Source organism: Callorhinus ursinus, unplaced genomic scaffold (genome assembly GCF_003265705.2).
Source record: "Callorhinus ursinus isolate GAN/ISIS: 27379988/994484 unplaced genomic scaffold, GSC_fseal_2.0 scaffold22, whole genome shotgun sequence".
NCBI lineage: Eukaryota > Metazoa > Chordata > Mammalia > Carnivora > Otariidae > Callorhinus > Callorhinus ursinus.
Genome location: NW_027397084.1, coordinates 8,235,824 through 8,307,912, shown reverse-complemented (window position 1 = coordinate 8,307,912; position 72,089 = coordinate 8,235,824). Strand labels below are relative to the sequence as shown.

General features: G+C 35.3%; 1 protein-coding gene and 1 pseudogene across 1 annotated transcript; both read left to right on the top strand.

The window, feature by feature from the left end:
• Positions 1–30,148: 30,148 nt before the first annotated feature.
• Positions 30,149–31,368, top strand: LOC112838051 (cyclin-I pseudogene; annotated as a pseudogene).
• Positions 31,369–34,312: 2,944 nt separating this feature from the next.
• On the top strand, positions 34,313–57,521 carry CRISP1 (cysteine rich secretory protein 1). The gene is made up of 7 exons (XM_025890793.2): positions 34,313–34,378; positions 40,980–41,117; positions 45,114–45,204; positions 46,308–46,456; positions 49,482–49,579; positions 51,846–51,934; positions 57,073–57,521. Exons 1-7 carry the CDS (start codon positions 34,313–34,315, stop codon positions 57,198–57,200), a joined length of 759 nt encoding a protein of 252 aa, XP_025746578.1. The 3' UTR covers positions 57,201–57,521.
• The last annotated feature ends 14,568 nt before the right edge of the window (positions 57,522–72,089 follow it).

The following is a 72,089-nucleotide window of genomic DNA, read 5'->3' as shown; positions in this document are numbered from 1 at the left end:
GAATCATTTGACAGTAAGTTGCAGACCTAAAGATCTTTGCCTCTAAATATTTCAGCATATATCCTTGTTGAACAAAGAAATTAACTTACATAGTCACAGTATGCTTATAAAATTAAAGAAATTTAAATTGATGCAATACTATGTCAAAGATAATGTCAAATATAAAATCCATATTCAAGTTTTGCCAAATTGTTTCAATAATATCTTTACAGCAATATACCCCAACAAGAATCTGCTATGAGATACACATTGTATTAGTTTCAGATCTCCTTTGTCTCCTTTAATCTGACACCATTCTTAAGCCAATCTTTGCCTTTCCTGACATAGATCTTTTTAAAGCACACTTCAAAATTATTTAGGAAGGAAGTTATGATGTATTCGTCAGTTTCTGCTGTCTTTTCCTGATGAGTATCTCATACTTGATTCTTCAGTTTTATACAAGAATACTGCATCAAATGTCCTTCCTAAAGCATCTCATCAAGAGACACATAAATGGCAGTTCTCCCCATTTCTGATGTTAACTTTAATCATTTCGTTAAGGGGATGTCTTCTAGTGTTAATCAAGATAAAGGAACTTTAAAAACAAAATCTTACTTAGAAACTCAGGTTAAATGAGGAAGAGCAACAGGTATAACTCAGATTGTCAGAAACCTAACTTTCAAGATAGTATTTCTTGATTGATTATGAATTCATACTAAATATTAAAGTCTTACTCTTGGAGTGGAAATAAGATAAGAGAAACTCATTATAGTGAATCTAATGACATATGTGCCCAATTGCTTAATGTGGGGGTTTCTTAAAGAAGTGTGCTCCCTGTGTTGTGAATAGTTATATGTTATAGCTTGTGCAGGCAAAAGGCTTTCATATCAGTATGGTGTCTTTTATTTGTTGCTTAAAAAACAGGTATGACTTTTTCCTCCATAGCCCTGAGTGACAGACAGCGACTGACAGCTACTCTTAAAAGATGAGCACATATTTCTTTCTTAAGAGTCTCTTTTCAAGGAACTGCCACATAATTTTAATACAATTTAATCAGAAAAGGGCTATCTGGGTTGACTTCATTATACATTCACACATTCAATCACACCAACATCACTTTTCAAATACCATCTCTTACAAATGGATGCTGTTAACTTTTTCAACAGTAAAGGCATGGCATGTGATTTCCACCCATCAGTAGAGACTTAATAAATCACCCAACATATTACAGTTTCACGCCAAGTTAGCACCTTCATCAGGGAATGAAATTAGCAGAGCAAATCCTGGCTAATTGTGAAAGATGCTAATTACCCACTCACCCTGTAAAATAAGGCATGAGTGATGTGTGGTGAGCCCCGCACAAAGTCATGAACACTTGGAAATGCAACACTTAAATAATGCCTAAAACTGCTTATGCAGAGAGAAATGGAGACCAGACAGATAGTAAAAATATACAGCCAGTAAAAGAAAAAAGAATTTGCAGGGATTTTTAAGATCTCATTTTTGAACTATAGCAAGACTAGTGGGAACCTGGGTGACTCCAGGGTTGCATTATGGAGACTACCAGGTCCAATGTAAATCCTCACTCAATCGTTCCTGGCACAAGTCCTCACTGGTTAATAACTGTTCACAGCTGGGATATGGGATAGCGTGAAAGAAGTGACCTCAGTTCAACTACTCCTGAGTGGGTAGGGTCCACCTCACAGACTTGCAGTAATTAGCTCCCCTGATGGTGGTCTCTGCAGAGGCCAGTTGCTGAACAGGCACAGGATGTGAATCATGAGCAGGCATTTCTGAGGCTGCTGGCTTCTGCTTGGCTGAGATGAGCTGGTGAAGGTGAGGTGGGAGATTTTGCCTTGTCATCGTCAATCTGGTACCCCAACTCTGGATGGAAGACTCTTTCCCCAAAATTGCCAAATTTTTCACCTTTCACCAACACAAGACTCACATGAAGAAGGGAGACATGTTCTTTCCAAATAATGCTGTTCAGGTGTGTGACTTTAAAAAAAAGAATATGTGCTACAACATGTACCATCTTTTCCTACTCTTTCCAGCTCCTCTGAAGATATGAGCCATCACTTAAGACTTCAATACTACCAAACCCAAATCAACAAAACCAATACTCCTATTTGTCAGTTTGTCTGTTAGGTCCCACACACTGAATTTGCCTATGAAAGACATTCTCGCTTTATATTTAATTAAAATGTTCCTGACTAATGACTTGTGCAAACCACTAAAACAGTGATACCGTTTACAATTTGCAAAGGTAACCCATGGAAGGAGACTGTTTTGTGGTGAATTTGTGTAATGATGCAAAGGTGATAAATTATTAAATACCCGAAGAGGCAATATGGAAATTCCCAAATGATGAGTATTGTGACACAATTTCAAGCATCATCATGACAAAAAAAGGAAAAGAAAAAAGAAAAAGAGAAAGAGAAAAGAAAAAGGGCAAATTAAAACCCCAGCAGATTCCAAATCATCTCTTTTAACAGAAAAGAATTAATAACAAAAATGTGCTATGTCATCATTTTTAGGAGTTCTATATAATTTATTTAGCCACGGAAAAACCATAAAGTAGAAATATTTTTCCATTATTTTTTTTTTTACTAGTCATAAATAACAGCAAAATTCATGATGAGATAAAGGCAACTACTCAGTGCATTCCCTGTCCACCGTTCCTGGAATGGCAGATGTACTCCATACCGAGTTCAAGTGCTTCAATACCAATTTGAAGCCTGAACATTTACTCCCCAGCAAAGAACATCACAAAGAAGATCTAGATAAAAAGTATTCTACATAAGAGATAACCTTGTCCATTATTTTGCATGAAAAATAATAATTTGAGCCACTTAAGAATGCAGTAAAATTGTGACTTATCCTGTTTCACCAGTTTTTCTTTGTCAACAACCTGTTCCTCTAAAAATAAAAAATAAAGGCTTAAAATGATAATTCCTTTCAAATAAAGAAGAAGTTTTCTCTGCCTATCTCAATATTCAAAATAAGCCCCGCACAAACTCTGCATTCCAGAAAAACTGAATCTTCTCTCTAAAATGTCCTGAGTTTTACAAACTCAGTGTTATATTAGCAACATGTTCACTGCTCTAGAAATACCTTCTCCCCAAATTTTCCTCTTGTTGGAATCCTGCTATTCCGTTAAACCTACATCGCGAAGTAGATTCTGATTCTCCCCCAGCCTTAACTACTCTATTAAGGTCGTTTTGACTTGCTCTGAAACTCCAGGAGAATTTACTTTTATAATTTAAATCAGATTTCAGTTGTTTCTATGTGTGTCTTCACCTCCTTCTAACAATTCTTAACTTAGAAGCTTAAACCCTTTTAAGACTTACCACAATACCTCATAAAGAGTGGGTCCTCAAAAGTTGTAGGATAAACATATCCTTACATTCAGCGATTTAGTTGAGATTAATCTTATCTCAAAGAATGATTCAGCTATTCTTACAGATAATCTTCATAGAGATTAAGGACATAGAATCATGGATTTCATGATGAGAAAGTGGTTTGGTCATTTATTATGGTAACATCGTTTTGTAAACGAGACAATGAAGTTCAAAGAAAAATAGAGGGTAATTGGCAAGTCCAGGATTTGAACCTTGAATTTTTATGTTCAAATCAGAAACCTTTTGACCACTCTCAAATGAAGAAATCATATATTACTTTAAAAAGTGAGAGGTCCTGGAGAAGCCAGAATCATGACCTGAGCCAAAGGCAGTTACTTAACCAACCGAGCCATGATTAAAAGTTCACGGTTGTGGAACTCTGATTTTCAATGGGTGTGCTCATGACAAAGTTCTATGCACCCACACACATTCGTACACAGACTTATGCAGACACCCACTTCCTGCACAGATGCATCAAGACCATCAGAACTCAGTGCAAGTGACAGGCTTCTATCTTCATGAAATGAGAAGTATTGCCAGTTTCTGGTTATAGTTTAATGAGAATTTTCATTCTTATTTTTTTTTCATACCAACTCTAAGAAACTTGCTAACTAAATTTTTTTTCCCACTCCCTATTTGCCAAGGTCAGGGTAAAGTTTAATCTGTCATTCTTCGTTTGTTATTCATATCTTCCTGCAATGAATCTTTCTTCACGTTAGGGTCTGTTGCATCTACGTGAGATACAGGTATCAAGCTGCCAGTTCTCAGCCAGATTTGTCTAAAGATAAGTAAGTGTAAATACAAGTTCTCAGACACTTTAATAAACTATTTCTCCCCCTTTCTTTCACTCCGCTATGTTTTACTTCATAAGTTTTTAGTCATCTACATACTAAATTCATTGACAAACTAGAAAAATGATGATTTTTGAGTCTTACTTTTACAGTATATCATAAAAATTGATAACATTTGGACTCTGCTTCAAACAGCATCTCAGTCACCTAAAGATATAGGAGGAGAAACCAATGTATATGTTTCGTATATGTATGTATGCATATATGTATACGTTTCCACCCCTAATATGCCCAGAAATACAGAAGGAATATTTATAAGCTCACTTTTCCTTAATATAAGAAGAGATAATTATCTCAATGATCTAAATCTGGAGCATCTAAATGGGCTAAGATTCTACATCAGGCAATGCTAATGCTGAGGATCAGAGGACAACTTTGAGCAACAAGACCGGAAATTATAGATGAAGACAATGTATGTGAGCCTTCCTCCAGAATCAGCACACCTTCTTGTACGCCTTCATGTACCTTTTGGTGTACTCTCCATCAGCACATTACACCATTAATCTCATTTGCCATTAGAAAGAAATATAGCTGTGGAAGATAAATCATCATATCTACCACGTTTAGTTGTAGTCTTTAGCCTGCCTTTGATCCCCCCTGTCTCACACAAACTACGGATGTTTTGTATTTGGTTCCTAGAAGATACTGCAAGGCTGTTTCAAATAGACCTACTTGTGATTCCTTGTTCTGACAAGGACCGGAACAACAGCCGTGGTGTCCTTCTCATCATCAGTATCACTGTCAGGGAAGGAAGAGTGCCAGCACTGAGCAGGCTGCTCAGGCCTCTCTTGGCACCAGCAACTGTGGTGCTGACAGCTTCTTGGCTCACTGAACATTTCCAACATACCACACAATCCAGACCCCGAGGGCCTAAATGGGCTGCACTTAATGTTTTTCTTTTTATTTAGCATTAAGTAAAGTCATATGCATAAAATGATTTAACAAATGTTCTGTAACCATTTAAGCTATTGCAATAAACACATTCTTTAATGAAAAATAGTACTCCAATGGTCATCTGTCAACTGACTTTCTTTTCCTAGAAATATTTTCTAATTGGAATAGTCGTGGCCCAATTGGCATGGAGGGCCCCACAGGTAATAATGGATGGTCTGAGTTAGGCAGAAGGCTAAGATGCATGGCCATTGTCAGTAGATGACTGTTGAGATCTTAGATATTAGAAAACCCAAGTACATGGCCATTTTACTTGACTTTGAAATAAATGCTTGAGATATATGCTGCTTTTTTTTCCTCCTAGCTCTGGTTTTCATAGAGCAGCTCATACAAATACAGGATTTTTTTTTTAATTTAAATTCAATTTTATTAACATAGTGTATTATTAGTTTCAGAGGTAAAATTTAGTGATTCATCAGTTGCATACACCAGTGCATAACACTCAGTGCTCACTAACTACATCAAGTGCCTTCCTCAATGCCCATCACCCAGTTGCTCCTTTCCCCACCTACCTCCGCTCCAGCAACCCTCAGTTTGTTTCCTATAGTTAAGAGTCTCTTACGGTTTGTCTTCCTCTCTGATTTCCTCTTATTTTTCCAATGCAGACTTTTTAGAACATTGATACATTAAGGGCTGTTAGTCTGTTTTGGGGGGGAATTACTTCACTGACTCAAGAAATCTTGACGTGTAATCTGAGTGCTTTATTTTTTTGTTCTACCAGGCAAAGTCAAGGCTTTATTGAGGGTGATTCAAACAGACGGTTGTTTAGTGTATAATAACACTGTAAATCCCAGGCTCTTTCATGACAAAATCAACTCCATCCATTCAATCTTGAATGAGCTGAAGATTCCTTATGCAAGTGAGGGATCATACATTTGAGTGACTATATTTCCTTGTTTTTGAGATTACTAATGTGTTCTTTTTCAAATTTCCAACAGTTCTTGATACATATCCAACTGTTTTTGTTTCATAGCCTTCTGTTTATTTTTAGAATGCTAGTCATATTTTTGAGAAGTTTATTTAGTTTTATTTTAATTCTTTTTTAAATTATTCTTTTATTTATGTTACCTCAGGAGTAATTTCTTATTGGGATCCTTTCCATTAAATTAATGTTTCTTATGACAGCCATATTTTGGAAAGGGATTTCTTGGCCGGCTTGTTGTTTTCTCTCCACACTTACTCTTCCATGTTTGTTTACTCTGCACTTGTTTTTGCAGGACCCCAGAATTCTTATATGAAAACCAGCTTTTATATTTTTGATTCTGTGGTGGTGTCTTACAGAAATATAAACAATGCATTTCCAGAGTTAGTATGTCATTTGGCCCACTTCTTGATTGTGGGATTGTCACTGCCCTTCTTTGACACTCCAGAGATATTGCTTATTTCCATCCTAACCAGAGTTAAAGCTATTTCCAGTCTCCATTTGCAAATCCATGCTCTGTTCCTCCACAGTGGGTGGAATGTTGTCAGAGCTGCTTCTTGTGGGAGTTGAACGCAAAGATACTGCAAATTATCATGATGCCCTGTAAGCTTGCCTCTGAGTTGCTATTTTGTGTTTTTTCATTCTCTTTCTGCCCCCCAGATAAAGTTAATCTGCTTTTGAGCACAAGTGTGCTTTTTTAAATATGTACTAATAATGTTTCACCTTCATGTGTGTTTTTAGTATGGGATTCAGTGCATACTATCTCTAACATATTTATCAGACGTCCCAAAAGCATTTTCTAAAATACACTTTTATGTAAACTTGGACAGTGTTATAATACAATATGTCTGCTACAAAATCCAAAGGTCAGAAGAAATATGGAATATTTTAGGTCTCAAGTAAAAGCAGGGTATTTATTTGAGCGTGAGGTTCTAGATACAAGTGTGGAGAGATCTAGATCATTTTTAAGATTGGTATACAGAATATTTTACAGTTTTAATATATTTAGCCCATGGGTACAAAATTTAATATGTCAAAACATACCTATTAGGACCTATTAATGTATCAATTGATCAATCAATAGATAATTTAAGAGATTATGAGACTTGAATATGTAATCCTGCCATGTATGTCTTCAACAAAAGACATGCTCAGAATGCTATTAATAAAGTACAATTGACTTTATCTTGTAAAATATCTTACTCTATAAAATATCCTATTCCATAAAACATCTTAAAGTATCAAGTAGTATTTGACACAAAAGGTTGTTTTAAAAATCTAATATCACATTAAATCACTTTATTGCTTCAGTACAAAAATAAGCTTAAATTGGTAATATTAATATTCAGAATAAACATAGTATAAATCAAATTTCTTATTATTCAATTTAAAATTGCAGAAATGAAATGAGGAAATATACATGCTATTCAGAAATAGGTAGACTAATTTTTTTCCTCCATTGGACAGAATTGATTTCTTACAAGTATTTATATATTAATCTTATCAATGCTCGTAAAACTGACTTAAGTTAAAATTTCACTGTGCCCAAACTCTCAAAATTTTCTGTACTAGTTTTCCAAAGAAAATGTGGTAATACATAAAAAAAAAAATGAACCATCCATTTACTTAGTCAAAAAGTATTTTGGGGCATCTACTCTGTATAGAGCAGAGCTAAGTTCTATGTGGAGCACAAAATAAGTCACCCTTTTTACCATAGTAATTACCTGTTATTTTTATTTACACATCCTCTTCTTCCTTGAGGGATTTTCTATCCTGTAGAGCATCTGCACCTGACATATCAACTTTCAATGAGTAGGGCTCTATCAAGATTTACTAAATTAGATCATAAAGATTCATTCTTACAGTATGATTTAAATGAGATAACAAATGTAAAGAACAAAGAATTTGAACATGTAAGAACAAATATATACTTTAAGGAAACAAGAAAGCCATGAAAATAATTACATTATATCTGATATTTTAAAAAATATTTTTCTGTCTCATAGTGAACATAAGAAACAGATTATTTCTATATATATATATAAGCCAATAGTAAGAAATTGTCAGGCATTCAATAAATGCTCTTTGAATTTAACTGACCACATTCTACAGTATTCCATTCTGGGAACTCTCAGCATTGTATTTTAGTACAATTAACCACCAGGTCCTCACTTGTCCCCACTTTTCTCTCTCCTTAAATTTCTGTGCTCTATCCTTAATAACAACTTTGCAATATGTATATAACTTAAAGAAATATACTTTGTTTTGTTTCCATCTTTTTTTTTGATCACATAGCATCTGCTATCATTCCACATTTGTGTAAGGCAGTGTCCTCCTTAGATTGACTCTGAAAGAGGTTTTATTTTTCCCAAGCAAGTTCTAGGCCTAACATGGGGCTCGAACTCACCACTCTGAGATCAAGAGTTGTGTGTTCTACCGAATACACCCCTGTCAGGGATTTTTTATGTCAATATTTCTCCTAGTTGCCCCAAATTTTATTCTTTTATTATCTATTTACTTAAAAACAAACACATTTTTATAAAGGGGGTTATGTTGAGATTTCTAACCATATTTTTCTCAGAGGTCTGTTCTTTCCTTTAAAATACCAAGGTTTACACATCTACATTTAGTTTAACCTCCTTGCTTTCATTATCCAAAAATTTTACATATCAGTAAGCCTGGTCCCCATCCTCAGCTGAAAGATAAAGGTGGATGGTAAGAAATAAAAGAGACCATTGAGTTAATCATAGCATTTTGTTGGCTTCTGTAGGCTACACTACTTTGTGGAGGTGTTTTAAAGGAGAGGAGGACTCAGAAGTCATATTGAATTCATTTCCAATGCATTACAAGATTGTATCTTTTTATAAATATTTATCTTTCTCAAACAGCACTCATAATAAATACATCCTATCTCCAAACTCTTATTAATTCATTATCCTGCCATTTCTTTCTCTTTTAGTTGCCATGCTGAAGGAAGAGTTAAAATCACATGCAAATGTGTCACTGCGTAACCAAATTTCAAATACTGTGTTGGGAAATAACGTGATTTGATGAATACACTAATAGTAAAACCCAAATCAAAAAACAGTAGAAGCTTTCTGTGAAATTTGATGCATAAAATTATATGAAAAGTTGGTGCTCACATAGTCAATCTGGGCACTGTTAATAACCAATGTTACTGCTTAGAGACTAAATATTTTAAGTGTTAAGGTGCTTTATAAACTTGATTTAAAATAAGAGAATAAATTTCTTTAGGTGAAAGAAATTCAACACACTTGCAATGAACAAAATTAACCATGCATTTCCAATATTATATGTTTTGATTTCTATGTCAATTCTTAATTTATTAACTGAAAACATGGCTCTTTGATTTTAATGAAAATACTGGAGTATAGACCAAAAAGCCTAATATTGAGAAAAATGTACATAAGATCAATGTCATGCCCTGGAAAGATCATGGGCAGAGAAATACAAAACACTGGATTAGAATTCTAGCTCAAGAATTTCATAGCTATGTGGGGTTTTTTTGTTTTTTTTTAATTTTTTTATTATGTTATGTTAATCACCATACATTCATAGCTATATGTTTTTGGGTAACTACATAACCTCTTTGTCTTCTGTAAAGTGAATGACCTAACTCCAGGGTTGTTATTAGAGTTAGAGATAAAGTGGCTACCTGAGAATTTGGCAGTAAAGATACAAAATGATAGATGATATCATATTAATTCTTATTATCTTAAAAATTACTCTAACAGTGTATGCTATTTCTTTATCCCTTCATTCAAAATTCAGACACTGAGATATTCTGAATATGTATTTTGCTCGCAAAACATTTTGCAAAGCTCTTACATATTCAAGACTGAAGAGTAAAGCCTTTACATTGTAGGTATAAAGACAGGTTCTTTTTTTTTTTTTTTTAAGAGAGAGAGTGCAAGCACAGGGAGGGGCAGAGAAGAGGGAGAGAGAATCTCAAGCAGACTCTGTGCTGAATGCAGAGCCCCACACGAGGTTTAATCTCATGACCCTGAGATCATGACCTGAGCCGAAATCATGAGTTGAACACTTAACTGAGACACTCAGGTGCCCTTAAAAACAGGTTCTTAACACTAAATGTAAAATAATGAGTCTTTACCTTACAACCTAGGTTCAGATATTATTATATATATTATTATATTATTAACATGCTTTCTGAGTTACCTGTAATGAAGAGTGAAAAACACTTTAGAAAGTTGGTAACAAGAAAATCCTTCTGAATAGATAGGGAAAGTTTGGTTGATTATAACAAGAACAAATGTCACATAATTTTTTCATAGGGCTTTCTTAAAAATAAATCTTCAATGTCATTTCTGGATTATCTACTCATTAAATATGAGTAGATTGGTTTCAATTCTTTTATTTTATTAAAACGTAAATATCTATAGCAAATTAATTGATGTTTTTACATGGTGAATTGAATCCATTTTTCAAGCATAGGAAAAATCTCATATTTTATGAAAAGTAGTTTAGAATGAGTTCCCCTAACATAAGTGGGCTTTTTATGACCATGCCTATATGTTTATAAGTAGAAAATAAGTAGAAACAAGTTCTAAATTAAAACGTCATGACAATGACACAGATCCACTAGATGTAAAGGGACCAAATAAAATATAAAATTAAGAGTTTAATGTTTTCTTTAGAATAAACCTCACCTTCATCAAGTCAGATCCTTCTTCTTTGTCTATAAATCTTCTAAAGAGCTGGTTTACGGTGCCTGGGTCGCTCAGATGGTTAAGCGTCTGCCTTCGGCTCAGGTCATGATCCCAGGGTCCTGGGATCGAGTCCCGCATTGGGCTCCCTGCTCCTTGGGAGCTTGCTTCTCCCTCTGCCTCTCTCTCTCTCTCTCTCATGAATAAATAAATAAAATCTTTAAAAAAAATAAAGAGCTGGTTTACACATAACACAGGGTTAAATCCAGCCTACTCTTGGTTATTTACCTTTAGGATTAGATATATTCATTGGCCAAGAAACCTTGACTCCTTATAGGTTAGTGAAGAACAGAAATTTTAGAGGGATATTTTAGCCTAAGTCAAGGTTAACATGCCTTGGCTTCTATTACTCAAAGGACTGCCAAGTCTAGTTGGGAATGTGACCTGCCACTGTGTCATCACCTCACATCTGCTAGATGCTGACAATGACCCATTTTGGAGCTAGTATCCTGACAAATAGCACTCTCTCATGATTTATTTCTGGCACATCTGCAAGTATTCATGAACACTGCCAGGAAAATAAGTTATTCCTATAGGAATTCCTAGACTTCAAATTAATTATTTCCTTCATTATGGTTATCATGTACTGATAGAAAATAATGAAGCAAGAAAATTTGTGGGCAAAATAAACTTTTAATCAAATCATTACATATTTGTAAAATGTTAACCATATTTTCATAATGTGCTCTTGAAATCATAAGAAAAGCTCAGAATTATAAGTAAGAGGCAAGGAAAACATTCTCATGAATGTGTATTATCTAGGGTGTTTAATATCATAAATAAAAAGGGACTCTTTGCTATTCTTTATTTAGACTCTGCATGAGAAAGGGGGATTCTGCTGGCATTTCACTAATTATGAGTCATGATATGACTACAACCTGGTTCTTAGAGACAAAGAAGGCAGAAATGTCCCCCTCTAACGTGGCTAGTTCAATTGTTCATATTTTAAAACCAGGAACATAAAGTCTCACTGTGTTATGTGAAAAGCAGAATAATTAACAATTACCTAAAAAATAAAGACATATAAATGTCAGAATTACTTTTTTAAAAATCTGTGATTTGAGGACCATTTAGAAAGTGAGAGTTCTTATAAAAAACTAAAATAGATTATGAAGGATGAAATTATATAGCTTAAAGTGTTTGAAAATTCGGTCAAAATTTCCCCTTCCATTTAAATACTTCTTATAATTATGTGATATTTGAGGCAAAATTAAGATTTATATCATGACAATCCTTTCTTGAAATCAGAACATGATTTTGTTGGCTGTATTTCATTAACAATGGTGCTCACCAAATACTCCATCTACTTCTCCATAGTTCCCAACCCTCATACATTTCCAGTCATTACACTGTGAGCAAATGTGAAATGAGTACTTCTTGCCCTCAGAATATAAACATACTAGTAAGCAATACTCCAACTGTTTCTTCCAAAGCCACATGATTTGGGAATTCACACATTGAAGATGATAAACCTAAATTACTGCTTTAATCACTTTATGTGTATGTGTGTTTCATTTAATATTCTCGGGTATAACACTATGGGGTACTGTTATATCCATTTTATGAATTAGGAAATTGAGGATAAAATGTTGCCACTGGCATGATGGTCACAGTGATTAAGAATCTATATCTTGACAGAAAAACGTTCAAGTCCTTTCTTTGCCACTTACTTCTTACATGATCTTAGCCAGGCTATTTAATATCTTACATTCTCAAATCCTTCGTCTGAAAAATGGAAACTATTTTAGTACCTCCTTATAGAATTGTAGTGAGAATCAAGTGACATTACATGTTAAGTTCTTAACATGTTGTAAGCATTTAATCATGGAGAACTATTTTTCTTATTTTATCAAAATCCCCAAGTTGTTTGACAACTTTTAATCTTTAACTTTTTTTTTTTAATATTTAGGTTGGGACATAGAGAAAATCAGTTTTTAGATGGCACATTTTCATATCACAGAGAATCAGATATAATCAAGTTAGCCAGCATGGCACAAAGATATAAATTCTTTACATTAATAGCATTCTTTCTTTCCTCCTCTTCCTCCTCCTCCTCCTCCTCCTCCTCCTCCTTCTTCTTCTTCTTCTTCTTTCTTCTTCTTCTTCTTCTTTAATGTGGTCAAAACACTTTACTACTCTTGTCCTAGAAATAAAACACTGCAGAATTAAAAATTCTGGGTCCCATAGGAAATTCTTTTAAAAATATTTGCTTTTTGTCCCTTGTCAATTTTAAAGATAAGAAGTTGGACATGTAGGAGGAGATCCATTGTTAATATTCCTTTGTTGAGATTTCAGGGAGTCTTTGAACAATATTTATACCTAAGAATATATTGAATGATCAAGGTGATCTTTCTAAAGTGATTCTTTTCTAAAGCTGTCTTTTGCCTGAGTAAATCTTTCAACGTTTTAATTTCCTTGATAATAAGGTTGAAACTTTTTAGCATCTGATTATTTTGATCAGGCCGATCCCCATCTTGGTTTTAGGTTCAATCAAGCTGTATTCAATTTCTCAAATGATCCATACACACTTCTCCTCATAGTCATTACACTTGCCAGCCAAAGAAAAAGTCCCTATTACAGACCTGGGGATTGTTATTTTCCAGGATGAGACAATAACCCCATTAAGAGTAAAGAAGTTGTTGGGAAGATAAACCTTCCTACTTCGCAGAGAGAGGCCCAGCAGAGACAAGGTGACCCGAGAAATGGTGAATGAGAAGGAGAAAAGGCATCAGAGCTTCTGGATCTAGATATATACAGAGTCAAAACCATCCCATTCGACTTCCAATATGCAGATGACAAATATATTTCTTTCATTTGCAACTATACTATATTTCATACAGATTTTCATTGTTTCTAATTTCCCTCAAATATCCTCAAGATGGGGACCCTAAATGTAGTGTGAGTAAGAATCCCTGGAGAAGCTTGTTATTGACAGATTTATGCCTTTACTCCTAGAATTCCTGATGTAACTCTTTCAGGAAAGAACTCAGGAATTTGCATTTTTTAAACCAATATCCTGTGAGTTTCTTATACATCTGAAGGTTTTCATACCTTAAGGAAAACTAGCTTTAAGGATTAAGAAATTACATGTTTCAGTAGTGCTTGAAAAACATCAACAATAATGCCTAGTGCAAATATTAGCTCTCCTTATTCCTGAAAGGATACGTGCAATAAATAATAATGGCTTAACTCAATAGGATTATTGAGAATATGAAATCAATGACTCTTCTTATAGAGATATCCTCTGATCAATGACCATTAGTGGTCTTCATCTAACACTCCATACCAGTGCACACGAACAAATGATCATTGAAATTAATGACTTCATATTGTACGAGGTTCAGGACAGCTGTTGCAGAGTCTTCCAAAGTGAACTTGTACTTCTCACGCTGATAGCTGCCGTGGCCTGTCAGTGTACCATCTGCTCCGCGCTCGTGCACCGGCAGCTGCCGTTCTTGCTTTGACACCGTCTGCCTGGCTATCTCAGCATCCCATCTGTACCACTCTTTGGCGCTGCTAAAATTACAACACATTTCCCCTCTACTCCTAAACAGAGGAATTCCTGAGTCATTTCTCCTTTTAGATTCAGGGAAGCCCTTTGTGGGACATGTAGAAGGCTCACTTTAAAATTCCTTTCTTCTCACACTTAAAAATTTCTAACTATTAATGATTTTTTTTTTTAATTTGGGGGGAATTCAGTATGGTTTGCCACAGCAGAAATGCAGAACTCCACAAATGCAATTATAACAATAATTGAATGATGGTGTTTGTCCTTAAAATAATAATAATAATAAATAATTTTAAAAACTCAAAACATTTTACTACATATAAAAGAAGATAACAGGGCGCCTGGGTGGCTCAGTTGGTTAAGCGACTGCCTTCGGCTCAGGTCATGATCCTGGAGTCCCGGGATCGAGTCCCACATCGGGCTCCCTGCTCGGCAGGGAGTCTGCTTCTCCCTCTGACCCTCTCCCCACTCATGCTCTCTCTCTATCTCATTCTCTCTCTCAAATAAATAAATAAAATCTTAAAAAATATAAAAATTAAAAAAAGATAACAAACAGGGATTTTTGCAACTTATAGGTGTAAACAAATATGGTGACTATAAGCTTATCACATATTTGATCAACAAACAAATATGCCTACAAGTTTTGCACTACTACTATCAGTGAGAAAGACAATATTTTTAAAACATGACTTTATAACCCAGTCTGGAAAACATAAATGTATATAAATGTTTGGTATATAAGAAATAGAATAATTGATAAAATCTTTTTTTAGAAGAGCTAACCCCCTCCAGCCCTTCTTCAGTGCCCTTCTTTCTCTCTCTAGGCAGATGCCCCCCACCTGAGGAAAATGGGAGATTTATACCTTGGAGAAATTGAACAAAAAAAGCTTTGGATTCAGGGACGCAAAATGCAACATAGAGCAAGGATAAATTATGAGAAAAAATTTTTAAAAAAGGATGTTACATGGTAATCTCTATATGCTAAATCAGAATTCTAAATTATAATCTTCCTCACTGATCCTAGAATACCAGCAGCCAATTCTATCACTTACTCTTTAAATTAAAAGAGTATTTTTCCCTTGGGTAGGGGAGCCTCCCATAGTTTGACATTTGAGATATTTAAATATTTTTTCAAGAGAAAATCATGGTTATTATACAAATGTAATTTTGTCAAATCAAAAACAAATCTTGACTTAGTAAGAACAGACTTTTATTCAAAAAGACTATTATAAGAGAGGAAAGAGATTTTTGCAATAGGGGAGAGACCAGAACTAAGTCAACTCAATTACTCTGAAGTGGAGAGCTGTAAGATTTTTAAGGTCTGGGGTGAGCTAGAAGAAAAGTCCTAGACAAGATTGGAGGGAGGTCATAGGTTGTCTCTGTTTGCTAATTGCTTTTTTTTCCCAAAATAAAAATAAACTTCTCATATCTTTATGACAGAAAGGAGTATTATAACTTGGATCAAGGCACCCCACCACAATTAGGCCCCTACTTCTCACAGAAACAGGGAAATAAGGGTGTTATCACCTTTGAAATAATTAAAAATAGTTCTGGTAAGAAAAGGAAGCTTTCTTATCTAGGCACACTTCGCAGAAGGTAAAGAATAATCTTTCCTAATGGAGAGGAAGGCATTAACCAATAAAACGAAGGAGGAAGCCCATGGAACTAAGCAAACTTTGTAAAAACATTAATCTATGTCATGGCTTCTTCTCAGATCCAGCTGTGATAGAATAGTTTTGCCTTTCCTTGTATGTTGCTCTATGTGCTTTCATATTCTAGAACAGACTGAAACTTTAAGATAAAATGATTCTATTCCTCTTTGAAAAAAAAACATACACACACACATTTCTGTCAGTGTTGCTCTTTATATAAACTTCACTAACAATATTATTTATAACTTCTAATCAAAATAACTTTACTTCTGTTGTATGGAGAAAAACATGGAAGGTATAAATAAGAATTGAGTGTCATATGCAAACATGTTGAGAGATTAACTGAATACATGTAACTGTCAATGTTGAATTTTATCTGAGTAGTGTGTTCCTAAAAAACAACAGCAATCCAGAAACCCCCAATCTCTGTGTTCTGAGAAAAGGCTAATCACAAAGGACCATCCCGCTCGCACATATCTAGAGATACGACAATTCTCCCTCCTTCCTCATGAATCTCATACATTTATGACTCCTTTGTTTACTTGCCTCTAAAACCACAGACTCATCCTTTTTTTTTTTTTGAGATGTTCCCTATCCCTCTTTCCTTATTGCAATAGACTGAATAAAATTATTTCTTTAATTGTTCTGTGCCTTTGTCTTTCACATAGCACACTTCGTATAGTCATGTACATCCCTTTTATAACAGTTTACTAATAATTTTGGAGGTAGGGAAACATTTCATACTCACACAATGAAAGTCAATGCTTTTCTTGATTATAGACACAGACTCACAGACGTGCAAACACATCCAGAGTTTATAGCTTCAGCTCAACAGCTTCAGCCACAGGTTTCAAGTAAACAAACACAAAAACTTGCACATTTCCTCACTAGAAGGCATGAAATTGTTCACTTATCTGAGTTTGCAAATAGACAAATAAATGAAAATGACTAACAAACTGGATTCTCCATCATCTCTCACCTAGTAGAGAACAGATTTCTGTCCTCCATCAACCAAGAACACCAATGGTCAGACAAGAAAACTGAATTCTCAGTTATTGCTACCACCCACTAATGGGGAATAATTTATTGGTTGTGCATGAATCAGAAACCAAAAAATCAGAAAAAAGGAGGAAAACAGCAAGAGTAAAAAGAGAATCATAGCGTTAAAATTTCATTGTTGTTTGGAATTCACTTTGGAAATGAAGAGAAGCCATACCTGGACTTAAGCATCCTATGAGATACCCTTCTCCATCAACACAGTTCACCTAACTCTGACAGATAAATCACCAGGTATCAGGTATCTCAGGGTGGTCTCTAAAATAAAAGCCACTCTGATGTATGATTACTCTACAGTCAAGTTTACTGGTGGCTAAGCCCCACCCCCACATATTTCACTTCCAGTTAGTGTCTGCAGGGCTTCATTCTCAAATATGAGCTGACAGCCGTAGATCAGCAAATATTTTGAGCATGAAAATAAAAGGTACCAAAGCCAACAAACAAGGAAAGTAATTATAAAGTAAAAAGAGCCAATTCAGTTTACAGTTTTTTTTAAGAAATGGAGAAAAATGACTACATGTTATGTAAACATATTCCGTGTGTTATCTCATCCACCCCTACCAGAAGCAGCTAGGAAATGATTTACTCAACAAACACAACGGCAGAGATTTCCAAATGAGGTTTAAGAGGTTACAAATGCAAATGCAAGCAAAGGGGTAGGCAGGTCCAAATTTTGAAGGAAGTGATTTGTTAATTAATGATATAGAACAAATCATAAAAGCCATGAAGATCCACGGGGGGATTCCATGCGGGACGTGATAGTGGAGAAATTGCATTCAGAAGTATTGACATTAGTGAGGCAAACACATTATAGGTTTACTTCATGATTTTCTAATACACATCCTGAGAAAAACCAAATGCTTAAAATCAGTCACAGTTGGCTTCTAAGTCACTTTCTTGTAGAAGTTAGAGACCGTATTTTCATCTAGATTCCAGATTTTTAAGTTCTAGAAGTACTGATACTCCTGCTATGTAATCCATATGGGACAATCTCTCCATTTGCCAGGCTTAGTGAAGGCAACTGGGGAAGTACAAGGGAACAATAAATAATCCTGTAAAAGCCGAAAAGCAAGAGGTGAATTAAGAAAGGGCTCAGATCTGTTTAAAGTATAGAAAAACTGGAAGGTTTTTTTTCCTTATATTTATAGTCAAAATCAAATGTCATTACGCTTCAAAGGTTATCATTTATAGTTTGAAGTTTTCTCGCAGAACACAAAGAAAAAATGCAACTCTTTTGAGTGTTTCCAATTATCTGTAATCAGTTGGGTTTATTAAAAAATAATGTATAGCACTGAGCATTAGTATTTGCCTTATTTTTACCTAAAAAATGAAATTTTTTTAGCTTTAACATTGGAATAGCCATGTTCATTTTTTAATAACTGCTGAAAAATAATATGCTCCATCATTGATAGTAATATGTGTACATTAGTTTCTGGTTTGCTAAACTAGAAGTGTGTCCCCTTCATTCACTAATTTTTTCCTAACATGACAACTTTGGGACTGTGAGGAAATGCTAAAAATTCAACATGGCATATTATTTAAGTAGAACACTCGGGAATCATATATTTCAACTTTTTTATTTTAAAGATAAGGAAACAAAAGTCTATTTAAGCCAACCAGCTAATTAGGAGACAAGTCATAAAAAGGTATTTGCTTGTGGCTATCAGTATAATAGCCTTTGAAATATATTAATAGCTCACATTAATGGCTCAGTTCACTGAAATTAAAATATTTGGAGAAATGAAATCTGGAGATCATGTGGGTTGCCAAATTTATATTTTGTCAACTGTGTCTACTAAGCTTTAAAAACAACTTTAAACCTTCCATCTACTATTATGATAATTCCATTACAGAAAAAAAATTTAACGCCAACAACATAAGCCAGACATATTAGGAAAAAGAACACTCTTTTATATTTAACATAATTTAGTTTTAAATACATTGTCCCTACTTGTTTCTCATTTTGCTGTTGAATAGTATAAACTTCATCCTGAAATATTGTAAGTCTGAGCACACAGATTTAGGAACCATTTTAAGTGGTATATTCCCTAAGTAAAGAAAACATTTTGAGTTTATTGTTTTAGGATGCTCTCACAATTTCCTGGTAATCTAACGCCACTTCCTGTTCTTCAACAGGGATTATCACCCCATCTTATTGACTTCCTGTGCATCATCCTTCTTTTTGTCTTCACAACTGTATCTATTTCCTGCAGCCATGGAGTCACTGCAAAGCAGTCTCCATTTTCATAGGGCAGCTGTTCTGTTCACAACCATGTCTTCATTGTTTTGTACACCAGCTGGCACAGAATTGGCTCTCAATCAATGTTCATTAAATGAATGAATACGTCATGTTGGAAGGAAGGCAACAGATCCTGTTTCTACATAGTAAATACACATGTGTCATGGTTCCCGATTCATGGTATGTAATCATCATTTCAAACTAAACTTTCCTGTATTTTTCCTGATATCTTTCTTCTTTCAGGTTGTAGGCCCTCTCATGGATATTAGATTTATAGTAATGATGACAATGAAAATAACTAATACTTAGTGCTTGAAACCCATCAAGATGGTTCAGATACATTAAAATGATCACTGGAGAAACCCTGAGAAGTGGGCATTAAGATTACCTGTTTATGGAAATGAGGAAACTGGAGCACAGAGATGTTGAGTGACAATCATCCCTAGTGAAAAGCATCCACAGGATTTAGACCCAGCCACCCTCTCTCCATAGTTTACTTCTCAGCCACTCTACCCTACAGGCTTTCAGCACCTGGACCTACTTCAGGCAACCCTTTAATTTCAGGTTGAAGTCTACCTTTAACTCTTCTTCTCTCCAAAACTTCCGTTCTTTGGCAGAACTAGGCTCTTTTCTGCATGGTTCATAACACAGTCTTACTGTTTCCTGTCACACACCTGGTAAGCCTTACAACTTCCATCATCAACTCGACTGATAACCATATCCTTTAGGTCCTGTGTCAGTTCTTGTTCCACGTTAGCAAAATATATCTGTATACAGTTTGAGTCAAAGTCAAAGAATAGATGTTGACGTATGTCTTAGGCAGAGACGGTTTTGTTGCTGGGAACCCAAACTAAAGTTTACACAGACTACCTTAAGCACAATTTGGGAATTGATTTGAAGCAGAAAATAATTCCCTTCATAACCCAAGGACAGGAAATATGACTGGGTCTCACAAAGAACTAAAGTTGAGAAATTAAAACACACATATTTGTGTAATTCCTATATCAACAGTCTCTCTCGAACTTGGCTTCAGGTTGAGTTGGCCAAATTTGGGGATGTTTATTTCATCTCCTGCTCTGCAGCATTTTCTCAGGCTGGCTTTGTTCCTACGCCCAAGGCTACAACTCCTTGTAAGGTAACCCTTTTCCAATGGCTCTCTTTCTCCCTTTCTGGCTTCCTATAACTCCACTTTCCCTCCACCATTCAGTCTAGGTGTGATAAATTTACTTACCATTACTGGTTATTGCACTGTCCATAGTGGTCTCCTTTCACCCTACCCACACCTTCAGAAATTCTCTTTACTAAACTCTCTTCAAATTAGCCTTCTTGGGAATCCCGTCTGCTTCCTATTGGCCCCCTGACTGATATAAATTAACTTTATCTAAATCTCTATAGTAATCTTGCAGAAAGATCCATATGATTTTGGCACTTGGCACTGCTTAGGAAGTTTTTCAGGTGGTTATGTGGGCATTTTTTTTTATCTGTCCTTCCTCTGCCATTTAAGTTAAAGGCATAATGTTTAAGGACTTAACTTCTGAGAAAGAAGAGACAGACTTTTATACCTTTAGCTTCCTACTGATATTTTCCTGAAAACTGGAGAGAAATTACAAACCTTTAAGTTGGAGATGGAAAACCTGGATATAGAGTTAGAAAGGGGATGGGGTTAGGGGTTTATTGCAGTTACCTCCAAGATAGCTCTGACAAACCTTTTCTCCTGTTATCTATGTCCTTGTGCAAGCTCCTTAACTGAATTAGGACTAGTCTCTGAGACCAATGGAATACTAAAGTGTGTGACTTTTGAATCCATCATACAAGTTATTGCTGCTTCTCCCTGTAACTGCCCTGTTGTAAGGACTTCCAAGCATCCCTGTGGAGAGACCAATCAGTAGAACTACTAAAGGTTCTCACCAACAAACAGAAACATTCTGAAAGTCATATGAATGAGTCAACTTGGAAGCAGTTAAACCACCAGAGAGATAAACGCCTGCAGCCTGCAGATAATTGCATCTGACTACAACAATGGGACACCCAAGCTTAAACTCTTTAGTGAGTCTGTTCCCAAATTCCTGATCCCCAGACACTGTGAGGGGTCATATTTATTGTTTTAAGCCACTTACTTTGGGATAACTTCTTACAAGGTGTAAAGAACTAAAACGAAGCTGAATAGCAAAACACACATTGAATTTCATTCCAGATTACGGAGGTGGGGGGGGGAGAATATAAGACCCCAAAATGTGCTGTTTTGTCATGTGGTTTTGAGCTGAAGGCGATTAAGACCCAGCAGACTCGGGAAAACATTTTGTCTCTCTTAACCGCCCAAAAGAATTTAGATAGAGAACCTATAGCAGGAAGAAAGCTATTACCATTGATAACTTTTTATATCAGAAAGACTTATTTGCACGGGCAGGGCAAACATCTGTTTACCAAATATTTGCTCTTGTCATCTTCCCGTGAATTTTCTTCCCCTTTGAAACCCCAGACTTCTGCCTCTTTGTCCTTAGCTCCAGATGGCATAGAAAACCTTAATTGCCTATGAGTCTCATATTTTTATGGGGCTCCAGTACATATGAAATTTGTTTTTCTCCTGTTAATCTGTCTTATGTCCACTTAATTATTAGACCAATCAAAGAAGCAGAAGGGAGAAGTTTTCCACCCCTACAGAAGCTAAAACAAGAGCGGGAACTGTTCAAAGGGCTATGACATAAAAAAAGTTCCTTAGAATCAAATTAAAAAAAATTAACGAGTTATTCTGTATAACACATATTTGGATTTCATGGGGTCTAGAGAATTTTGAGTGGGTGGGCCCAAGTTTCCAGGCAAGTCTAGAGTTGTTGAAGCCTTGCAACATAAAAGACTTTGAAGCACAAGTACAATTTTCCTGAGTGAGGCAAAGAAGCCATTAGCCTCGTAAGATTTCAACCATGGTGAAAGAGAAGAAGAGGAAATCTGGGTCCAGTGGAAAAGGGGAGTGAAGTCTTTGAGGGGAAATGCCCTGTGTGTGTGTGTGTATGTGTGTGTGTGTGTGTGTGTGTGTGTGTGTGCATAAAGCAGCATAAATCACACAGGAGATATTATTAGGTCAACTCTTGCCCTCAGGCTGGTACAACATTTTCCAATCATGTTTAATACATAGATCCTAGTTTCTTCCTTCTCTGTGGTTATATGTTTTATGTTTTCTAAGTAAATAATTGATTTCTTAAAGTTCTTTTAAAATGCATAGATTTTAAGAAACATCATGTGCTTACAAACACATTAGTCTTCATCTATCTCTGGAGGGTTTTCTGGGATAGTTCCAATTAAAAATATTCCATCATGTTGTTATATCATATGTTAGACCAATGTGTCTTGATTTTTTTTAGAAAAAAAGTCATTGCAGATCATTTCTTACTATGCTAAGAAGCTTAAACAGAAAAAGAACAATGTATGAAAATAGGAGAGATGTGAACAGAAGCAGCCAACTGGCATCCATGCTTGGGGCTCACATGCAAATTAAGTTATTCTTTGCTTTCTAACACTTCCCAAATTCCTTTAAAACCATATTTGAAGCTGGTTAGCAACTCTATATGAAGACGTCAGTGATATAAATACGGACAGCATTGTGTTGGGTAGAGCAATGCCAGGAATTGACAGGACCAGCAGATAAAACCAAAGCAATTAAGTTTCCATAAACACTTGCCATTGAATCAACACTCTTCTTTATAAATAACAGCGTAGCAAGACATAAATGACAAATTATACATTTCCAATATATAAACCATGTTGGTTTGATGAAGCAGCAGAATTCTTTTCCAGCTTTCTTTTTACAATGTGGGAGAAAAAAAAAGTTGCTCAGTCATTTGTGAGCTTTACTTCAAAGTCATGTGAAATTTTCTGTCTGCAAAATGTTAAAGGATTTATAGATGAGCTCTGGCATGCTTCCAGCTTAATACCATCTCCCATCAACAGCAACAGAAATATTCTTATGGCCACAGTGAGCAACTTTTGAATGATGTTTAGTCGTCCTTTTCTTGCAGACTGTTTTCCAAGTAGTCATTATGAACTCTTTGGTGAGACCAGAAAATTCTGCCTCCAATCTCTTTTATTTTTTATTTCATAACTCCCACTTCAATACATAACACAAAATAACTCATGACTACACACTTTTTACCTTATTTTGTTCCCTGTAGATATTCAACTGGCCTTTCTCAGGAAAGATCTGAGGAAAACATTAATATTGAATAATAATGTCTCCTTTCCCCTAGAGAACAAAGGCAAAATCCACAATGGGGAGAAAAGAGAAAAAAGAAAAAGATACCAGTCAGTCATGTAGATAGAGACTTCAATATAAATGGCCACACACTCATAAATACAGACATTTCCCAAGTTTTCAGAATAATAAATCAAAAACATTTGATTATACCTAGTTTCAGAGTGGTTTTTCTACAATCATGGATGATTTCTGTCTGTGCCATCCTTCTTTGCTGTTAAAGTCTTATTTATTTATTGTCATCTAGCTCAAATTTCTGAAGCATTTCATATTTTACTATTTAGTATGTAGTATAATATGACATATTATATCCAGACTTTTCAGTTAGTTGTTTCCACATAAATTCTGGACAAATTTCTAATAGAATGCTCCCATATTGCTGGTGGTTTTCCTATTGAACAAGAAGTTCCTGAAGAAAACAGATTATCTTTTCATTCCCACAATCTCAAAGTGCCTGGCATTTATAGTGCAGTTGCCATAAACACACTGAATGTACCATATGCAGGGGCTAGAGTGCAAACTTCATAAGATTGTGCAGTTTAAATTTGGTTATTCTATGTGCCCTCAGTATGTACAAGAAGGTGTGATTCCTAGTAATACCTCAATAAATATGTATTGAATGATAGCATGCATGCATGTAATAAGGCTGATAAATTGCCTCCCTTACTGGGCCATGGGGCCACCTTCCTTTTCAGTGTTATTGTTATCTGATTGTAGCTCCACTGAATCATGCAGCTAATCTTTGCAACTTGTTCAACATGTGGAAGTTTAAGACTGGTGAGGTCCACTGATAACGTTCTCCAGATCCTAAACTAGAAATGCATCCACAATCATGACTTGCAATCTTTTCACAGTCTTTAGATTTGTTCTGATTATTATGCACTCATGCCCTTTGCCTGCTGTAAATTCCTGGAACTCTTGTAAGCATTTTCTTTGAACTGACTTCCTCATAGAGCAAATCTTCCCTGCAGAGTATTGTTTGAAGGCAAGAGCACACCACAGAGACAAATATCTGGTTCTCATTCAGGACACTGAATTTTACAAACTGTGTGAACTTGGGTAAGTTATATAATGTCTTTATGTGTCAGTTTACTTATCTGAAAAGTGAAGTTAATGATAAATGAGTACCTAATCCTATTGTCACAATATTAAATAAGAGATTATATATGGTCTTACCTTAACACCATCCATTATAATCTAAAAGTAAATGCTTGTTATTTCTGTGCTTTTAATAAGGGAATTAATAAACTTAGACATACATTCAAATGTAAGGTAATATTAATAATTTAGATCATTCTCATAAACTTCTTGTAGCAGGGTGAAGAAAAACTATTTTTCATGTAGGTCCGATTACCATGTAGTTACATAGATTCTAAAGTACCAAGATAGGTATCTTCTATTTCAGAAATCATATGACACCGCTACCAAAATAACTAGCCAGTCATACTCAAGCAGGAAGTGGCCCTCTCTCTCTCTTCTAATTGAAGGCAGGCTAGTTTCAAATTTTACTTTGGGGAGTCACCAGGCATCTCCTGGGTTGTCATAAGTCAGGCAAGTGTATACATGAATCTGTATGTGTATTCCATTATATTACTTTGGTCCATATCTGTACTTGCAACTCTAGTACTTTGTTTTAATTACTATAGCATTATAGTAAATCTTAATATCTGATAGTATAAATCCTCCCGTTTGTCTTCAATATTTTCATCAGTGTTGAATCAAGCTTTTAGAAGAAAATAGCTTCATGACTAAGGACTTTGGGATGATGGAAATTTCTTAAATAGGATCTCTGTTTTTTCTCACATGCGTGTGCACATGCACACACACACATGCACACACATGAACCATAAAGAAGAAAAAACAAACTGGACATATTTAAATTGAGAACTTTTGTTTAACAAACGATACAATTAAGAGTTGGAAAAATAAGCCACAGACTAAGAGAAGATACTTGCAACACATACATTTGGCAAATACTTCATATCAAGAACATATAGAGAATTCTTACAAATCAATCAAAATAATAATAAAAAAGACAGTCAACCTAATTATAACAGCAGACAAAAGATTTGACAGAGAGTTCACAAAAGATAATATAAAAATGATATCAAAGTTGCTGATAAACATAAAAATGTGTTCACAGTGAATATTGTTCTCAATGGGGAAAAACTGAGAGCTTTTCCCCTAAGGTTAGGAACACAACAGGGATGCCCACTCTCACCACTGTTGTTCAACATAGTACTAGAAGTCTTGGCCTCAGCAATCAGACAACAAAAAGAAATAAAAAGCATTCAAATTGGCAAAGAAGTCAACTCTCACACTTCCCAGATGACATGACACTTTATGCGGAAAACCCAAAAGACTCCACCCCAAAATTGCTAGAACTCTTACAGCAATTCAGCAAAGTGGGAGGATATAAAATCAATGCACAGAAATCAGTTGCATTTCTATACACTAACAATGAGACTGAAGAAAGAGAAATTAAGGAATTAATCCCATTTACAATGGCACCAAAACCCATGAGACACCTAGGAATAAATCTAACCAAAGAGGTAAAGGATCTGTACTCTCAAAACTACAGAACACTTTGAAAGAAATTGAGGAAGACATAAAGAGATGGAAAAACATTCCATGCTCATGGATTGGAAGAATAAATATTGCAAAAATGTCTATGCTACCCAGAGCAATCTACACATCCAGTGCAATCCTTATCAAAATACCATCGACATTTTTCACAGAGCAGGAACAAATAATCCTAAAATTTGTGTGGAACAAGAAAAGACACTGAATAGCAAGAAGAATGTTGAAAAAGAAAAGCAAAGCTGGTGGCATCACAATTCCGGACTTCAAGCTCTATTACAAAGCTGTGATCATCAAGACAGTATGGTATTGGCACAAAAACAGACACCTAGATCAATGGACCAGAATAGAGAACCCAGAAATGGGTCCTCAAATCTATGGTCAACTAATCTTCAACAAAGCAGGAAAGAATATCCAATGGAAAAAAGATAGTCACTTCAGTAAATGGTGCTTGGAAATTGGACAGCAACATGCAGAAGAAAGAAACTGGACCATTCTCTTACACAGATAAATTCAAAATGGATGAAAGACCTCAATGTGAGACAGGAATCCATCAAAATCCTAGAGGAGAACACAAGCAGCAACCTCTTTGACCTTGGCCGCAGTAACTTCTTGCTAGACATGTCTCCAAAAGCAACAAAAGCAAAAATGAACTATTGCAACTTCATCAAGATAAAAAACTTCTGCAGAGCAAAGGAAACAGTCAACAAAACTAAAAGGCAACCTAGAGAATGGGAAAAGATATTTGCAAATGACATCAGATAAAGGGCTAGTATCCAAGATCTATAAAGAACTTATCAAATTCAACACCCCAAAAACAAATAATCCAGTCAAGAAATTGACAGAAGTCATGAACTGACATTTCTCCAAAGAAGACATACAAATGGCCAACAGACACATGAAAAAATGCTCAACATCACTTATCATCAGGGAAACACAAATCAAAACTACAATGAGATACCACCTCATACCAATCAGAATGGCTAAAATTAACATGATAGGAAACAACAAATGTTGGTGAGGATGTGGAGAAAGGGGAACTCTCTTACACTATTGTTGGGAATGCAAGCTGGTACAGCCACTCTGGAAAACAGTATGGAGGTTCCTCAAGATGTTAAAAATAGAGTTACCCTACAACTCAGCAATTGTATTACTAAGTATTTACCCCAAAGATACAGATGTAGTGAAATGAAAGGGCACCTGCACCCCAATGTTCACAGCAGCAATATTCACAATAGCCAAACTCTGGAAGGAGCTAAGATGTCCTTCAACAGGTGAATGGATAAAGAAGAAGTGTGTATATATATATATATATATATATATATATATATATATATATACACACACACACACCACACACACACACACACACACACACACACACAATGGAATATTACTTAGCCACAGAAATGATGAATACTTACTGTTTACATGGATATAGATGGAACTGGAGGATATTATGCTAAGTGAAATAAATCAATCAGAGAAAGACAATTATCATATGGTTTCACTCATATGTGGAATATAAGAAATAGTGCAGAAGATCATAGGGAAGGGAGGGAAATGTGGATGGGAAGAAATCAGAGAGGGAGACAAACCATGAGAGACTCTTAACTATGGGAAACAAACTGAGGGTTGCTGAAGGAGAGGTGAGTGGGTGGATGGGGTATTTGGGTGATGGGCATTAAGGAGGGCACTGGATGGGATAAGCAGTGGGTATTATACGCAACTGATGAATTGTTGAACACTACATCTGAAACTAAGGCTGTACTATGTGTTGGCTAGTTTAATTTCAATAATAAAAAAAAAGTATTGCAAGATGTGGGGTGGGGGGGGCACCTGGGTGGCTCAGTTGGTTAAGCATCTGCATTTGGCTCAGGTCTTGATCTCAGGGTCCTGGATCAAGCCCTGCATCAGGCTTTCTGCTCAGTGGCAAGTCTGCTTCTCCCTCTCCCTCTGTGATCTCTCTCACTTTCGCTCTCTCAAATAAGTAAATAAAAATCTTTTAAAAATAAATAAATAAACAAAACAAAAAAATGTGTTCAATATCATTAGTAATTAGACAAATACAAATTAAAAACTATGATAAAATACTTCATAATAATTCTTGGCCAACAGAGATACCTTCATAATGACCTGGATTCAATCCTCATTCAAAAATGCTTAACACACTACTGCTGCCCAAGTGTTAACCTTTACTTTCATGTTTTGATTCAGTTGCTCCAAGTGTATGATTGACTCTTAAATAAACAAAGGTATCCTCCTATTTTCCTTATAGCCTATGTTCTCTGAGGAGATTTTGGTGGAGTGTGCATATTTTACCTGTTCATAAACCTCAAGCCAAAACTAGGACTCAAAGAGCTGAGGTTTCTATTTTAGCACTTACCCTCCAGCTTAGCTGTCCTTAAATTTGACTTTGTCCTTAGTTTGCCCTTAACTTTGCTAAGTAAAATAAGTCAAAGAAGGACAAATACCTCATTATCTCACTTTTATGTAAAATCTAAAAACCAAAACAAACAAAACAAAACCCAAAGTCATAGATACAGAGAACAGATTGGTGGTTGCCAGAGGGGAGGTGGTCAGGGGTAGCTTGGGAGGGTGAAATGGGTGAAGGAGAGTAAGAAGTACAAATTTCCAGATATAAAGTAAATAAGTCTGAGGGAATACAGTTAACATATTGTATTAACTTTGTAAGATGACTTATTATAGTGACCATTTTACAATGTATACAAATCACTATGTTGTATACCTGAAACCAATATAATATTGTATGTCAATTATATATCAATAAATAAATGAAAGATAGGGCACCTGGGTGGCTCAGTTGGTTAAGCGACAGCCTTCGGCTCTGGTCATGATCCTGGAGTTCCAGGATGGAGTCCCACATCGGGCTCCCTGCTCAGTGGGGAGTCTGCTTCTCCCTCTGACCCTCTTCCCTCTCGTGCTCTCTATCTCTCATTCTCTCTCTCTCAAATAAATAAATAAATAAATCTTTAAAAAAATCATTTAAAAATAAATGGAAGATATTTAACACAGAGCCACCAAGAAGCTTTAGCTAGTTATTAATAAATTATATGCTACTGAAAAAAAAATCAAAGTTCTTTGAAGGAGCCAAAAATGCTAGGGTAACTATAATCCCCATTGACACTAATTGTTTTGTAATCATTCTCAAGAGTTGCGATAGTTATTTGGTGATTGTTTTCAATTCTTGCATAGGATACAAATCCTAGGATTAAATCATCACTACAAAGGATTGTATCAAATTCATTATGCATCTTATGTCATAAAATAATGATTTTTTTACCCATTTATGACAGAAGAAAGATATTATATTTGTATATAAAATTTCCAGGGTGTATTTATATATTTACAATAATATGGGCAGTACTGTATGTTTTCAAAGGACTTCTACCAGAATTAATTAGATTCCATTTATAAAATATGATATGCTTTTAAACTTGGATTATGAAGCCCATTAAGCAGATTATAGCATTTTGAAAAAAAATTAAACACTAAAGATCTGATTGTGTTATATATTCCTGATATGCCATTTGTATCTCCAACATATTGGATTTCATTCTAAACAAAAGGAAGTTGATTTCCAGAGAACTTGTGTATTTGCCAGCATCATGGATAATAGGAGAACCTAGGATAAAACAGTAGTGTTTTAACTCCAGGATCAGTATGAGTTTTATTATATTGCACTATAATGAATAAACAGATTATGTGCATGTGCATGTGAGTGTGTGTGTGTCTGAATTAACCAATTATTTCAACTGTACAAAAACTAATTCATTTATTAAATACTTATTAAACACTATTATATATCAGTTACACTTAGAAATAAAATTACATTTATGTCATCTTAAGTAAAAGTCTAAAGATTTCAACTGATTTCAATTTTGAAGCACAAATCCTATGGTTATTCATGAAAAAATCCTAAAAATGGCTTGGTGTTTGTGTTAGAATATGCATAAGTAACAATAATAGTGAAGTACACTATAATAATTGAAATTAAATGCCTACAAATCAGAATGTTTCTCCATCCCAGAGAAATGAAGTGATTCAGTGGCTGGCCAAACTCAAGTACCAATTCAATCTTTACCCAGAAAACTTGCTCTGGCTAGCAGTCTTTTGGGCAGGTTTTTAGCTACTGTAAAGGCCCATCCAAAATACTTGAGTCGTATAGCAATCAGCTGTTTTTTCCCAGTTGCCAAGACTGTTGGGGAGAATGAGAAAATTCCAGTACTGAAGGTGTTGGCAGGAGACAGTTTATGTGGATGTTCTTCACCTGAAATTCTGAAAATGGAGAGGATTATTCTCGATAAGTTGAATTGGGATCTTCACACAGCTACACCGTTGGATTTCCTTCACATTTTCCATGCCATTGCAGTGTCAACTAGGCCTCAGTTACTTTTCAGTTTGCCCAAACTGAGCCCCTCTCAACATTTGGCAGTCCTTACCAAGCAACTCCTTCACTGTATGGCCTGCAACCAACTTCTACAATTCAAAGAATCCATGCTTGCTCTGGCCATGGTTAGTTTGGAAATGAAGAAACTTATTCCTGATTGGCTTCCTCTTACAACTGAACTGCTTCAGAAAGCACAGATGGAGAGCTCCCAGCAGATCTACTGTTGGGAGCTTGTGGTGCATCACCTCTCTTTGCAGTCTTCCCTGCCTCTAAATTCCATTTATGTCTACCGTCCCCTCAAGCACACCCTGGTGACCTGTGACAAAGGAGTGTTCAGATTATATCCCTCCTCTGTCGCAGGCGCAGATTTAGATTTCTCCAAGGACAACAGCTAACCGGAAGTGCCAGTCAGAGGTGCGGCAGCCTTCTGCCATCAGCCCCCAGCTGCCCGTGGGTGCAAGCCTACCTCTGCTAAACGCAAAGTAGAGGAGATGGAAGTGGATGACTTCTATGATAGACTCAAACGGCTCTATAATGAAGATAATGCTTCGGAAAATGTGGGTTCTGTATGTGGCACTGATTTATCAAGGCAAGAGGGACATGCTTCTCCTTGTCCACCTTTGCAGCCGGTTTCTGTCATGTAGCTTCCAGTGTTACCTTCAAGTGCAAACTACGGTAGACTACTCTGGGAAGGGGAACATGGGAAAACCAGGAAAGGTTATATACAGGTGTATACCTTAGCAGGCCAATTTGAAGTGAGCCAGAAAAAAAGTCCGTTTGCTTGTGTGGCAAATTATAATCAATATTATTTAAGCATTTAAAGACCAAAAAAAGCGTGAAATTCAAAAGATCCAAATATTTTTTTAAGTAACAAAAATTTGTAGTGTTTGTCAGTTCTACCCTTTTCTCTGCTAAAATGTAACGGAGATTGACCCATCTCAAAGATTCATATTCAGTTTTTTTTTAAAGTTCCAAAATTCATAGCTGGCACACACTCTGTCTCCAGCGTCCTGATTTAATTTTCCTCATTTTTGCTTGCTTCTTTATTGAATACTTAATGAACTTTATGCATATGGATCTATAGCCTGACTTCCACTGATTTGGGAAACCCTCAAAATCATTTTTTAGCAATTTAGTGAATAAATTATTTCAGTGTGACAGCCATGTTTAATCCAGGATTCAAATTAATCCAAAAAGGGTACTTCAGAATTGCCCCATATGAATGAGGGGTGGTAATAGAAAAAGGACTGGCATTACCACATTGATTTTGTGTTTGTCTCATTTCAATTCTTGGAGGTTGGAAACAAAATTATTGTTTTCATTTTTGTTTATCTTAAATTGGAACTTAAAAGTGGCATGTAATTAGGACACTCTTAGATTTGTTGAAAGCATTTTTGACTTTTGTATAAAAGAATTTGTGATAAATATATCCAGGTGCTCACCAAACAACCATGTAACAACTAAGGTTTTGGTTTTTTTGTTTTGTTTTTGGTAACTGATCAGTTTTCACTCATTTATAATCAGTAGGAGAGACTGTCTAGATGTTGGGGCAGCTCTATAATTGGGGTCTGTAACGTGTAATAACTGAATTCAGTACCTTAGATTTATGTTAAGCTATTAGTATTTTCTTGATGAAAGTTATTCACTCTACCTGTATTTCTCTTAATAACTTCTGGATCCTGAGCTCCCTGTGCAGTCTGAAGATGGTATTGCAGTCAGAACCATGTACTGATGATAAAAGCCTCTAGTAGCAATAAAAGTTGTCCTCAAAAAAAAAAAAAAAAGAAAGAAAGAAATTCTGGGAAAAATAGGATAAAATATTTTATATAAATTATTTGTTTAGGTGTAAATTTAAGTACTAAATTTGGATATAAGGAAAAAAATACTTGAAAGACAAAATCTAAATTTTTAGTGCCAGTTGTTTGATTTGTGTGAAATAGGTAACTCTTTCTATTTCTTAAACATTTTATAACAGATTTTTTGAGGTATAATTAAGGTACATGTTAGTGTATACTCAAGAAAGCATTGTAACCATTAAGGCAATGAACATACACACCATCACCCAATATTTCCGGTCAGAAAATGCAACAGAAGTTATAGACAGCTTCATAATGGGGAACAACTTGAATAACAACACTTCAGTGTGAATGGGTATAAATATTAATGTGTGTATGATAAATATATATATCAATCTACTATGTTGTGGGAACTCTTTAATTTTATTTTTTCTTCCATTAACTCAGGTGGAAAATATCTGTTTTACTGGATTTTTTGAGGCTTAAGTAAAAGAATGGAATTCATATTTCATCATCTATGTTGCTATAGTACTATAAATCTGAAGGTCTGGGGGTACATGACATTTTGGAAGGAAAAAGAAAGGAAGGGAAAGAAAGAGTTGAAAAAAAAGAATGATAAAGAAGAGATTGTTTGCATGTTCATGTTTCCTGAAAGAATTGATTTACAGAATTCCCCTCTTTGGCAGTGGGCAGGAGAAGCTTGAGAGCAATGGCAAATCACATTACGTGTATTATTCAGCACTAGTCATTTAACCAGTTCTTTGAAATTTTTCTTTAAAATAGGAACTAAACTGTTGGCTTTTAATGCTTTCCATTCAGCAGGATGAATTCAGAAATAAGTGTTAAAAGAAGGTGCTAACCAAATTTAATAACCTATATTTAATAAATTTAATATGCTAGAGTCAGCAACCTTATCAAACAGAAATAAAGAAAAGGGTATATTAGCTCTGATTTGCCTGACTCACAATGATAACCATTCTTAGCAGAGTGATCATATATACAGAATATCTCTAAGTCATGTATATAAATTACTAGGGCTATGATCACATGTCTTCTTTATAGGCAATAGAGAACTCAGATATAATCTTGTGTTTTTATATAAGTTTTCTGTTGCTACTGTAACAAATTTCTATAAATTTAGTGTCTTAAAACAATACAAATTTATTGTCTTATAGTTCTGTATGTCAAAAGTCCAAATGGGTCTCACTGAGTGGACTAAAATCAAGATTCAACAAGAAGGCACCAGAGGAGAATCCATTTCCTTGCTTTTTCTTACTTCCAGAGATTGCCCACATTCTTTGGCTCATGTTCCCTTCCTCTGTCTTCAAAGTCAGCAATGATGGGTCCAGTTTTTCTCATGATCCATCACTGACATTGGTTCCCTTTTCCACATTTAAGTACCCTTATGAACTTGCATGGATGATCCAGGATAATCTCCCTTTATTTTTTTATTTTTTTAAAGATTTATTTATTTTAGAGAGAGTGTGTGTGTGTGCTTGTGCGCATGGGAGTTAGGGGAGGGAGAGAGAGAATCTTAAGCAGACTCCCCACTGAGCATAGAGCCCAATGTAGTGCTCTATCCCAGGACCCTGAGATCATGATCTAAGCCAAAATCAAGAGTTGGACACTTAACCAACTGAGCCACCCAGGTGCCCCAATCTCCTTACTTTGAAGCCAGCTGATTAGCAATTTGAATTCCATCTACTACCTTAATTCTCTTTTGTCATGTAATGTAACATATTCAAAGGTTCTGGTGATTAAGACATGAAATCTATCTTTCTTCCAATTACAGTTCTGTCTTCCTTTGTTGGTTCCACTGACTAACATATCCAACTTTGTTTTGATCCTGAGGGTCTCTTTTTGCAGAAAATGTAAATATACTGCAAAAGAGGTTTGAAAACAGGGTTATAATAAAACAGGGTTATAATAATCCCAGGAGTTGATAATAATCTAAATTTATGTTTTCTTTTCAGGGATGACAATGAAATACTACTTGTATTTGGCTGCTGCTGTTGGTTTCCTGCCTATTTTGATTATAAGAGTATGTGAGGATTGTATGTTTCATAATTACTTTCCAGAAAAGGATAAGAGATACCCCTGTAGAATTCATTTTGTTACAGACCCTGTTGTGAGGACGCTATGCCAATTATTCACCTTGGTCTCACCATAGGCTCTAGTAGGCAAGTACTATTCTTAATTTCACATTGCAGAGAAAAGAACCAAAGCATAGGGAGGTGATGTCATGTGGCCAATGTCAGATAACTGGGAAGTGGCAGACCCTGAAAGTAAATCTAACCAGTTTGGCTCCATGGGCTTATGCCAATTTCATTATAACTCCTCAGGATGATTCAAAAAGCTGAGAATGTAGAGCAGGAATTACTTTTTTATAACATACCATGCATTCTCCATAACTAAATGGGAGAAAATATTGTTTGGACTTTTTTAACCCAGAAAAGCAAGTATTTTACCAATATCCCAATTGAACTATCTGATATGTGACTATAACAAGAATTTAACACATCAAAATTAAATATAAAATGCAAGGTGTGAACAGCAAGAAGAGAAGTGTGAGGAACTGTAAGCAATGGAGTCAATATATGAGGCCTGCACCTCACTACTTGTTAAAGACAAGAACTTCAACAATCACAAAATAAAAACAAAACACTCAATGGTATAAGGAATAAGTCCTTAATATTTTATGGTCACCCAATAATATGAGCCTCTAAATAGTCTCAATGATATAAAAAAATTACAATTTTTAATGTACCCAAAATATATTTTTAAAGATTTTATTTATTTATTTGACAGAGAGGGAACACAAGCAGGGGGAGTGGCAGAGGGAGAGGGAGAAGCAGGTTCCCCATGGAGCAGGGAGCCTAATACAGGGCTCCATCCCAGGACGCTGGGATCATGACCTGAGCCGAAGGCAGACACTTAATGACTGAGCCACCCAGACGCCCCATGTACCCAAAATATTTTTATTATGAACTGAATTATAGAAAATGAATGATTTTTGTTTCCATGTGCTACATAGGAGAAATCAAAAATGGAAGGCATTTAATCTTATAAATGAAAGAAAATCCATACACACCAGACAATTGGGGTGCTGATTTAGGTCTCATCACTCACATCTTTTCCCCAAAGAGGAACCAGGTACAGCTCTCATCCAATACCCAATAATTCTCCAGTATGCTGGAAGTAGAGTCTTAAAAAGAGTTCTCCTTCCTCCCCTTTGGTTCTCTTCCCATTTTATTCCCCCAGTGTGGAGGGGGGAACCTTCACACTTCACAGTAAGGAAAAGCTAAGCTGAATGAAGCATAGCCACCATCAGGGAGAAAGGAGAAAGAGAGTGAGAAAGCAAATTTTGCCTTTAAGACCTGATCAGTACTAGGCTGGTCTAGGTCACTTAGTCCATGTTCTAGGAGACAGCCTGGCCCAGGCTGCCATGGGAAAAAAGGAATCAGTATCACAGTTAAAAGTCCCAGTGAAAAAGTAGGTAACAAGAACTCCTCCCAGTCAAGGGAACCAGAGCCTCATCTACTTACTGACCAAGAATACAAAGGAAAATTATGAAGGGACACTGATAAAACAACATGTATACATCCTATAGACAGATAATTACTGGAACATTTGCATGTAATTTTACAGAAAGTTTGCTCAGAAAATTAAGGCTTAAGAATTTTAACAGAAAACAACATAAGACAAATTAAGCTCCAAACACAAATTCACTGCATATTTTAAACATGAATCCTAGTTAAAGGAAATAATAAACTGTTCCTATTTGTCCAATAAAAATAAAACAGTATGATATATTCTTTTTAGATTCCAGCTAGAAAGCAAATAGACTAACGACTAGGCCTGAATCTTATTTTAAACTCCCCTTCAATGTTAGAGTTTACTGAGCTACTAGGCATCTAATTGGACAGAAATCACTTTTTACTGACATACAGAATTTTCCATGAGAATCTAGTAGATGTTACACTAAAAGATCTTTGAAGGAAAAGTACAGGGAGTTGCGATCAGGTAATAACAGGATTTGATCTTGTCTGAGGTAATTAGAGACTTCTCTGGTAAGGAGGACATGATAGATCTGAGATCTGAAGGATAAACTGGAATCACTTGGTAGAACAAGCTGACAGAGTATACTAATGAAGAGACAGGCTTGGGCAAATATTCTAAGGTAGAATAAAAACAGGCTCATTGCAATGATTAAAAGAAAATCATTGAGACCAAAGAAGAGAAAAGTAAGGAAGCATATCTTAAAGAGAGGGTGAGAGGTCAGCAGGGCCTTCACAGGCCTTGTAAAAAATTTAGTTTTTATTTCTAAGAAATTGTTGAAAGACTTTTAACAGGAAAGGGACTCCATTGTGTCAGTGTTTTGAAATGTTTACTCTGGTGGATGACTGGAGAATGGATTGTGAAAGACTGGATTAGAGGAGTGGGAGGGGAGATATAGAGGTGATAGGGTGTTTTTGAAGGCTGTGAGGTCAGTCAGGTGAAGAAAGAGAAGTCTGAGAGGTCAGAGAAAAACAAAGAGAATGTGTTGTCCCTTACACGGCAAGACTACTTCTACACTGAGCATTTACTCAGGGGAGTTAGCAGCCAATAGATCAAGTAGAACAAAGACACTAAAAAAATATTGAATTTACAAATTAAGCTTGTTAGTGACCTTTTTTTTATTAAGATTATTTATTTATTTGACAGAGAGAGCACAAGCAGAGGGAGAGAGAGGGAGAAGCAGGCTCCCTGCTGAGCAAGGAGCCCGATGCGGAACTCGATCCCAGGGCCCTGGGACCATGACTCAGGCCGAAGACAGCCGCTTAACTGACTGAGCCACCCAGGCATCCCTAAGCTTGTTGGTGACATTAATAGGAGTTGTTTCAAAGTAAAGTATCTCAACTTCAGAATTACTGACATTTTGTTATGGAATAATTCTTCTTCAAAAGGGTCTGTCCTGAGCCTTTTTAGGATGTTTAACAAAAATCACTGGCCTCTATCAACAAGATGGCAGAGCACGCCCTCCAACTCAGTCATGACAACCAGAAATTTTTCTAGACAGTGTTTAATGCCTGGGGAAGGAAGGGGGGACTTAAGGAGGGGGTATATCATTCCTGGTATAGAACCCTTGTTTTAGTGGAATAAATGGGGGAAAGGTGAATGAAGATTATATTGCTTAAAGGGTGGGAAATTATAGACATCCAGTACTGACAACATTTTCAGGAATTTTGATAGGGAAGGAAAGTAGAAAGTACAATGATTGAATGGGGAACTGAAATAAATGAAACGTTTTGTTTGTTTATTTTAAGTTACAAGCAACATGATAATGAATAAATGTCAGTGGGAAGGACAAAAGAATTGGTTGAAGATACAATGGAAAGATAATGAGTAGTGTGAGATTGGGGGAAATGTGGAAGAGAATGGAGTAAATAACACTGGGGAGAAATAGCTTTTGAAAGAATAGCCTGTTTTTAATTTTTTGAGGAACGCTCACACTATTTTCCATTATGGATTTACCATTTTACATTCCCACCAACAGTATATCAGGGTTCCCTTTTCTCTACATCCTTTCAACACTTGAAATCTTGTTTTTAATAATAGCCATCCTAACAGGTATGAAGTGATATATCATTGTGGTTTTGATTTTCATTTCCCTGATGATTAATGAGGTTAAGCACCTTTTCATATACCTGTTGGTCATTTATATGCCTTTTTTTGGAAAAATGACTGTTTAGGTTCTTTGTGTATTTTTTAATCAGCTTATTTGTTTTGTTTTGTTTTTGCTCATAGGTTATTCAAGTTCCTTCTACATTTTGGATATTAATTGCTTATCAGATATATAGCTTAAAATGTTTTTCCATTCATTAAGTTGCCTTTTCATCTTTTTGATTATTTCCTTTGTTGTACAGAAATTTTTTAGTTTGATACAATCCTACCTGCTTATTTTTTCTTTTATTGTCTGTGCTTGCCAAGACCAATGTCAAGGAACTTTTTACTTATGTTTTCTTCTAGGACTTTTATGATTTTAGGTCTCATATTTAAGTCTTTAATCCATTTCAAGTTGATTTTAATGTATGGTGTGATATAAGGGCCTAATTTCATTCTTTTGCATGTGGACATCCAGTTTTAAATCCAGGGTAAATCTTATGTTAAATGCTTTTACAAGATACACAAAATAATAACAATAGTTACAGTAAAGGGGGAAAGAGGAAACTTTGAGAGGTGATTGCCATGTTTGTGTTCTTTTGTTTGTTTGTCTTGATGGTGGAGATGGTTTCACAAGTGTATACTTACCAAACTCATTGAATTGTATACATTAAATATGTATAGCTTTTACATGTCAATTATACCTCAATAAAATGGTTTTAAAAAAGCAGGAAAGTATGATCTGTTCAGTAGTACCACAAGAAATAAGGAGGAAAGAATGAGAACAAATAGAGGCAGATTGGTAGACTGACGAAGAGAAGCTGAAATAGCTGCCTCTTTACTGAGGAAAGTAGGGCATACCAGATTCTATTGAGAGAGGTCAATGTGATTGAGGTAGAATGCACAAGTTCTGCAATAACATTATGAAGAAAGACAAAGTGAATTAACCAGGTAAATTAGTAGAATTGATGACCAAATTAAGGCACTCTTTGAAGTTAGACATCAAGATTTTGGATGATACCAATATCTGGCATTTTGTGGAGTATTTTTCTGCTAATGTTCATCTGACTCTGTGCAGGCAGGGAAATTTTTGGTCCCATCCAAAGTGGGGGTGTTCCTAAATGACGATGGGTGGGAAAGGATTCAATATTTTAGCAAGAAAGTTGTTGAAATAAGAGAACATGAATAGAAAAAAAGAAAAGAAAAGAGAGGGAAAATAGAGAAAATGAAGAATGAGCTAAAAGACTAGATTATGTTGAAAATAGTCAGAATGATTGACCTTAGCAATCTGGAAGAGCAGGAAATCCTGATCAGGCAGGGAAAAGTTTGACCGGATGATTTGGCATTTGGAGTGATTATGAGATATAGACTGTGACCATCATCATGGAGACTAAAGACACTTGGAGGAGAGGTCTAAGAGAGGAAGAATTCAAGGGCCTGAGATATCAGATGGTTGGAACCAAACATGTGAATGCTGAAGTCCTTTGTGTTGACTGCAGAAGTTGGGGTGGACAGGATGAATTCGTTTCAGAAGGCCCTTGAGAGCCTGTTTGGAGGCCCAATTTCAGGGCACCTGGATGGCTCAATCAGTTAAACATCTGCTTTAGGCTCAGGTCATGATCTCAGGGTCCTGGGATCAAGCCCCGCATGGGGCTCCCTGTTCAGCAAAGAGTCTGTTTCTCCCTCTTCCTCTGCCCCTCCCTGCCCCAGCTCGTTCTCTCTCTCTCTCTCTCTCTCCCCTAAATAAATAAATAAATCTTTTAAAAAAAAAACAACCCAGAAGGCCCAATTTAAATGAATGAGAGGAAGTGATAGGAAAACATTATCAGAAAATAAATGTTCAAAAATGAGATGGTAAGGCAATATGTCATGAGTTTCACTGGAGCAGAGTTCAGAGGAGTAAGGAAAATTGATTTGGTTATGATAAAGGGATTCTGGTGGTTCCCCACCTTTCCTCTAGTCTAGACAAGAGCTACCTAAATAAAGTATGGAGGAAAATAGTAACACATGAGTGGGCTTTTGAGGAAATGATGTCCACAGGGGACAGTCTCTCGAGGGGTCTTCTGGGTTCCATGTCTATGCCTTTTCCCCATTCCAATTTTATGTTGATATAAAATAAATGAAATAACTACGAAATTTGAGCAAGGTATGGTGTTGGATCCTATCCATTCAGAAAATGCTAATAGTCCTATGGTACTTGAGGAATAAAGAGATACTACTCAAATTATACTACATATGTTTTGCCACTTTTTAAACAAAAGGAATGAAGTGCATGTGATATATAATACACACACAAAAGAAGCTGCTCTTTATAGCAATTAATGATAGCCTAAAATATTAAAGCTGTTTAGTTTCTTCTTAGTTGCAAGATAAATTAAAAGAATAGTCATTAATTCTGGATTGTAGCTGATTTTAATTATATGTTATACTTACACATATGTATGCAAACGCTAATGTTTTTTCATAGGCATAAGACAAAAAGGTAGAATCTGAGTTGAAGACACTGGAGGCTTTGTATTCAATAATTAATATCTTAGATTAGACACATCCTTTAGACAGCATTCAAGTAAGTGCAAGCGGTTTATTTAAGAAGCAAAGAGAACACTTGCAAGAAATGGGGTGGGATAGGAGCCAAGGAAGGGAAGTCAGTCAATAAAGGTGTGATATCAAAATATCTTCCACTATGCTTTATATTGCCTGATAAAAAGTATTTTAACATGGCCCAAAGTACCAATCATAAATTTGGAAAAACCCAATCACAGGATATCCAGGGCATTATGTTATACACTTGTATAATGTCAGATGACATTCAGAAATCCACAAGACTAGCACTGCAGAAACGGGAACTAATCTATTGAGCAATTGTTAATTTTAAAATTCTTAGATCATTGTCTATTCAATATAAACTACAAATTCATATTGCTATAGGTCTGCAAATAATATGCATGATGAATTACACATAAAAGAAGTAAGACTAATTAATAATTTTCTGATCACAGGCAAAACCAGCTCCAGTTCCATATGTTCTATATAATACACTCCTCACTGAATTGGCAACTGTCCAAGAAGAAATCGTTACTGTACATAACACCCTCAGAAGAGGAGTAGTTCCATCAGCCAGAAACATGCTGAAGATGGTAAGATTAATTAAACAGCAACAACAACGATGTTAATAATAGTAATAGTGTTTACTGAGTTTTTAAGTTCTCTTCACTTTCAGTATACTCAAAGTTTGGTCTTCCCAAACAAACCTATGACTTAGCAGCAGAAAAATGAAGGCACAGGGGTGCCTGGGTGGCTCAGTCAGTTAAGCATCTGCATTCAGCTCAGTTCATGATCCCAGGTTCCCAGGGTTAGAGCCCTGAATTAGGCTCCCTGCTCAGCAGAGTCTGCTTCTCCCTCTCCCTCTGTGTCTGTGTGCTCTCTCTCTCTCTCTCAAATAAATAAATAAATCTCAAAAAAAGAGACAAAGAAATGGAGGCACAGAGGAGATAAGTAACTTTCCCCAAATCACAGTTATTAAATGACAGAGCAACAATCCCAACTCAGTCTAATTTCATTCATAATGTACCCTAAGACAGTGCTTCTCAATCTTAAATGAACTGCTTGAAAAACTTGATAAAACACAGGTTCTTGGGCCCCACTCTCTGAGATGCTGATTTGGAAAGTCTCAGGTGGAGACCCCTGCAAGCTCCCAGCTGAAGCTGAAGTTGCTGACCAGTATTGTCAGCATAGCGAGCTTTAAGTTATAGAGGCAATTCATAACTGTCTTCATTGGGCAGCAGCCCAAAGGCTAGGCACTCATCTGGGAATCAAGATGTCCAGATTCTAAGTCAGATGGTGCTGCCAGATAAGCCAATATTGACAAACCTATTTCCCAGTTCCCTTGCATCCCATAAAAAGAGAATTGTCTCTCCATTATAAAGCTGGTGTGTGTGCACACTAGGTGCTATAAAACAAAACAAATTTAGGGAAGTCTCAAGTGTACGAGGTGATTAGCTGCATATGTATTATCTCCCAGAAGTATCACTCAGGTTTTTGTGCAACCTTATCCTGGTCCTTTTAACCTTGGACTGGTCTAGAGTACAAGAATTAGAAATAGTGCTGGCTCTGGAGAATGATTCTAAGGGACAGCTTCCTCATACAAATGACAAAGGGTGGGAAGCAAGTGAATAAAAACATTATTTTGAAATTTATCTCTTGGTCAGCTTAAAATAGAAAATGTTATTTAAACAAAACAATAAAAATCAATAGCTATCATAGACCTTCTTGCATTGTGAGTGTTGTGCCTGACATGTATATTGTACTTACTGTTGACAGGCACTCTTTTAGAACTTTATTACATTAACTCATTTAAATCAATAGTTCTGTGATGCAGGTAATACTATCATCTCCATTTTACAGATAATGAATCTGAACCTCAGAGAAATTAGTTAAAATCCAAAGTAATAAGTACTGAATAAGTGCAGATTCAAATGCAAATGGCACAGCTCCAGGCACCTGCTCTTACCTATATACCTCCTTTAGGGTCCAAACTCACTGGACTCCGATAGGGTCTAAACTCCTTGGTTTCCAAAAGAGCAAACACATTTAGCTAGGAGGTTCTAAAGAAATTTTAGAGTAAATGGAAAATATAGCCACTGATTCAGAGGTTTTAAAGGCAAATACAAAGGGAATTTTAGAACGTAATATAAGAATGAATACATTCAAGTGCTAAAGTGTAAAGGTACGAGAGATCAACAAGAGTATAAATTAGGTGACCAGTAAGACTGAATCATATTTTCAAAGGAATATGAGAGTTGAGCTGTTCCAGAAACAATGCATTGGATGTGGCTAGAAAGGAACTGATAGAGTTACAGCAGGGCTGAAGGGCCAATCACAACTGTCAGGCAGAGATTTTCTGAAAAAGTTTCCATACATAAGGTTAGAAACCGATTAAATGGAACCATATATTAAAGCCAGAATTCATAGTTTTGGTGCAATAACCATGAATACTCACTTGTGATTTTAATCATGGATCTATCACAAAAAGAAAGGAGCATCTTACCAATATGAATCAGAGGTAATATCCTAGACAGCTTCCTCAAAGAAGTCTGAACCACAGACTGTACGTAATGAATGTTGCAGGTGGTTTATGCGACAAGATAAGCATACTCAGATGGAGATTAGCAAGCAGAATGCTTATTGGAGAACAATCTCCAGATTGACACCTACCTGTGGAGGTAGAGAGAGAAGCAGCAGTGGACATATGGAAAAGTTGGATTATGATGTAGTCACAACAGAGGGCTCAGATAATTCTGGAAGCTGTACAACTAAGACAACCCTTTGTAGTTGTCCTGAGTAGGAGGGAAGTGGCTTGGAATTTACAGTTCTCACATTGACCAGATGTTGGGTATGGATTACCCCAGGGAAGGGATTATGCTCCTGGATGCAGGACAATTTTTAGAAAGGACATACAGTAGAGCTGTCAGTGGACATGACTCTCAGCTTAAGAGGAAATAAGTGCTTCAGTTCAGAAAGTGACCTGGTTGTACATCACAGCATAGACAACAAGCAATGAGCTGTAAAGTACCCAGATAAATTCTAGTCCTAATCACTTGATAACCCGGTCATAATAGGCATGTTTTTTTTTTTTTTACTAAGGTTTTTTTTTTACAATGATGATATTCCCACTGCCAGGAGATCCTATGTCCTAACAGGATGTGTTGTATCATCTCTACTACCTCAGGTAGATGTATCCACTACTGAAATACAACTTTTCTTGCATGAAACAATCAAACCTTACAAAACCATGTTGTTGTTGTTTTTTAAGGTAGACAATTTTTTATTATGTTATGTTAATCACCATACACTACATCATTAGTTTTTGAAATGAAATCTTGCCATTTGCAATGACATGGATGGAACTGGAGGGTATTATGCTGAGCAAAACTATGTTTTTGCTTTGAGCCTAGGTTAATGACTTACTTAATTCATTTCAAGGTTTAGTAAATTCCTTCAACCTGAAGGGCAATTCTGTAAAACTAACACAGATGGAAGCATACACATATAACAGTTAAACTTCTTTGCCACCAAGAAAAATGTTGAAAATCTAAGTCAGGTGTCATCCAAAACTTATTCTAAAGAGTAAGTGAATGATTTATGTCAAAACCTGTAGTAAAAAATGAAGTCTACAACTTTTGTTGGTGATGTGTTGCATTCAGATATTGGGAGTCTTTTAAGTGGATGTACACAATGTAAGGATTAAGGAGTGTTAAGGAGAACATTTGTCAAATTCCATAATTAGTGATATAGACTTCCTGCCTCCTTTCAACTTCTTGGAGATACACCTGACAAAAGGCTTCAATTCAGCACAATTGGCACACATTAAGAGTTAAGAGCACACATTCTGAAGACAGAATAACCTGGATTCTAATTCTTTCTTGGCTATTTATTGGTTGTGTTATCCTGAGAAATTATGCAACATCCCTGTGCCTCAGTTTCCCCATTTACAAACGGGGCTAATGATAGTACTTCCCTTGTAGAGTTGTTCTGAATCAAAATGAGAAAATATATGTACAGAACTGGTAACATATCCCGGCATGTGGTATTAGCTACTATTTTTTAGTATTATTTATAATTTTAGATGGAGATGTGTGACACTGTACATAGCCATTGTTTATTTATTGAGCACATAGTATAAGATTTGTCATATCACAATTGTATTGCATGAATTACTACATTAAAACTTTAGAACAAACTATTAGGCATGAACGATGGGTCACATTTCATAGATGAAGAACATATTCAAAAAGATTAAATAATGTGTCAGAGATAAAACTACTAATAAATAATGGAATGGATTTCTAACCCTGATCTTTTTTACTGAAAGCATTTACACACTTCTGAGAGAGAAGCTGCATCTGAACATTATTACCAAATTTTGATTTTGTTAATTCAAGGGCTAACATAGTGAGTCAAAAGTTTTGGAAAAGTTTCCTTTTCCAACCAGAACATTTAATATTATTATTTAAATTGTTAGCTTATAAAATTGAGGATATTGCTAGCCTTGGATTTTTGGAAACAATAAACTAGAATATTATCATGGAAATGCCAATAAGACCAAATGCTTATATTTTACTCTTCCACTGTAGGATTGGAGTGAAGAAGCTGCACAAAATGCCAGAATGTTGTCAAAGCAGTGTGAATTAAGAGAGAGCAACTCAATTAAGAGACGAATTACAAGTAGGTATACATCTGAATGACTCACCTCTGTACTCAGAAGTCCTTAGGGATTGTTAAGTAACCTGGCAAGGGTAAGTTAAGTCATTCAGTCTATGATATGGACCCATAAATGACAGTGGATTGTGGCCTACCACACTGTTTTCTTATTATTAATTTTTAAATTTAGGTATTCAAATTTCAAATTCCAATTGCTGATCATCAGAAATAAGAATCAAAGTTCTCAATATTACAGAACAGTTGAGTAATACAATGATAACTGGATGGAGAGCTGGATAGCTAGAAGCTTTCCACTCTATATAGTTATTTCAGCTACACACAGTATCACCCTAGGGATATCTTTGGCTTTGAAATACTAATACAGTTGAGAGGTGAGTTCTATTCAACTCTACTGAGCTATACATGAGAACAAATTTAGGTGCTCATACATAAGTCCATCTCATGGCATATATATTAGGTGGATCACGGCTAGTTTCCAGAAAATCTATTAGTACTTCCTACACAAGTAGACATTATTAACATTTTTGAGATACTTGTTTATTACAAAATATTTTTTAAAATACTAATGAAACTTCCATATTTACAGATTATTGGGCATTTTTGCCCAATGTTTTGACCCATGAATTAGCAGGGTGAGCCTTTCCTGCCCCAGAGAAAGGTAGATCACTCCTAAATTTCATTTTTGGTCAAGAACCCAACTCACAAATGGATGGTTAAATGAGCAAATGTTTATTTCAAGGTTCTTGCCTAATGAATACTTCTGTGGCTGTTTTCAAGTCATGGGTCCTGTTACAACCCATTGGCTACTTGGATGGGTTTCACCCTTCTCAACAGCTCGGAAGTGGCAGAGACTGAAATGTTGATCTGATTTCCAAGCTTGTACATCATCTCCTACTGTCAACTTCTCACCAAACCTAAGTACCACAAGTTCACTCATCAATGAAAAAGATGATTGCCAGCAGAGATACAGCTGAGTTTGTTTACTTTTATAAGACATTGCTTGGATGACCAGTGAAATATTTGTAAGATGAAAATGAGGAAAATATCCTTGTAATATATTTCGAAGTTTCTTCAAGTATGACTCAGACTTTTTTTCTCCCTTTCAGATAGTTTTTGTGGAGAAAATATGCATTTGACAACTTATCCTATCTCATGGTCAAATGTAATTAAAATCTGGTACAATGAATCTAAATATTTCAAGTATGGGAAATGGACATCAATGGATGATGACATAACATTTGAGCATTACACTCAGGTAACCTGCGTACTTGCAAATATACACATTGTTTAAATGACTATAAGCATGTGTGGAAAATAGGTGACCGAGAAAATTATTCTACCTACTTTTCACAAACTTACACTTGACCCACTGAGTTCCTATTATAATTTGAAACATATGGAAATGTGATTCCCTCAACAGATAGCTTAGAGAAGCTGCTTAACTATTTAGTCTCCTTTTTTATACATTTGGACTTTTGGGAATTAACAAAATCATAAAACATCAATGTCACCTATAAATTACATTTCTAATGTGTGTAAAGAATGAAAATAATAGTACCTTATAATACAGAGAATCTCTTCTACCTAGTTTATTTTTATTATGGTAAAATTATATGTGTATATGTATATATGTGTAAAATATATACATATATTATTTTTTTATTTATCATATATAATTATTTTAATATATATAACATAATAATTATTTGGATATGCACATATGAATATATTTTATAAAATTTTCCATTTTAATTATTTGAAAATTATGTAGTATTAATGTTCAGTAGCATTAACTACATTCAAATTGTTTTGAAGCAATCACTATCATACATCTTCACAACTTCTCACCTTCCCAAACTCTGTACCCATTAAACAATGACTTCCCATTTCTACCTCCCCCCAGCCTCTGGCAAGCACCATTCTAGTTTCTTTATCTATGAATTTGATTACTCGAGATACCTCACTCATATAACTGGAATCATACAATTTTTGTCCTTTTGTGTCTGCCTTATTTCACTTAGTATTATATCCTCATTTGATGTTCATCCATGTTGTAGCACATGCCATAATTTTACTCCTTTTTAAGGCTGAATAATAGTCCACTGTACGTGTATATCACCTGTTTTGTATCCATTCATTCACTGTTGTGTATTTAGGTTGTTTCCACTTTGGGCTATTGATAATAATGCTGCTATGAACATTGGTGTGCAAATATCTGTTCATATCCTGCTTTCAATTCTTTTGAGAAATGGAATTTCTGGATCACATGGTAATCGTATGTTGAATTATTTGAGGAACTGGCATACCGTCTTCCACAACAGCTGCATTATTTAACATTCCCAGCAGCAATGAAATTTTTGATTTCTTCACATCTGTGCTGTATTGGTCTGCTTGGACTTCTATAACAAAGTACCACAGGCTGGATGCACTAAACAACAAATTTATTTTCTCACAGTTCTGGAGGCTGGAAGTCTATGAAACTCTGCAGCATAGTTGGTTTCTGTGAGAGCTCTCTTTCTGCCTTCTTTTCATTATGTCCTTGCACGGACTTTCCTTTCCTTTCGTTTGTGCAGGCTTGCAGAGAAAGAGAGAAAGAGAGTGAGAGCATGAGTGTCAGCACTCTGGTGCCTTTTCTTATAAGGACATGAGCGCTATCAGATCATGGTCCCATCCTTAGAACATCATTTAACCTAAATTACTTCTGTAGAGGTTCCATCTCCAGTTAGAGTTGCTGGGTTATATCAGATTATTTGGGTTTTTGCTGCTGAGTTGTAAGAGTTCTTTATATATTCTGGATATCTATGCTTTAGCAGGTATATGATTCCACATATAAATGAGATCATTAATTCCTATTACATAGACTGCCTATTCACTCTGATGATAGTATCCTATGATGCACAAAGGTTTTAAATTTTGATAAAGTCCAATTTATCTATTTTTTTCCTTTTCTATCTGTGCTTTTGGTGTCATATCCAAGAAATCACTGCCAAATCCAATACCATGAAGTTTTTTCCTTATGTTTCCTTCTGAGTTTTTGTTATGGTTTTAGCTCTTACCCTTAGGTATTTAATCCATTTTGAGTTAATTTTTTATATGGTGGAAGGTAGGACCCAATTACCATACAACCAGGAAGTGGTAGGACCCAATTTCATTTATTTGCATGTAGATATCTAGTTTTTCCATTTACTTGTGGTAAGGCCATCCTGTGCCCATTGAATCATCTTGGCATCCTTGTTGAAAATCATTTGACTATATATGTGAAGATTTATTTCTGGACTCTATTTTATTTCTCAGGTTTATATGTCTATTGTTATGCCAGTACCACCGTTTTAATTACTGTAGCTTTGTGGTAAGGTTTGATATTAGAAAGCATAAGACTTCCAACTTCTGTCTGCTTTTTCAAGCCTGCCTATTTAAAAATCATAGACTTAATCATTTATGGATAGCAATGCCTATATTCTAAGTAAAAGACTAGCAAATAGCATTCTTATTTTAAAATTGACACCCTTGGACAAAAAGGATATGTTCTAGGAATCCGAGAATGTTATAACATCAGACTATTTATTCATATAATTTGCCTTATCAAACAATCAGAGGATAAAAATAGAATGATCACCCAGGGAGCTTAAAATCTGACAAATTTGTGATATCAATTCCAACCTTCTATTTCTTTCAGATAAAGGTAGACTAGACCCACTATTTACATCCAAGACCATTAGTTCCGTCACACTCAGATAGTAACTTAATATTTCCTCTTCCAAACACTTAAAAAATTGTTATCCAATTCCCACGATACACCTATGATGTAGAAGATAGTATTATTTTATCCCATTTTACAAACAAAAAAATAAAATTTCAAAACATAAACTGGTAAATACCATACAACCAGGAAGTGGTAGAGATAGAATTTGAAACCAAGACGTTTGGCCTCAAAGGCCAACTCTACTCTATGCCATGCTTCTTCTCTGATGATTAAGTAAAGTTCCTCCCATGGTTTGATTTTTATATCATCACCAACAAGACTTCATCATGTTACCAGATTTTCCATATAGATTTGATAATAAGGTGAGCCAGGATTAAGGATGGCCAATAAGTGTGCACATGTATGTGTGCTATCCAGAAACATGGAAATCTTTCTGTTTCCATGACTTCCTAATAAGTCATGCTCAAAGCATCCTAAAAGCAAGCATGTTTATTTTCAACCATGGATAACAATATTTGTATTGTAATCATTTAGCAAAAGTCAAATTATTAATAAAATAATCTCTTTATCATTACAGATTGTTTGGGCCACTTCTTACCTCATTGGCTGTGGAATATCATCATGCGACAAAAGATTTTCAACTCAATATCTCTATGTTTGTCACTATTGTCATGAGTATGTATTATACAGTTTGGTTTCACAAAGCCTTTAGAAATATATCCCTCTTACATAATCCAGTTTCTCAAACAATATAAAAGAAAGCTCAAATAAATATTTCATTTCAGTTAAGCAGAACTTTAGGAATAAAATGTCATTTAGCCAATACCTAAAAACATTACACACACAAACAATTTTATTTACATCATATTTTTAAAATAAATTTATATTTGTATTTCATTAATAGAACGTCCAAATTCAAAGCTATTACCAGTAGTCTTGCTCTGTGTTATTGATTAGCATAAGCAAAAAAACAAGGATATTTACTTCAACAATCTAGAGTATATTTAGAATGCAAGGGCAGAAATATAGTGGAGTATCAAGAATAAACAAATGGAAAAATTGAAGTGTTCTTGTTAGTCTAACTATTGCTATATGTCTTTTCTTTAGAAATTAAATTTACATGTTATCAAGGTGTGAGTAACAACTCCTAGAAGAGATAATCTAATTGCTTCAGTGAAGGGCAGGTGGACTCCTTTGCCCTACCAACTGCGATTGCTCTTTAAGCAAGATCAATTTCAGACAAAGATGATGTAGGAGCCCACAGGAGCACACTATGTGGCTCCAGTGGTAATCATGAGAAATTAGAGATTGTTCAAAGCTTGATATAGTCCTCTAATAGTTCACTACAAATGCCTGTTTTAATATACTCTGCTAAGGAAAGTTAACGAGTGGTCTGCATATGTCTCCTTCAGCTAGTCGTACTTAAATAGTTGAATATGCAAATTTTCCATCATACTATGAGCTCCAAGCATGGTGTTTAACTGCTACCCCCCATTATTTTGTGTTGCAAAATAAAAAAAAATGTTCAATATGAATCAGTGAAAATTGTTTATGCTACAATATTTATACTTTAAATGAGGTCTCCAATATCAGTGTAGATTCAATAGATATATTTATATAAGAGCTCTATATATGACTTATTTTCTGATCTTATCATTACTTGATTTCAGTAGTTAATATTTGTTATGATTTTATCTGTATAATTAGTATGGAAGACAGTAAGATCTCTTTGCATCTATAACACATCCATTGTACTAAATCTTTCAGGGGCTGGTGGTGGTTTCTGGTGAACTGACAATTACACAAAAGTAAAACACATAGAGCTGTGATAGAGAATTTCTGCAGCAAAGATTAGGCCAAGAGTCTGACAAAAGCCCTTAATGAATTAAGTAATAAGTTTCTATTATAAAGTGAAATTTTGGGGCACCTGGCTGGCTGTTGGTAGACCATGTGACTCTTGATCTCCGGTTCATGAGTTCAAGCCCCACAATGGGCATAAAGCTTACTTTAAAAAAGAAATGGAAAAAAAATAAAATGAAATTCTAACAATTCAGATATCAAAGGGAAAAATATCGACTAGAATGCTATTTTAACCAGAACATTTACTTTATTTTTCAAGCATATGAAGTAAGAATCAGTTATAATCCACACTGTTTTCTTAGATATCTGCAGGTAAAACTGTCTTCTCTGAATTTCGTATTAGCTTAGAACTAGAAATTCTCATCTACTCTCTCTCCCTCAAATCTACCACTTTAAATTTAGCCATACTGAGGGATCTTCATCTTTTATAATGCTCCATGTGTTTCTACACAAGAGTAGCATGTAAGAAGTTTCTCATGATATTGTGCAAGATGAATAGAACATCTCCAACTTGACCAGGAAAAAGATCCTCATCTGGGAGCTATATATATAGAACTTAAAATGTTCTTAACATGTCCTTTTACATGACTGCTTACCAAGTCTTTTTGGGTATAAATAAAGAAAAATGGCAAATTATAAATCACTCTAAAGCTCTTCTGCTTGTTAAGACTTGACTGTTCGTAGATTCCAATCCTGTAGGAACTTAACTGTCTGAATAGGGCAAATTCTTTCAAAATGCTCTTAGGACCCTACAGTTGCCTGATAAATTGTCATCATTGCAAGTCTAGAAATCTTAAACCTATCTTAAAGATAGCATGGTGATGGGTATTAAGGAGGGCACATATTGCATGGAACACTGGGTGTTACAAGCAAACAATGAATCATGGAACACTACATCAAAAACTAATGATGTACTGTATGGTGACTAACATAACATAATAAAAAAAGATTATCATCATTATCTAGAAGTGGTTTACAAAAATTGTTTTCAAAGTTGATTATAAATGGTGAGTAAAATTTTATATGGTTTGTCCAAGCATTAATTTTATTGCATCACCTTTCCTTTGTTCTCTTTTTTAAGGGGAAATGATCCTGCCAAAAGGAATAAACCTTATAATGCAGGAAGTCCATGTGGGGAGTGTCCAAATGACTGTGAAAATAAACTTTGCAGTAAGTTTTACATTCATTTTGCTTAATGTAGACCATTGACCCAGGAGCCATGTGTCCTTCAAATTAAGGATTTGGCAATATTGCACTTTTCTATAACTTTTTTCTGAATCATCACACAGGAAAGATCAACATTATTTCTTATTTCCCCTCCCTGAGTGACCAAGAAGATGATTGATTAAATCTATTGGAATGGATATTAGAATGTCTAGGCTTAAACTCAAGCCCCCTCCCCCGGCCCTAAAGTTTAATGACCCTAATAGGGAAAACCCAGATAAGATGTTAATATAACTATATATTTTTCTCTGCTCTATAAAAAAGTTTCTGGGCTCTCTTATTGCAACCTTGAAATTAGTGTTCTCAGCTTCTTGCTGCTCCATAACTCTCCTACCTGTCTGACCACTTAGGGCATGTAATTTCTTATGGAGTGATCCTTATTCTCCCATGTTCCTACTGACACATCAAAAGATATTAGTTGATGGTCACACTGTCCCCTTAGAGCATTTCCTTTTATTTCTTAAATAAACCTTACCTACAATGTAGTATTAACCAAATGGGTTCTAATTACATGTTCATTCCTTTAGATAGCAAAAGTTCCTTTTTCTAGAGCCTCCTGAAAACATAGCTACTAATCCCTGAGTGTAATGTTGATAAGATAATTTTCGACAAGACTGTAGAGAAATAACTAACCCAGGAAAAATACCCTTTAACTACAGACTTGGAAGATCAGAAGACTTATTTTCCACACCTAACCAAGTCACTGTTTACTCTTAAAGTAAGGAAAGTGGATTCTCTTTTGCAAATTCCCTCTCTTTCTAAATAGAGAAAGAGATAGATATTCTTCCTTCTAAGTCTCAAGAAATTGTAGTTGGGGAAAAATAAAATATCTACTAATTATCTATGCTGGGTGGATGGGGTAGGTTTTTTTAATCCAAGATAGAAAAGCAATGTCTATAATGCATAAAAAAATGTAATTGAAGTAAAATGAGAGTAGGAAAGAGAAAGTATTACTCAAGAAGATTAAATCTATGCCATAAAAGATGCTTATCTTAAATTCTTTGCTCACCTATAAATGCATGAGAAGATGAGAAATATTAAAGAAAGATATCTCAGATTGGGCCACACTAGAATGGAAACAATGCTTAAAATATAAGACCTGGATATACAGATATAAGCAGTTTAGTGTGATTCAAATAAATCTTATAAAAACAAAATTCAAATTATAAAATAGGGGAAATTACATATATTAATATAATTTATATACTATGATAGCAGTAAAAGCACTTCTAAGAGGGCAATTCATAGCAATAAATACCTATAATAGCAACAACAACAAAAAACAGCTCAAAACAACTTAACTTTATTCAACTACAAAACGAACAAACTAAGCTCCAAGTTAGTAGAAGGAGGAAAATAACAAAAATCAAAGTGGAAATAAATAAAATAGAGACTGAAAATAAAATGAAAAAGATCAATGAAAGGAAGAGCTTTCATTAAAAGATAAACAACATAGAAAAATCTTTAACTTTAGCCACACTTACCAGAAGAAGAAAAAGAAGAAGAAGAAGGAGGAGGAGGAGGAGGAGGAAGAAGAAGAAGAAGAAGAAGAAGAAGAAGAAGAAGAAGAAGAAGAAGAAGAAGAAGAAGAAAAAGAAAGAAAGAAAGAAAGAAAGAAAGAAAGAAAGAAAGAAAGAAAAGAAAATAGAGGATTCAAATAAGTTAATTTGAAATTAAAGAGAAGACATTACACCTGATACACACAAACAAAAAAGAGCATAAGATTATGCTATGAATAATTGTATAGCAACAAATTGGACAACTAATTTGAAGAAATTATTGAAGGAATTTATCCTATTTATACATACAACTTACAAAACTAAACTTAAAAAAAACATACAACTTACAAAGACTAAATTATGAAGAAATAAACATACAGTTCACCAAGACTGAATCATGAATAAATGGAAAATCTGAACAGACTAAGTACTAGTAAGGAGATTGAATCAATAATCAAAATTCTCCCAACTAAGAAAAACCCAGGACCAAATAACTTCACCAGTGAATTCTACCAAACATTTAAGGAAGAATTAATTCTAATACTTCTAAAACTCTGCCAAAAAAAAAGAAGATAAGTGAACACTTCCAAACTCATTTTATGAGGTTGGCATTACCCTGATACTAATATCAGACGACATTGCAATAAAAAAAAAATTACAGGCCAGTATATCTGATGAACATAGATGCAAATATCTCAGTGAAAGTTAGCAAACCAATTGCAGCAATACATTGAAAAGATCATACACCACAATGAAGTGGGATTAACGCTAAGGATGCAAGAATGGCTCAACATCCACAAATCAGACAATTTGAAGAATAAAAGTCATATAGTCATCCAAATAGATACAGAAAAAGCATTTGACAAAATCTGACATTCTTTCATGATAAAAACTCTCAAATTGGGTTCACAGGTATAATGTTACATCAACATTATAAAGGCCAGATATGAGAAGCCTACAACAAGCATCATATTAGTTAAAAGTGAAAAGCTTTTCCTCTAAGACCATGAATAAGACAAGAATGCCTACCTTTTTTTCCTCTTCCTGCTATCTTCTTCTTTTTTTTTTTTTAACATATAATGTATTATTTATTTCAGAGGTACAGGTCTGTGATTCAACAGTCTTACAAATGAAGGTGGGGGGAATTGGAGGGGGAGATGAACCATGAGAGACTCTGGACTCTGAGAAACAAACTGAGGGTTCTAGAGGGGAGGAGGGTAGGGGGATGGGTTAGCCTGGTGATGGGTATTAAAGAGGGCACTTACTGAATGCAGCACTGGGTGTTAATACACAAACAATGAATCATGGAACACTACATCAAAAACTAATGATGTAATGTATGGTGATTAACATAACATAATAAAAAAGAATGCCTACCTTTGCCACTTTAATTTCAACATAGTACTGAAAGTCTTAGAGTAATTAGACAAGAGAAAGAAATACAAGTAATTAAAAACAGAAAAGAAGAAGTAAAACAGTTATCTACTTGCACATGACATGATAGTATATATAAAATACCATAAAGACTCAACCAGATCGGGGCGCCTGTGTGGTTCAGTCAGTTAAATGTCTGCCTTCAACTCAGGTCACGATCCAAGGATCCTGGGATCGAGCCCCATGTTGGGCTCCCTGCTCAGCGGGAAGCCTGCTTCTCCCTCTCCTACTCCCCCTGTTTGTGTTTCCTCTCTCACTGTCTCTCTCTCTCTGTCAAATAAATAAATAAAATCTTTAAAAAATTAAAACAATAAAGACTCCACCAGAAAACTATTGGAATTAATAACTGAATTCAGTAAAATTGCAGGATACAAAATCAATATACAAAAATAGGTTATTTTTATATATACTACCAACAAACTATAAGAAAAAGAAATTTTTAAAAATCGTACTTATAATTGCATCAAAAAAGAATAAAACACCTAAGAATAAATTTCACCAAGGAAGTGAAGGATCTATATAATAAAAATTATAAGATATTGGTGAAAAATACTGAAGATACAAACAAATGGAAATATATTCCATGCTCATGGATTGGAAGAATTAATATTTTTTAATTTCCATACTACCCAAAGATATTTACAGATTCAGTGCAATCACTATCAAAATTCCAATGACATTTTTCACAGAACTAGAACAGAGCTAAATTCTAAAATTTGTATGGAATGACAAAAGATAGCCAAAGCAATCTTGAAAAAGAAGAATAAAACTAGTGGTATCATGCTTCCTGATTTCAAACTATATACAAAGCTACATATAGTAATCAAAACAGTGTGTATTAGCATAAAAACAGTCACATAGATCAATGGAACAGAATGGCTAAATGAACATTATATATATAAAGAATGGAGAGCCAGAAATAAACCAATACATATAGGGTCAATTAATTTATAACAAAGAAGCCAAATGCCAAATACATACAAAGGGAAAAGACAGTCTCTTCAATAAATGGTGCTGGGAAAACTAGACAGACAGCCACATGCAAAAGAATGACACAGGAATCATATATTACACCACACACAAAAATCAACTCAAATGGATTAAACACTTGAACATAAAACCTGCAACCATAAAACTCCTAGAAGAAAACATGGGCAAACTCCTTATATCAGTCTTGGCAATGATTTTTTTTGGATTTGACACTAAAAACAAAAATAGCAAAAGCAAAAACAAACAAGTGAGACTGCATCTAACTAAAAAGTTGCACAGAAAGGAAAACCATCAACAAAATGAAAAGACAACCCATTAAATGAGAGAAAATATTTGCAAATCATATGTCTGATAAGATGTTAATCTCCAAAATACATAAAGAACTTATAAAGCTGAATTAAAAAATCCAATTAGAAAACTGGCAGAGGAACTAAACTGATATTTTTCCAAAGAAGATATCCATATAGCCAACAGGTACATGAAAAGGTGTTTAATATCACTGATCATCAGGGAAATGCAGGGATATACTGCATACATGTTGGAACATCTATAATCAAAAAGACAAGAGATAATAAGTGGGGACAAGGGTGTGGTGAAAAGGAAACCATTATGCAATGTTCATGGGAATGTAAATGGGTGCAGTCACTATAGGAAACCGTATGGAGGCTACTCAAAAAATTAAAAATATAACAGTTATATGATCCAGCAATTTTTCTTCTGGATAGTTATCTGAAGAAAACAAAAACATTAACTCAAGAAGATACTTACAATAGCTTAGGCATGGAAACAACCTAAGGGACCACTGACCGATGAATGGACAAAGAATATATATATATATATACACACACACACAATGTATACTGTTCAGTTATAAAACAAACAGAAATCTTATCATTTATGACAACATGGTTGATTCTTGAAGGTAGTATTCTAAGTGAAATAAGTCAGACATAGACAAACACCGTATGATGTCAGTTATATGTGGAATCTAAAAAAAACAAACTCAAAGATACAGAAAACAGATTGGTAAATTTCAGAGGCATTGGGGATGTGGGGGGGGAGGGGATAATTGCATTGATGTCTTTAAGGAGAGATTATCTCTTTGTTCAGTAATGGTGAATTTTCAAGATAATATTGTATAAACATGCTTTCTCCTTCCAGCTAACCCCTGCCTCTACTATGATGAATACAGTAACTGTAAGACACAAAAACAAAGTTTTGGATGCAGAGCCCAGTCAGTTCAACAGTTCTGCAAAGCTAGTTGCCTCTGTGACAAGGAGATAAAATAATCTTTGTTATTTGCAACTATAATGTGCTGTTGGGGAAATGTCTGCTGGATTACATCTTTTACCTTACTTTGTTTCAATACCTTCTGCTAAGTTTCACTTGGTTTTAATTCCACCTGAGATCCTAAATTTTACTAATCGTATATGGGCATCCCTAGATTTACCTGAATGCTACCCGCTCCTGTTCTGATCCTTCCTGAAGCAGGTTGACAAAATTCAACTGATGGTATAACTGGCCACTTTGACAATAACCTCTGCTACAGGAGGGTCTTTCCCCGTTAACTCCTTCCCCTGTTTCCCATGTCTCCAACCTTCCTGATGTTGTCTTCCCTGTCCAACTAACATGCACTGTAATTCTTTATTCCATAACTTTACTTCTATTTTAAATTGGTCATTAAAATAATCCACAAAGCAAACGAAGAGTCAAGTATTATTACTTGCAAGGCAAAGTGCTTAATTGGAGGAGGTTTGAATGTCTCATTGTTTCATTATTATATCTATAAATATTTGTAAAGTGGAGGGAAAATTGCGTTTCCTGACTTTAACAAAATATGTACTCAGCACTAATTACATACAAAATGTAATGTGTAAATAGAAGATATTGTCTCCCGTATTTCAAATGAAGATGTAAATATTTAGTGAATCTGAATATTAAAGAAACCTGGTGAAGTGTATGATGACACAGAGATCCCAGTACCTGCTGTTTTGTTTTCAGTTTCAGGGTTTTTTTTCCCCTCATAATTGTGCTCTTTCTTTCTAAAAGTTTATGTAAAAAGAAAATTCTCTAGGTTCTCATCAGTTGTCATATCATGTATAAGAAAGAAGCAGTGGAGGGGTGCATGGGTGGCACAGTCTGTTGAGCATTGGACTCCTTGTTTTCAGCTCAGGTTGTGACCTTGGGTCTATAGGATTGAGCTCAGGTCAGGTTCCACCCTCAGCAGGAAGTCTGCTTGAGATTCACTCTCCCTCTCCCTCTGCCCCTTCCACTCATGTTCTCTCTCTCTCTAAAATAAATAAATAAATCTTTAAGAAATAGAGGAAGGAAGGAAGGAAAGAAGGAGGGAAGGAAGGGAGGGAGGAAGGAAGGAAGGAAGAAAAAGAAAGAAAGAAAAGAAAAGAAAGAAAGAAAGAAAGAGAGAGAGAGAAAGAAAGAAACAAAGAAAGGGAAAGAAAGAAAGAAGGAAAGAAAGAAAGAGAAAGAAAAGAAAAGAAAGAGAAACCAAGTTTTATTTCAAGGGTGAAAATTGTTTGTATAACCCCCCAAAATTTCATATGCTAAATATCTTCAAGGAAAGGTAACACAATTTATAATGCAACTTTTTGAATGCTTCATAACATTACTCCCATGACCAAAGCTTATCAGGAGAGTTTGTGCACACAGCAACACACTTACTCATAGAAAGAAATCTCATGCTAAGTTCAGAGTCACTGTCAGGGGAAGTGTCATGATTAGACTCAAGAGCAGAACACACTGCTCCATTAAAAGTGTGGTGCGTGTGTGTGTGTGTGTGTGTGTGTGTGTGTGTGTACATATACTAATACATATCCACAAGACCTGTGAAGCAAAGAGAGTAAGTAAAGAGCAGCTTTGAAGACAGATCTGATTAAGTTGTAGGGTTCACAGTGGAAAGCAAATGGGCACAAAAATGGATCCAGATTACAGGGAAACGTGAAGAAAAGCCAGACTGAATAACTTTTATTTGTTATCATAAGCAAAGATAACACACCCCTGATTCTCAATGATAAGAGCTCTATAATAAAAACTAGGCTCTATACAGATTTATTTGGGGACATGGATGATAAAATGATCCAAGATGTGCAGACTGACAACTGGTCTAGATTAGGGGTCATTGTGAATTTTCAAAATGTGCCCAAGCCTTAAGCAGTTGGGACAGCATTGTCATGATCTTCTTTTCCCTGGCATAGAAAGGTGTCACTGTTCCTTCACCAGTGAGGGTACAGAGATCCCAGGGCAGTTCAGGGATCGTATACCCTGAACCTTTGAATAATAGGGGGGATGTGGTATGTCTTTTACTCTTAGATTAGCCTGTAACTCTCTCAGTTTTCCCAATATATTAAGAAATGGAAGGAAAATTATTAAACCTAATTAAGAGATCTGATAAACTGGTAGATACTATAAAAAACTTGTAACAAATATGTATAAAAAGTGAAAATATGCCTGTCATTATGGCTGGAAGTACTTAACAAAGAATTAACAAAGAATTAAAAGATGAAGACTGTGACACTGATTTTTTAAATTTTCAAAAAATGTCAGCCGTGTTACTTTTTTTTTTAAGATTTTATTTATTTGAGAGAGAGAGAGAATGAGAGACAGAGAGCACAAGAGGGAAGAGGGTCAGAGGGAGAAGCAGACCCCCCACTGAGCAGGGAACCTGATGTGGGACTCGATCCTGGGACTCCAGGATCATGACCTGAGCCGAAGGCAGTCACTTTAACCAACTGAGCCACCCAGGCGCCCCTCAGCCATGTTACTTTTATGTTTTTCTGTTAAAATTTATATTTGAATTTATTAGGTAGTTCAGCAAGGAAGCCAGATAAAAATTCAGCAATCAAAAAAGGTGTTCTAATACATAGGCAGTATCTCCATCAATGTTTCTTTTTAATAATTTATACTTTACGTACATTTGTATCTCATTTACTATGCAATCTTTCGAGTTTTCATCTCAACTATTTTTTTTATTTCCATTATCTACAAATGGTTATAATTTATAAACACTTGATTAGTCAATTTTCATTTTGTTTTTTTCTCTAATGATATTTGTTGTGTTTGTTTTAAATGTGTACTGACTTTTTAATAACTCAGCTTTCTGAGCAAATGCTCCATTGTTATCTTTCTCCCACAATACTGAAGATAACTCAGATATACTGAAATTTTCCCCATGAATATATTTGTTAGTTTAGTTTGTTAAGTCTGCACAGATCAGATAGGGTTTTGTCCTCAATTTTTTCATGGTGTGTTGTGGTAGAGTTAGAATAAGACATTCATTCTGAGAGGCTTTATGTTACAGTCGATGGTCATCTGCTCCCCCATTCCTCCTAACGGACACTTTCCATCCTCAAGATAACATTTCTGCTGCTCTATTCCATAACTTCTCTTCCTGGCTGCAACACTGTTAATTAAAAAGGACCAGAGACTGCCAGAACTAAGTATATCTGTTGTTCTAGGTTCTTGGCTCCTCACTCTCCCTGCCCCAGGCATTGTTTCAACACTCAACATTACTCTGTAATTGGCAAAGGAAGAGCAACGCATATTTAAAATCTATCTTTATCTGTACCTCTGAAACAAAAAATACAGTATATGTTAAAAGAAGAAGAAGAAGAAGAAGAAGCAGCAGCAGAAGCAGAAGCAGAAGCAGAAGAAGAAGAAGAAGAAGAAGAAGAAGATAGCAGGAGGGGAAGAATGAAGGGGGGAAATTGGAGAAGGAGACGAACCATGAGAGACGATGGACTCTGAAAAACAAACTGAGGGTTCTAGAGGGGAGGGGGGTGGGGGGATGGGTTAGCCTGGTGATGGGTATTAAAGAGGGCACGTTCTGCATGGAGCACTGGGTGTTATATGCAAACAATGAATCATAGAACACTACATCAAAAACTAATGATGTAATGTATGGTGATTAACACAATAAAAAATTTTAAAAAATCTATCTTTAGGACACTCATGGCTAGGGTACAGTTTTTTTCTTTCTCCTTTAATTTTGCAATTTCCCTTCATTTCACACCTTATTTTGCTGACTGCTCTGACCTAAATTCCAGGTTTAGTTAGTACTGATTTCATCAAAGTTCACACTCCTTCCAACTACAGGTAGAGAGAAACAATGTAACAGTTCTATTCAGAAACCCATCTCTTCTCATTGGTCTTCCAACTTCTAATACTGAGGTCATGTCTTTGTGACCCCTAAGAAAACAGAAGGATCCAACCATCTTAGGATCCATCAACATCACATCTGTTTTATAACTGCAAAAAGAGGCTCTCAAAATTCCTGACTTGTTGTTGTCATCTCCGGGGCTAGAGGAGGAACAGAGAACAAGCATGTATTGTTTAAGTTTCTAATTTATAAGAAACTTTGTGTTATCTGGCCGCTTTTTGCAGCCTATATATTCTTAGAGGGTATTTCTGTTAAGGTTGTTAGAGTTAATTATCCTTGTCCCCTTCTTAATCTAAAAATTCTCAGTCTTACTTAATGCTGGAGACGCAAAGACACAAAGTCTCATTCTTTGTCTTTCCTTTCACTAGACCTTATACAGACTACAACTCTCTCCTCCCACATCTTTACCTCTCCTCTATGGCAGTGTTATGTTCAACATATTATAATGGATGAATCCACATTTTATATCACAGTGGGAAAATTAGTCAATTGGATACAATTATTTTTAGGTTTCCTGAACCAACTGTTGATGTAAGATAGGGGGTTCCCTCACATACACCACTAAGCAATTCTCAGACACTATGTTGTCTCAACTCAATTTTGCCACTATCTATTCAAATTAGTATCAGATTCCCCAGGTTAAGGGTGCAGTCCTGGAAGACTGCCCCTCACCCCCAACTTTAGTTGCCAGAGGCAAGCGCTTGTCTGTTACCTGTGCTTCTGATCTACAAGCTACAGATTAGAGGTTCTACTGACCTTCTCCTTAGGTCTGATTAATTTGCTAGAGCCTCATAGAATTTAGGAAAACACTTAATGTTTCAACAGCAAGATGAAGAGATACATAGGGCAAGGTCCTGGACAAAGTAGCTTCTGTTCTCATGGAACATGGGCCCTTGGCTCAGTGACACACAAAAGTGTTCAGGTCCTCTAAGCCTGGAAGCGCTTCAAAAGAGAAAGACTGAAAAGCTTTCCCTTTTGGGTTTTTATGGAGGCTTCATGAAAGAGTCATGATTGTGGCCGTTGGCTTATTCAAACTTCAGTCCCTGTCCTTTCCCTGGAGGTCTGGGGATGGGACTGAAATTTCCAACCTTCTAATCACAGGGTTGGTCCTACAGGCAGCCAGACCTCTGGAGGGTGCTTTCCAAAGGAAACCTCATTAACGTAACAAAAGGCACCTTTATCACTCCCAACACTTAGAAATTCCAAGGGTTTTGGGAACTGTGAACCAGAAACAAGGATGAACACCAAATATGTATTTCTTATAATAAATAAATTGTTATAATAAATGAATAAATTTCTTATTATACATTATAAAATTTATTATAATAAAGAATAATAAACAGCTATTTAATGAGAAAACATGTTTTACACTATGCAGACCTCTAGAGGATAAAGCATATCTATGATAGTGATGGAAAGATGTGTTTTATGAAAACTCAGTGAGAAATTGCCTCAGTGACATTTTTCTGTTTCTTACGGAAAGTTGTAAACCCTTCATTAATAAAAATTCATGTAAGAAAATAAGACTCCTTGGTGTGGATATTAGAAGACATTTATACAGGCATGTTAAATTTGATTTCAAGGTTTTTTTTTAAGTTTATTTATTTTTTAAAATAATCTCCACACCCAATGTGGGGCTTGAACCCACGACCTTGAGATCAAGAGTCACAGGCTCTTCCAACTGAGCCAGCACCTTGATTTCAAGTTTTGATTAACCAATTAATTACCTTGTCTTATGATAAAAAAAAAATGTTTAAATCTACATTTTGAAAAATCTTAGTGTTTGAAGTATCATTAGACAAATAACTTACTGTTTATTTGTACTTTAGAGCTCCTAATCACTGTTTTGTTAACATTTTAATTAAGGGCTCACCTTTGAAATATTTCATTGAAACAAATATTTTTAGAACATATTTAGAACATTATTCATGTTTTCTGCAGCTACAATTTGGACTTTTAAGTGAATATGAAGTGCAAATGTAATCTCAGCAACACATCAATTCTCTCATGGGTTTAGGTGGACCTGGAGATGATTTGTCCTGTTTATTTTTAAATGATTCTTGTTTACATCAATTTAATAAAATTAAAGTTCCCATTCAAGTTCTCACATCATGGACTTATCCTATTTCATGCTTACCTAAGTTAATAACTATTAATAGAGTTTAGTAAGAACTCAGTATTGAAGACCCTAAGAAAATATATATTTGTGGTTTGGATGGTTTAGTCATTTTATTTTGTCCCTCCACCTGATATCCTTTGGAGTCACTAACAAAACAACAACAGTCAGTATTTGAAATATAAAAGTGTGAAAATACTAAGTTTTCTTAATCTTTATGTGGAAGTGCTATGTTAGAGGTAAAGATAAATAGATGAGGAAATCAATAGAATACTAGGAGTCTACAGCTGGGTAAAATCATCTAACACAAAGTCTATTTTATAATAAATATGGTGACTTATTTATTGAATACTGCACTGAAAATAAGAAACAGAATGGGCACAAAATGGTAGTAAATGTATCATTTATTTAACCTTGTGATCACATGGCTGACTGGGAGCCACTGTGGCTGCCCAGCATCAGGAGAGATTATGATAGACAATATCATTAGCTCCAGAAAGGTCAAAATTCAAAATTAAAAGTACAGTTTCTACTTCATGCATTTAGTTTTGCACCATGGAAGTGTCAAAAAAACTGTAAGTTGAACCATCATAAATTGGGAACTCTCTGTAGTTTCCCTTAATTTTCCCTGTCTTCCAATGGAAGGGGGGAGCTGAAACATTTTGTGAACAGAAGTCAAAAGAACCATGCCCATCTAGATTGAATGCAAATATTTCCCAACTCCTCATCAAATTTTTCTTTCAATTTGTTTCGTTTGGCTGCAGTCTTTCATCAAACAGTAGTTTGTGTAATGATATTGACAGGAATGTGGTTTCCTCTTATGTACCTGTTCTGTGTGGCACAGTCAGGCAGGGGCTCCTGCACCAAAGCCTTTTCAGTCAAGAACTGACACATGTGCAGGTAACAATTCAGGGATTGTAATGTCAAAGAGACAGTAGAAGGGCATATGGCCATGCTTGTATGGGCCACATCATGATATGCTAGTTGGAAATTTCTGTATTGAGAGATTCTGAGAAAATAGAACAAAAAGAGCTAACTGACCTTGGGGGGATCTGGGAGTGAAAAGATGCTCTGGGTGGGGGATGGGCTCTGGAGGCATCACAGAAGGGGTGCTTTGCAAGGGCTAGGAATCGTCTGACCCTGGGAATTCCTTCTCCTTAACGAAGTTTCTTCAGCTTCAAAGTCTTTGGTTCCCCAGAAACAAAAAAAGATTATAAAAGGTATATTTATATCTTTCCTATCTTGAAAATGAATATTCTTCCTCTTTCAGTGCTTGGTTTAGTTTTGTTTTTGACTTGTTAGCATTTCTTTGTGAAAGCATAGAATGTACAAATTAATAATAATAGTAGTAAAGTAGAAATCATTTCAATTGATTTTTAAAAAATATTACTTGGTGAAGATGTCAATGCTACCTAGAGCAATCTACACATTCAATGCAATCCCCATCAAAATACCATCCACTTTTTTCAAAGAAATGGAACAAATAATCCTAAAATTTGTATGGAACCAGAAGAGACCCCGAATAGCCAGAGGAATGTTGAAAGAGAAAAACAAAGCTGGCGGCATCACAATTCCGGACTTCCAGCTCTATTACAAAGCTGTCATCATTAAGACAGTATGGTACTGGCACAAAAAGACACATAGATCAATGGAACAGAATAGAGAGCCCAGAAATGGACCCTCAACTCTATGGTCAACTCATCTTTGACAAAGCAGGAAAGAATGTCCAATGGAAAAAAGACAGTCTCTTCAACAAATGGTGTTGGGAAAATTGGACAGCCACATGCAGAAGAATGAAAGTGGACCATTTCCTTACACCACACACAAAAATAAACTCCAAATGGTTGAAAGACCTCAATGTGAGACAGGAATCCATCAAAATCCTAAAGGAGAGCACAGGTAGCAACCTCTTCGACCTCAGCCGCAGCAACTTCTTCCTAGAAACATCGCCAAAGACAAGGGAAGCAAGGGCAAAAATGAACTATTGGGACTTCATCAAGATAAAAAGCTTTTGCACAGCAAAAGAAACAGTCCACAAAACCAAAAGACAACCGACAGAATGGGAGAAGATATTTGCAAATGACATATCAGATAAAGGGCTAGTATCCAAAATCTATAAAGAACTTCTTAAACTCAACACCCAAAGAACAAATGATCCATTCAAGAAATGGGCAGAAGACATGAACAGACATTTTTCCAAAGAAGTCATCCAAATGGCCAACAGACACATGAAAAAGTGCTCAACATCGCTCGGCATCAAGGAAATCCAAGTCAAAACCTCAATGAGATATCACCTCACACCAGTCAGAATGGCTCAAATTAACAAGTCAAGAAAAGACAGATGTTGGCGAGGATGCAGAGAAAGGGGAACCCTCCTACACTGTTGGTGGGAATGCAAGCTGGTGCAGCCACTCTGGAAAACAGTATGGAGGTTCCTCAAACAGTTGAAATAGAGCTACCATATGATCCAGCAGTTGCACTACTGGGTATTTACCCCAAAGATACAATGTAGGGATCTGAAGGGATACATGCACCCCAATGTTTATAGCAGCAATGTCCACAATAGCCAAACTGTGGAAAGAGCCAAGATGTCCATCGACAGCTGAATGGATAAAGAAGAGGTGGTATATATACACAACGGAATATTATGCAGCCATCAAAAGGAATGAGATCTTGCCATTTGCAACGACGTGGATGGAACTGGAGGGTGTTATGCTGAGCAAAATAAGTCAATCAGAGAAAGACATGTATCATATGACCTCACTGATATGAGGAATTCTTAATCTCAGGAAACAATCTGAGGGTTGCTGGAGTGGTGAGGAATGGAAGGGAGGGGGTGGCTGGGTGATAGACATTGGGGAGGGTATGTGCTATGGTGAGTGCTGTGAATTGTGCAAGACTGTTGAATCACAGATCTGTACCTCTGAAACAATACAATATATGTTAAAAAAGAAGAAGAAGAAGAAGAAGAAGATAGCAGGAGGGGAAGAATGAAGGGGGGGAAATCAGAGGGGGAGACGAACCATGAGAGACAATGGACTCTGAAAAACAAACTGAGGGTTCTAGAGGGGAGGGATGAGGGGGGATTGGTTAGCCCGGTGATGGGTATTAAAGAGGGCACGTTCTGCATGGAGCACTGGGTGTCATACACAAACAATGAATCATGGAACACTACATCAAAAACTAATGATGTAATGTAGGTGATTAACATAACAATAAAAAATTTAAAAAATATTACTTGTAAATGATAGTCATTTAGTTACTTTTTGTCCTTTGGTACTGTAACAGACATAGAATTTTGAAATCAGTTAATTTTGAACATTTTGTACTTTATTCTAATCATGAGAAAGTGGATTTCCAGAAAATTTGTTATTTATCAATATCACAAATAATAGGACAACTTAAGTCAGACCTCCGGTATTTAAATCTGGCCAGGATTAGTATTATTTTTATTATATTACACTTCATTGCGTTAATAGGTTATTTGAGTTGTTATTAACTTCCATGAATTAATTATTATATATTATATAAACATTTAGTCATCTATATCATATATATATATACTTTGTCTTTTGCATAACAAATTAATAATAAGGGAAATGTGGGTGGTTTAAAAAAAACATGAGGAAATGTTTTATATGCATTGTATTTTCATTGGGTAAACAAACAAGAAAAGTATTAAATTAAAAATAAAGAAATAAATACAAATACAAATCAGATTTATTTGTTGTTGCACACATCAATAGTTTGATTTTATTATTACTGATTAGCATCCCATGTACAGATATATCAGACTTGTTTTTCTTTTTTTATTCTTATATCTATGGATATTTGATCTCTTGCCAGTTTTCAAATATTAAAAATAAAAGTACTCTGAATATCCATCCACAAGAGTTGGGACTGATAAACGCTTTTATTTCTCATGTGTTAAGACAAAGTATGGATGTGTGAAACATATGGTAGGAATGATTTTAACTTTTAACACATTGCCAAATGTATTAAAGGGATTATACCATCTACATTTCCATTAAGCAGACACCTAGTTGGTTGATAATCCAACTCTTGATAATCCAACTCCTGATTTCCGCTCAGGTCATGATCTCATAGGTTGTGGGATCGAGTCCCATGTCGGGCTCAGCAGGGAGTCTGCTTGAGATTCTCTCCCTCTGCCCCTCCCCTCACTTGTGTGCACTCTCTCCCTCTCTCCTTCTCCCCCACTCTCTAAATAAGTATATGGAACCTTTAAAAAATAAATAAATTTCCATTAACAATATATGAGAAGGACTTGTGGGTGGCTCAGTCAGTTAAGCATCTGCCTTCAGCTCACGTCATGATCTCAGGGTTCTGGGGTGGAGCCTTGCATCAGGCTCCCTGCTCAGCGGGGAGTCGGCTTCTTCCTCTTCCTCTGCCTCTTTTCCCTCTGCTTATGTCCGCTCACTCTCTCTCAAATAAATAAATAAATAAAATCTTAAAAAATAAATCTCAATATATGAGAATTCTAGTTGCTCCTCACCCTCACCAACACTTGAACTGGTCAGTCTTTTTTTTTTTTTTTTAAGATTTTATTTATTGGATGGAGACAGACACAGCGAGGGAGGGAAAACAAGCAGGGGGAGTGAGAGAGGCAGAGGCAGGCTTCCCCTGGAGCAGGGAGCCTGATGTGGGGCTCGATCCCAGGACCCCGGGATCATGACCTGAGCCGAAGGCAGATGTTTAACAACTGAGCCACCCAGGTGCCCCCTGGTTAGTCTTTTTAATCTAACCCTTCTAGTGTTGTGGAGCAGTTTCTCTATGTGGTTTTAACTTGCAATTTTATGATGTCTAATTATGTTGAACATGTCCCATTTGCTTATTGGTGATCCTGTATCTTCTTTGGTGAAAGGTCTGTTCAAATATTGTTTGGTTTGGTTTGGTTTGGTTTGGTTTGGTATTGGTTATCTTCTTACTGTTGACTTATTAAAAGTCTGTTGCTTATTTTAGAAACAAGTATTTGTTATATGTTGTATACCTATTTTATATAGTTTACAATAGTTTCTTCCAGTCTATGACTTGCCCTTTACATTTTTAACAGTGAAGTTAGAAAAGAATATATTTTTAATTTTCATTAAGTCTAATTTATTAAATTTTATTTCACTGTTATTTTTCTTTGTGTCTTATATTTAGATGTATGATGGCTTTCAAGTTAATTTTCATATGTTTTGTGACATAAGGGATGAGAATTTTTTTTATATGGCTATCCAGTTGTTTCAACCTCAATTATTAAAAGATTATCCTTCCTCCATTGAATTTCCTTAATGTCTGTTTTGAAAATCAATTGCCCAAATATGTCTTCATCTATTACTGGACTCTTTATGACTTTTTATTGATCTGATTCATTGATCTATATGACTTTTTATTCCAATTGCACCATTTCTTGCTTATACAGCTTTATAATAAGTCTTATAATCAGGTAGTATAAATTCTCCAACATTGTTCTTTGAGCCAAAATTGTCTTGGATTACTCCATCCTTGGAATTTCAATATAGATTTCAGAATCAATTGTCAAATTCTATAAAAGGAAAAGCCTGCTGGAATTTGAGATTTTTATTGGCATTGCATTGAAAATATGTTATATATACATTTCAATTTGTGTAAATAATTTCTTAAAAATATTGTGTTTTACCATCCATAATCTCTCCTTTTTAGTCAGGTCTTCCTTATTATCTTAGTAATGTTTTATTGTCATTGCTATTGTTAGAAGGATCTATTAGCCAGAAATATGAACAGCCTATAGAAGCTAAAAAAGACAAAGAGTGGATGTTCTCCTAGGCTCCGCAGAACAAATGCACCTCTGACACAACATTTATTTTAAACCCTTAAAAACCGTTTTGGACTTCTGACCTCCAGACTTAATTTGATAAATAACTTTTGAATTTTAAATTGCTAATTTTGTAGGAATTTGTTATAGCAGCATTAGGAAAATAATACAGATGATGAATTTCATTGATTGATTTTTGTATGTTGACACAAAATTGCATTTTTGGGTTGCACAACAGTATATCAGGCTGTTTTAACCATTATTATTGTATTTGTATTTGACATGCTCAAATTAATGTTAAAAATATTAGTCTATGTTTCTGAGAGATATTGAATAACAGAATTTTTTTTTCATGAAAATTCTTTGGGAGGTTTTTGTATCAGGCAATTTTGACTCATAGAATATGTACCAAAGTCTATCTCTGCTCCAGTTATCAGGAAGTTTATATAAAATAAATATTACTTCTTAATTAAATGCTAGATTAAATATTAACCTAACTAGTAAAGTCATCTAAGCCAGAAGTTCTCATTTGGAATATTTAAAATACAAATGGAGTGTTTTTATTATGTTTACATCTTTTCATGTTACTATTTCTCCTTGAATGAACTTTAGAAGTTGAACTTTTAAGAAATGTGTTTGGTTTATCTAAGTAATCAAATTTATTGTGTACACTGTTTATAATATTCTCTTCTGTTAACTCTCTGTGTTCTGATTTTAAGATGTGTTATCTTTCCCTTTTTAACCTATTCGATTTAATAAATCCTCATCCAGGACTAGCTTTAGTCACTGATTTTTTCTATCATTTTCTAAAAATTTCACTTATTCTATTCTATTATTCCCTTCCATCTACATGTTTTCAGTTTAATTCAAGGTTTTGCTTTGTTGGTTTGCTTGGTTGTTTCTTAAAGTGAAAGTGAAGGTCATTTTGATTTGATCTTTTTAAATACTCATCAGCTACTAAAAATATCTACTTGTACATTTCTTTAGCGGCATCCCACAAATTTTGATATGTCTTTTTTTCCTTTTTAACTCATAAAACTTTTTAGCTTCTCTTTGACAGTTTCTGTAAAATAATTATTGGATTTCTCTGCTCACCATTCAGAATTATTGATTGAAAAATAAGCAACTTGTCATATTATAGAATGGTTGTGCTAGCCAATTTCATGACATATTTTCATTAATATCTGAGAAATTCTGTCTCTGTTGATTTAAAAATGGATACAGATTTGCTCGTTTGTCTGTACTTATCAGAGATTGTAGAATATCTCCCACAAAGATAAATAAGATCTACACGATATATTTCAGTTGCTTATTTTTGGTCTTTATTCTTATGGACTTGCGTGGTCACCACCATATTGTATCCTTCATTTGAGATGATATGATAAAAATTTTGTGTCCTGGGCCCTAGGAAAGCTGATTTAAGGAGTCATCTTTATAAAGAAAATTTATAAAGAAATGCATATACTCTGGAAGGGATTTGAGGAACTCAAACATTCAATTCATTTACATAGAGGAGTATTTCAGCTATAAACCATAAACCTTTTTTTTTAATTTTTTTATTGTTATGTTAATCACCATATATTACATCATTAGTTTTTGGTAAACCTTTTTTTTATATATATAAAATTCTTTTTTTATTATGTTCAGTTAGCCACTGTATAGTACGTCATTAGTTTTTGATGATGTGTTCAATGATTCATTAGTTATGTATAACCTTGAATGGACTTAAGTAGGCATAATTATCCTTAAGGATTCCATTATGATTTCTACCATGTATTTCATGTTTAATTTTTTTAAAAAGGAAGTTTTTTTAAAAGAAAGAAAATGATACCAATGAATTTAACTAGATGATTAAAGAGGAAATTGGAAATAATAAATACTTTTTCAGGTGAAAAATATATTTAAAAAACATTTCCCTAATAACCCTATTATTTTAAGTAATCTGCTGAAGATTTTCAAGATATTTAGACAGGAGAGCTGTCAGTCATCAGGACTCCCAGCTGCTGGGGGAATAAATTTTTCAGTGCAGGAAGGACTTTTGTAATACATCACAGCATACATGGATGCAATCATTCCTGAGTTAGCCAGAAATTCAGATCTAAGCACTTGATAACCTGGTCATAACAGACGAGATTTCTTTACTAATGAGTGCATTTGTCTAATTTTTGCCAGGAGATCCTATCCCTGGATGGGGTGTGTTCTGTCATTTCTTTTTTTTTTTTTTTTTTTATAATTTTTTTTTTTTAAGATTTTATTTATTTATTTGAGAGAGAGAGAATGAGAGATAGAGAGCACGAGAGGGAAGAGGGTCAGAGGGAGAAGCAGACTCCCTGCTGAGCAGGGACCCCGATGTGGGACTCGATCCCGGGACTCCAGGATCATGACCTGAGCCGAAGGCAGTCGCTTAACCAACTGAGCCACCCAGGCGCCCCTGTTCTGTCATTTCTACTTTTCAGTTACATATAGCCTTGACAGAAATGTGTCTTTTTGTATGAAATAATTAAAAGCTACAAAACCATGTTATTACTCTGTGCAGGGCTATTGAGTTATTAATTCATCTCATGGTTTAGAATATTCAATACCATGAAGGGTAATCCTGGAAATGAGCACAAGATGGCAGCATATACATATGATAGCTACATTTTTATTTGCCACCAAGGAAAATAATGAAACTCTGTTAGATGAATATCCTAAACTTATTCTAAAGAGTAGATGGATGACTTCCAAAAAAAACTTATAGTAAAACAACCTCCAGACTTTGTTGGCAGTCTTTTGCAGTCCTTCAAAGGGACATACACAATGAGGGAACAAGAGTGTTAGGGAGATTATTTGTCTCACACCTTCTGATAGAGAGGTTCTACCTATAGAATAATTGCTGCTGACACCCAGCTGATAACATATGTGCCTCAGTTTCCTCCTTTGCAAATGAGGATAATAATATTAGTACCTCCCTTGTAGAGAAGCTCTGAGGATAAAGTAAAAGCAAATATATATTGAATCTATAACTGATCCTGGTATGTTGTATCAATTTTTTATGACACACAATTTTCCAATGAGATGCCTGACACTGCACTTAATTTTAATCTAAACTG

Coding starts and splice junctions, on each gene's coding strand:
- CRISP1 (XM_025890793.2), top strand. CDS start 34,313: ATGACAATGAAATACTACTTGTATTTGGCTGCTGCTGTTGGTTTCCTG. Junction 41,118..45,113: donor CCAGAAACATGCTGAAGATG/GTAAGATTAATT, acceptor CTTCCACTGTAG/GATTGGAGTGAAGAAGCTGC. Junction 45,205..46,307: donor AATTAAGAGACGAATTACAA/GTAGGTATACAT, acceptor TCTCCCTTTCAG/ATAGTTTTTGTGGAGAAAAT.